We start from the raw sequence: 71,883 nt of genomic DNA, 5'->3' as shown, positions 1-71,883 counted from the left end.
AGGCTTGTCCATTAGCAGAAGACATCTCCACCTAGATGTTCTTGCTACCTTTTCACATTTTGTTATGTTTTTTATTTTTTATTTATTGTAGTAGCAAACTTTTCCCCCGTATATCATGTACAGTATGATATCTGAGTACAATGTGATGTCTGTAGTCCTTTCAAACCTCAACACAATGACTCACATTTCCGACATTTTAAGTTGTATATTTTATTGGTAGATTTTGTTGATCGTGATATGTTTTTTTCGTGCCCTTTTTCATCTGAAAAAAAATATCTATTCCACTTGAGGACCTGCATTTATTTCCATAGAAAGTATTTTGCAATATCGGAAATCCTTGGGGATTTAGCCCAGACCGGATGTTCTGATATTTTAATCTTGGGCAATTTTTTATTATTATTTTTTCTTGTTTTTCTTGATTTCGATTTTTTTTTTGTTTCTTTTTTTTTGTTAGCAATATAAGTTCCGTTTATCCATTTACTTCAGGGAAGGAATTAAGATCCGACAGAATAAAATTTCCACAGTGTATAGAAGAAATACCGAAATTGTTAAATATGTGTGTTTTGTTACCCTCTGTTTTCTAGTAATATGTTTGAATTTACTTTTTGATGTACCTTAAAAGCCAGTGATCCTTTCCAGCCCAACCTCTAGATTTAAGGAGAGGGCACATCATACCCCAGTCGACAAAAACAAGTATTTTGTATATTCCTATGTTGTTATGTTCTCCTTGATTTCAAATTGTAAAATTAAAAAAAAAAAAAATACTTTGTACAGCTAAAATAACACAGAGGTTTTACCAGTACTTGAGAAATCTACAACCTAACTGTGATGGAGTTTATAAAAAAAAAAGACTTATTATTTTATTATTAAACATTTTAATAAACATTTCTGCGTTGGAAATAGGATGTTCCTCCCATTGGGTATGGAGTTTCAAAATATCCAAAAATTGGGTACAGTGACGGTCTCTATGATAGAAAAAAAATCCAAAATGGCGCATAGATGAAGCCTCTCCGATTTTTTAACCCTTGCTGTTAAGGGTTCCTAGTGGGACGCTTCGGTGGAAAGAGTCAACTATACGTGATGAGAGGAAACGTATCAATACATCCAAGTTGTTTTAGGTGATTCTTTGGGATTTAACCCATTCAAAGCGGAAAAAAAAACCCAAGGTGCGCAGAATTCCAATGTTTTTTATTTTGTTGGGGGGGTACCAACAGGCACCATCATGTAATGCTTCAGAGCTTTGGTACATAGATTGGAAAATGGGATGGCACTAGTTTATATTTTTCTAGCTGAGACTTTATGCTAAGGACTGCCAATAGTTAAAAAATATATATTTTTGGTTGCCTAAATATTCCATTATATTGGTAAAAAATGATGGTGTGTTTGAGATGATAAATCGCCCCAGAGAATACATTCATATTAATACTCACTCAATAAGAAGGCGAGATTAGTTAACAAAGCCCATTCTATAGTGAGCTGTGACCAGTAGCCATGTCAACTGTCTTGGGTAACCGAACTGGAAACAGATTAATAATTATCCTATCTTTATTGCAATGGCAATAATCTCTAATGTTGATTGACATACAAATGTCTTTAATAAAGATGACTTGCCAGAACGCTGTGATTGAGTTCCTGATGGAGTCAATATTACAATTTTTAAAATTATTTTTAACGTGAGAAACTCCCTTTGTTCACCGAAACACTGTCTGTGGTAAGTATGGCTCAGTCTTAATCTCCCAGTCGCCTCACTCTGACTAATAAAAGTCCATGGAGGAATGGCCTTTATTAGCATTGCCATAAAGCATCAGCTCAGTGTGGTGTTTCAGCAGGGAAAGTCACCCACCAAGAGATCCCCAAAGGGTGAAATGCCAAACAAAAACGAGTATGAGATGCTCCCGCAATGTGGGTGTTCCACTCCCGGCCGCTCCCGCCACATTTGTGGACAATCAAGCCCACCTCCTTACCTGAACTGCAGATTTCCGGCGCAGCCCCGCAAGGCTGCCCTCGAGTTGCTCCCTCACAGCGTCTCTTCTCTTGCTCTGCCCAGGAACAAGGCGGAGTCACGGGAAGTGACATCGTATCACGTGACTCCGTTTTGTTCCTGGGCCGAGCAAGAGAGGAGACACTGCAAGGCAGCCTTGCGGGACTGCGCGGTATTACCGGGACCCGCAGGTACAGTGCCTGACCGATTAATGAAAATTATTGTTGAATGCTGTATGAATATGAATGGGGGGTGTTAATGGAAGGGTATTAAGATGCTGCGAAAATAAAGGGTGGGTTATACAGTTGATGACAAGTTATGTTAGGGAGCATGAAGATGGCAATAATGGTAGAGGATTATGGTGGGGAGGAATATGATGATGGGGGTATGACTATAGTGGTTGGGGGATAATTATTTTCGTTGGGTGTTGCAATGAACTAGGATCTTGGGGGTATGATGATGGTCAGGGGCAGCTCTACACTAACACATACATACAGCCATTCTAACACCATAAACATACACAGTGTACATGTACACATACTCACTAACACTTTACACATACATCCATATACACACCCTTACAACATACACAAACACACTAACAGCCACACTAGCACCATACACTTTCATATACACACACACACCGCTTTAACATAAAACACGTAGGCATACATATACACACAGCCCCTCCAACATCATACACTTACACATATAAACATACATGCACGCACACACTTTTAACATCATACACTTAAACATACATGCACGCACAAACTAAAACTTACATATACACAGAGCTTTTCTAACAATATACACTTACACAAATATACATACACACATTCACTCTCTGATAATCCATGCAGCTCACACACGTCCCCCTCCCTCAGCCTCCCTCTTACATTTTTAGCTCTAATTTTTTTAGGAAAGCTACACAATTATTTGCAATGTTTATTAATTACTGTAAAAGTCATTTATTTAAATAAATTTTAAAACGGTTAATTTCACACTTTCGCATTATACATAGTAGCACCACCACCGGGAGAGATTTTGCCTCTCGCAAGATGGTGGCATCCTTTAAAAAAATAAAGAGACTCTGGTACTGCATTCAACCATACAAGTCAACGGAGCCCAGCTTTCTAATCACAATATAATTAGAAAAATTAAAAGTGGAAAAAATAAAAATAGTTAAAAAAATTATAAAAATGAGGAAACATTTCAAAATAATTATGCAGTGATGTCACCAAAAGGGGGCCATCCAGTTCTAACAAAATGTTAAAAAAAGTCCAAAAATAAAAAAAAATAAAAATAAAAAAGTTTATTTTTATGACCATTACCTCCCTTACAACCCGACAAACCCATGCATGGTTGGTATCACTGTACTTGGGAGGTGTTGCTGAACACATATTGGGGTGTTGTTTGAAAGTGACGTATATCAGGAGCTGTAAATTTACACCTGAAGTACAATTTGTGTGATAAAAAACACAAAATAACTACCACAAAGTTTGACAAAGGGTGGTAGTAGAATTAGTGCATAAAATAGGTTAAAATAGCAGAATTTGAAATACCTTGGGGTATCTAGTTTTCAAAAATATATGGTTTGATGGGGTAAATTGAATTGGCCGGCTTCAAAGATGTCCTAAATAGCACATGGGGGCAGAATGACCAGATTTGGAACAAAATGGTTTTGAAATAGCAAAACGCTCCATAATATGCAGGAAAAAAAACATAAAGACATTGGGTATCTCTAGGAAAAATAGTAGAATCTATTTAGAATGTTTTTTCATTAGCTTTTGAAGATGAGTAAAAGATTTTTCAAATAAAAGTGAGAAAAAGTGTTTTTTTCAATTGTTCATCATATTTTATTATGTTTTTTTATAGAGCTTTAAATAATATGATCAAAATGGTAGCTGAAGAAAGCCCTTCTTGTCCTGAAAAAAAACGATATATAAGTTGTGTAGGTACACTAAATTGGAGAGGAGAAAATTACAACTAAACACGGGCACCTCAAAAGTGTTAAAACAGCCATGGTCACGAAGGGTACAAAAAATCAAAAACAGTCTTTTTCCTTAAGGGGTTAAAATACAGGGTTTGTCCCTATTCTAAACAAAAAAAAATTGTGGCCAAAAACTGACGTGCAGTGTGCCCAAAAATGTCACCATGAAATATGGGCTAGTATTTTATCATTTCCAGGGCTGGTTTTAATTCCCAGTCCATCCCCAAGATGTGATCCCCTTCATGTCACAAATTTGTTCTTACACAGAAATGTCATTAGCAAGCTTTGTCTCAAAAAACAATAAAGGGTCCTAAATAGGGCGACCACATTGCCCAGGACAGTCCCACAATGGGATTTTATGTCCCGGGCAGCCTTTTTTTTTGCGCAATAACATGAAAAAATGTTTATACTTAATACAAGCAAATTTCTGCATTTTCATTATATCTGTTACAAACAAGACAAATATTGCTATTTTATAAATTGTTGGGATGTCGGATTAAAAGCCTGGTTGGATACTTTTGCAACCCCTTTATACATAACCCGCATAATAATATTCTAGTTTGTAAGCTTGCGCGCAGGAGCCTCTCTACCTAATGTATCGGTATACATGTACCCTGAATATATGTTGTTTAAGAAGCACCACGTAAATTGTTGACACTCTATACATAAAATATAATTAATTATGATAACTGAAAACTGACGACTGACTATTTAAAGTGCAGTTATGTATTTTGGCCACAAGGGGCGCCTGGAACAATGATTTCTCTCCAGTCCTGCAAAAACACACCTTGGTTTATTCAGTAGGTAGGTAATGTCTGTCCTAACACAGAAGTGACTGTCCTGTTGTGCATTTTGAGAGGATGCAGTCTGGGCCTCACCATTAACTGTTTTTGCGTTATGATTTTTTTTTTTTAAATTACATTTCCAACATCTTTCCTTCCTACCTACTTATGACTAATGGGGCTGTCTCCCCCTACATCTACAGTGGTAGAGTCCAGTTTGGTCACTCATTCTCACCATTGTGCAAATATAAAAATATTTTTAGTTGTGAAATTCATTCACATGCTGAATATATATTTTTGCCCAATCTATATTGTTATTTCACTCTATAGGGCAAGTAAGGCTGTGTGCAGTCTGATTGGATAAGTGGGAGGTCAGTATAGGGGTGTGTCAGTCACCCACCCCCCATAGTGATTTACCCCACTATAGGTAACACCAGCATTGCAGGTAATTAGTGTTTGCTGTTAGAAATATATGTGCACTGTTTAACGTCACTTAAATTAGGTAAATTATTTGACTGTGGAATAAAAATGTTATGTTTGCTTATAAATATTTTTTTGTGTGTCCATATGGAGAGGGGGGCAGTTATTTATGTCTGTAACATATAGCAGGAGTGGGGATGCATTTAATAGGGAGACCCAGAAAGCACATTATGTGTTATATAGGTTATTTATTACCTGTGTTATTTATACAGGGACCGCTAGATTTAATTTGTGGTTTTCTCCCTGCTATATCAGGGTGACATTCAATAAAAGAAATACTCTAAAATCCGTATGAGCCTATCTCATACCTTCCAAGTGTCCCAGTTTTTGTGGCACGTTCAGGCACTGTCCTGCTTAGCTGCTTCATTGTCTGAATTGTGTAGGCAGTGAAGATCACAGGCTGGTTAAAGGGATCTTCTGACGAGGACTGTGTTTGATGTGTCCATGTTCCTCCTTTCCAGGGATGCCGGAAGGCCCGACGGTTCGTAAATTCAGTTCCTTGGTCTGTGCGTTTGTCGGCCGGTCCGTGCTGAAGGTTGGAGGAAGCACAAAGCAGATAAACCCTAAAGATTTGATGGGACAGCATTTCATAACATGCCAGGTAACCTCGCAAGCCATGGCTTTCATAGGGACCATTTGGTTGCCACCGTTAATGTATCCTCACCATTAAATCCATGTGATGGAATATTAAAGGGTTAATATTTTTTTTTACATATCTTGCTTTTATTTCTGTTTCCTCCATCTTTTTCTTCTGCGGTTATGGAAGAGACGTGGCTTCAACTATAATGTGCGTGAATTATTGTCTCCAGGTTCACGGGAAGAATTTATACCTGTTATTTGGATTTGAAAAGCCAAAGGCAGAAAATAAACTCTTAGAAGAGGAGGGTGGGACACAAAGTTATCCTTCAGGAAACCATGAGGAAACCCAAGAGGAAACCCAAGAGACCTCATCAGCACCGTCGAAGTCTCCACGGGATCCAGAAGTCGCAGAAGACGATCGCGTATCCAGATGGCTTCGCTTTCACTTTGGGTTGTATGGAAGTGTCCGAGCCAATGAGTTCTCCAGAGCGAAGCAAGGGAATAAGAGGGGAGACTGGAGAGACCCAACGCCAAGGTTAGAGGACTATGAAAGCTCATTTGTATTCGGCCACATTTAGTTATTTGGGCAGGGAATCAGATTTATTTCGTAGGTCCTATAATCAAGCTCTGAGAGACATGGGGGTCTGGGGGGTACAAGAAATTCGCCGTATCACAAGGAAGCCAGAATAACTAACTGAGGGTCGCATACTGTTGTTTTATAGCATGGGATATACAGTATATTCTATGTTTCAAATGTCATTAGGACTTCTACAAACCATTATCTTCTTTCTCTTAATCATCTGAAAAAGTAATATAGCGTCTTTTTTTGGTATCGGGATTAGAATGAATTGATGGCAGATACATTAAAATTCTGTAAACGTCGTAATCCCTACATATATAAATATATATTTACACGGGGTAACAGAATGGTGGTAGGCGGCAGAATTTCCTCTTTCTACGGCACCTTAGACTGTCCACTCAAAAGGCCTGAGTGCTAGCGCTGGATTATCGAGTGGACACAATATGGAAAAGCACAGAGCGTTCCCTCTCGAAAGGCCCACGTTGGCCCTGCGTAATGCATGGTTATAGTGGATTTTCTTATCTACAATGGATTACGTTATGGAGAAAGCCCAGAGCGGGATTTTTTTTTTTACGAGGTCATGCAATAAATTATCCATACCTGGTATGGACTGTAGGGCAAAGTTTGCGTCCAAAGGGAAAAAATTCCAGCAAAATAAATTAAGGACAAACCGGGTGTTTCTCTGGCTATGTGTCTTAATGACTTGTACTTGGACATTTATTTGGTGCACACATTGGTTTTTGTTTTATCTGCTTTTTTAGAAAAATTAAAAAATAAATAAAACATAATTAAAATTAATTTACTTCAGATTAATTCTCCACTTTGACTCTGGCGGATTTTTGGTGTTTTACAATTGCCGAATGGCTTGGTGTTCATCCCCGTTCTCGGAGCCCTCCTGCGACATCCTGAACCCGGACTTCGACTGCGAGAAAGCTCTGCGGGCTCTGTCAATGCCGAGGCCGGTCTGCGTTACCCTGATGGATCAGAGGCATTTCTCTGGAGTGGGTCTGTATGAAATATGTTTTAAATAGATAAAGGTTGTGTGTTAGTTCCTTTATATCTTTTATTGGTGTAAATATCTTTTTTTTATGTTGCCTCTAAGCCGGGAGTGGGGAGGAAAAATACATTTTGTCTTTTGCCTAATGTTTATATTATTAAGGCTTTTAGGTCACAGAGGGACCCGATGTATTATGTAAATACACTTTTCATACCTCTTGCATCTTTCTTTACAGGGAACATAATTAAGAATGAAATCCTTTTTTTGGCTCAAATCCACCCCCTTTCATTTGGGTCACTCCTGCCACTAGAGAGGCTCCGATCTCTTTTGGATCATGCCATCAACTTCACCTCTGATTGGCTGAGAAGCAAGATGCAGGGAAAGGGACTCCACTACCATGTCTACCAGAAGGAGCATTGTGCTAAGGGCCACAATTTGCTCAAAGAGGCCATTGGGCCACCATGTGGGCTGAAACGTCTCACCTGGTACTGTCCAGAATGCCAGCCACCTCTGAAAAGTGAAGATGCTGTGTAAACGGTGAACTTGCATCTGATGTCTTCTGTTAATCCAAGATGTCACGTGGAACTGGAGCCTATAACCTTTAAAGAGAAGCCATAGATGTGAATCTCCTTATGTGTTACAGCACTACATATTTACTCTGCTAGAGATTGAAATGGTATTCCTGTAACGTTTAAACAATTTAAAATGGGCTTTATTTAAATGATTTAAGAACTGCCCCCAAAAAGAAGTACCCCCCCCCCACATACACACACACAGATTGACTATCAATGATGGTCTTCTTACCATAGAAATATCCACCACTACTAATGGTCCTTCTGCCATAGGAAAATCCTTTAATGATGTTCCTCACACCCTGTGAAGATCCACAGGAATATCTACCACTAATAAAGGCTCAGTCTCTGCCCTGTGTGAGTGAGCCAAGCATAAGAAATTTCTGCCACCTGTTTTGTCCCCTTTTGGTTGTTTCAGAAGGTTTCATAGGGTTGGGTCTACCGGCTGTAGCTGAGACCTACTATAACCCACACGATACATGACACCACTAATGAACTACTCTTACTACATGAAAACTCACCAGCAATGGTGGTCCTCCCCCTATGTAAATATTTACCACTAGGCATGGTTCTTTTCCATAGGACGATGACCGCCAACCCTCCACAGAAGGATCAACCGGTAATGATAGTCCACCTGATCCAGTAAGACCCACCAATTAATGACGGCCCCCCCGCCACAAAAAGAGCCACCACTAATAATGGTAATTCCGCCATTATTGATGGACCCAAGCACATCAGTAATGGCTGAATTACCATTAAAAAAAAAAAATGCATAAACGTTGCGAAAACTGCCTTGACCGATACTTGTTACCTAAACAGATAAATCCGGTATATGACTGGAAAATATATTTTTATTTAAAAAAAATTCCAAGAGAATGTTAATATTTATTTACTTTAGTTATTGTTTTTGAACTGAATCTGTTCTTAATATTCTTGGTTTCTTTTTTTCTGATGTCTTGTAAGACTGTAATGATTGTGTTCCGCTTTTTTTCTTCTTTCTATGATGTCTTGGCAAACTGTACAAAAGTCAGTTAACACGCAGTTCATTATATGCTGTGAATTATGACATCATCTACCGTTATTTTGTAGAGAAATACTATGCTGAATATTTTCTTGCCTTAACATAATTTATGACTTGTGTATCCTGGAGCGATACTCGTTCCTTCATTAAAACACCGGTAAATAAGTCATTGTTAATGTTTTTTTGAGTAATAATTGCTATGCAGTGTGTAAGTGTCTGCTTTCTGAAACGGTGTACATGCACGTTTTTATGTATAGCTTCCCACTGTCTTGAATTATCAGCACAGTCCTGACAAACTGATTTTAGTTTCTGAACCAAACGTCCCAGCGGGTACGCCAAGACCAATGGACTGCCATACCCAAGCACTTTTGACCGCAGCCTTCATTATATAATGAAAAATATGTGACTAAGGAGTTCACTGCCCGTGGGCAAGGCCGGTGGGGTGATCTGCCGTCTAGAATGTAGGAATTTTTTTTTGCAGAGGTGTTAGTCTTTGCTACCCTCGCCAGGCACTTTATTACCCAGTCGGTTCCCATCGGGGCTTTGGAGTGGATATAGTATGGGTCAGGAGCCGGTTCCCCCCCATGTTCAGAAAGGCGAGTGTTGTGTTGGAAGATCCAATCCCATGGTAGATCTAATTCCTGGGAAGGGTAAGTAATTACCTACAAAACTGAGCAACTAATCAACTGATCAATTCCAAAACTGATCTGATCTACCGAACTGATCAAATCCAAACAATATATGCACCCTGGAATGAGACGAGCATCATGTTATAATATATGTTGTTCTAGAGGGAGCATTCTATTTTCGCTGAATTCATGTTGAATAGTTAAATACAAAGAAAACATATTCGATAAACTCTTTCTATGCACATCCAATCTGCCCTTCCTATTATTCCTTCTTTACATACATCGCCCCCTACATAAATTCATGTACCAGCACTTGAACACAGCGGGGTGCATCCTATTCTTAGGTTTCCTGGTTTCCAAATGGAAAATCCTCTCTTCTTACACAACGAATTATATCTGTCGCCTCCTCGCTGTGGCTTTTTAATTTTCTTTTCTTTTGTATCCTTTTGATAAGAAAAATATCGCTTTTCCTCCGATAGGCGCATGCCTAGTTAAAGGGGAAGTCTCCTTATTAATTCTTACATCGGATAAGTCTTATCTGACGCTCCTTGATGTACAAAGTACATACTGTGCTTGGCATTTGAAACTTAATTACATTTTAGAATTGTAGGATTGTGTAGGAAACTCCTTGGCGTTATGGGATTATTTGAAATTATTATTCTGACAATTAATTTGCAAGTGTCACATGTTGGCGCGCCTCAGATATACACTCACTGGCCACTTTATTAGGTACACCTTGCTAGTACCAGGCATGCCTGGGAACATCTGGGCTCCGGCTAGCAGGAGAGCCTTCCCTTGCGGGACGCGGCCAGGAAAATGACCTCGCTCCCACCACCCGGAGGATTCGGGTCTTGAACCGGAGAAGCTGTGCTTCACCCAGCAATCTCCGGGGTCAAAACCGGAGCGTTCCCAGGTATGGCACCGGGTTGGACCCCCTTTTGCCTTCAGAACTGCCTTTATTCGTGTGACAGGGCCTGTCCTGGTGTGTGTGTGTCAGGGTGTCAGTGTGTCAGAGCCTGTCCTGGTGTGTGTGTGTCAGGGTGTCAGTGTGTCAGAGCCTGTCCTGGTGTGTGTTTAAGTTGAACTATAGTCACTTTAAATGACAAAACTTTCTACGCCCAGAAATCAGTGAGCAGAAAAGTAAAGGTTTTGTGTTATTTAATCTATTTCAATCTGCATATTTTATTAAAAAGGATTAGTCGTGTTAAATTGTGGCTTCAGGCGTCCCGTGTATGATGGCTTTTTTTTAGTGTACTGACGTACTCCCAATCCCATCACATTACATCAAAATGTGTTAGAAAATCAGGAAAAGATGTGTATGGATGGTGGGCTGATTCGGTGGCACAATGGGTCACTTGACTAGACTTGCCCCCCAGGCCGTAGGCTGCCAGCCCTCCCCTGCTTGCAAAGTTAGAGCTCATTTTGTAAGAGAGTGAAAAACTTCCTATCACTCTGAAATATCTCCTACTTGAGGACCTGCACGAGGTCCAAAATCATTTCAGATTTTTAGTTTTTTTTTTTTTTCTACTAATTCATCTTCAGCCAATGAATTTTGCTTTCTGCCCTTTCGGGGGCTTTTTTTTAAATTTGCAAACAAAATTTGGGGCCAGATTTCCAAATTGCCTTGTATCTGCCCCCCACCTGCTCGTTTACCTTCTCCAGCCATTTTTTTTATCTCCACTGATTTCTTGGCAGATGCAGAGACTATGCTGGCAGGGAGCGGGGAGGAGGGGGGGAGGACGTCTGGTCAAATTACCAAAAAAGGGTAATAAAACTTGATTTATATAGTTATATAAATGAGGATAAACATCTATCTAACTAACGAAATATATTTTTCTGTTTTGTTTTGTCAGAGGAAGGTGAAGGTTAGAAAAGAGAAATAGGAAGACATGTCAAAGATGTATTTATAGAGAAAAAGGTTCTTGAAAAGAAAAAAAAAAAGGGAAATCCATGGGGCTCTGTGATTGGAGACGTGGGCAGTACTGTGGAGTAGTGGGCAGTGCTATGGGGGAGTGGGCAGTGCTGGTGGGGATGCTATAGCAAGTAAAAATGCTGGGACTACGGGGAGTACCAGCTGCATCTCAGAGGAGCACATCTTGAGCTCATATGGACTTCTTCAGGTCTCTCGGGCACCCTGATGAGATTTACAGCCTTCTCCGGTTCAAGCTGGGCGGCTGCCGGGCGGTGATGTCCAAGCTGGACCAGGTGAGTCTGCCAGGCGGGGGTGCCAGCTTCCTAGAGCTGCCTAGAGCTGCCTAGAGGTTGGCAGGTGGTTATAGGTATTCAGCGTCCTGCATCGTTTTCTGGATGGTCGTGCAGAGGGGGATCTCTAATGTATCTAAGCTGTAGCGTAAGATAGGATGTTAAAGCCCTTTACTGGATGTCTGAGACCCTGGGATAGTTGCCCTAGAGGTGCCGCAGTGAGTTGACATTACTGGCTCATATAAGTGTCCTAGAGGTTCCACAGCTAGGTTCCTGTACTGGCTAATACAACTACCCTAGAGGCAAGTACCGGGCAATACATAGAAACATAGAAAGTGATGGCAGATAAGAACCATTCAGTCTATCTAGTCTGCCCAACCTCTGAATACTTTCCCTGGCCTTATCTTATATCAAGCTTAGCCTTATGCCTATCCCATGCTTGATTAAACTCTTTCACTGTATTAATCCACTACTCTTCAGTAAAGTGATAATACCGTATTTGCTCGATAATAAGACAAAGTTTGTTTCAGAGCAAATGCTCTCGTATTATATCCTTCGTATTATATTCGAGGTTGTTTTCTAATCAGACTTCAAATAGAGGTCTGACTACAAGACTAAGATCCAGATCCCCCGCAGCGCTGCAGGGGACCCGGATCCTACTCTCTGGCAGCCTCTGCTGCTGCCGGCACTTCCTTTGGGGCTTCTATGGTGGAGCACCGGAAGGTCATGTGATGCCGGCGCGCCGTCATAGAAGCACAGACAGAAGTACTGGCCAGCAGCAGCAGAGGTCTGCATCGCACAGACCTCCACCGGCTGCCCCACTAGACACAGGGAGTCTGAACCACGGGTCGCAAGTAAAGGGATGCACTGGTAAGTCGGGGGGGGGGGGTTAAGAAGTGGCATGGAGGGGGTTCAATGGTTTTCTGGAGGCAGAGTGGCATATAGGGGGTTAAAAGGCATATCGGGGAGGCAGAGTGGCATGTAGGGGGTATAAGGCATATCGGGGGGTGGCAAAAAGAGGGTTAAAATGCATGTCAGGGAGGCAGAGTGGCATATATGGGTGTATAAGGCGTATCTGGCAGGCAGAGTGGCAAATAGGGGGTTTAACCCCTTGATGACAATTGCCGGTCCGGGCACGTCTTTAAACGGGTGCAGAAAGCGATCTATTTTCGCTTTCTGCACCTAAATGGCGTTGCTGTAATGCCTCGACCTCGAGGCATTCAGCAACGCCATGATCGGCACAAAGGGGCCATCTCTGGCCCCTCGCCGGGGCGTCAACATCCGCCATACTTTGTATGGCGGCGGACGCCCGTTTTAAAAGCGTTTAAAAACTTAAATGGTGTCGCTGGAATGCCTCGATCAGGAGGCATCCAGCGACACCAAACACTTACCTTGGGATGGACTGTGACCGCTCCGGAGAGTGGTCACAGCCGCAGCTGCCGGTGATCTTCGCCATCAGCAAGATGGCGGCGGCCCGGGAAAAAAAACAATAAAGACGAAAAAGTTCGCTAGATGGTCTCCAGACCCTCTAGAGAACTCTGGCTCCACTTGCAGGTTGAATACAGGTACTGCATTCAACCATGCAAGTCAATGGAGCCCAGCTTTCTAATCACACTGTGATTAGAAAAAAATAGTAAAAAAACAGTCAAATGTAAAAATAATTTCCCACTGATGTCACTATCAGGGGAACCTTCAAGTTGAAAAAAAATGTTACATTTTTTTTAAAAAAAAAAAGGCAAAAAAAAAATACAATATATATAGAAAAAATATATTTTTGTGAGCAAGTCCTAAAATTAGCATATTAGCTTAAAACAATTCTCGCATGAAAAGAGTTAAAATACTGGCATATGGGGTGTCTACTTTTAAAAAATGTATGATTTGATGGGGTAAATTGAATTGGCCGGGTTCAACAATGTCCCAAATAACACGGGGGGAAGGATGGCCACACATCTAATTTCCAATTAGAAAAATGCACACGTACCAAATGTGGCCTTTTAGTTAGCCCAAAAAATGACAAACCCATGCATGCTCAGGAGATGTTGCTGAACACATATTGGGGTGTCATGTGACTGCGGCATAAACCAGGAGCTGTAAATTCATACATAAAGTAGGTGTGTGGGGGAAAAATACACACAAAAAAATACTACTGCAAACTTTGAAAAAATTCTGGTGGTAAAATGTGTGCATGCAAAGAATTAAAATACCAGCATTTAAAATACCCTGGGGTGTCTAGTTTTCAAAAATATATGGTTTTGTTGGGCACACTGAAATGGCCCGGCTCAAAGATGTACCAAATAGGACATGGGCAGTGGATCCCCAAATGCCAAAGTTCAACATTGAAAAATGCGCATGCCCCAAATGTGGCCCTTTTGCACCCAAACAGCCAGGCAAAATCATTCATGTGAGGTATCGCTGTACTCAGGAGATGTTGCTGAACACATATTGGGGTGTTTTGTGATAGTGACATATACGAGAACCTTTTAATTCATACCTGAAGTAAAATGTGTGTGAAAAAACAAATGCAAAAAAATTACTACCGTAAAGTTTGACAAAGGCTGATGGTAGAATTAGTGCTTGGAAAGGGTTAAAATACCAGCATTTGAAATACCTTGGGCTGTCTAGTTTTCAAAAATATATGACTTGATGGGGTAAATTGCATTGGATGGCTTCAAAGATACCCGAAAACAGCACATGGGGGGAAGAATTACCAGATTTGGAAAAAATGGCTTTGAAATAGCAAAACGCTACTTGTACTTATTGCCCCATAATGTGTAGAAAAAAGCAAAAAAACATAAAAACATTGGGTATTTCTAAACTCAGGACAAATAGTAGAATCTATTTAGCAGGTTTTTTCATTACCTTTTATAGATGAGTAAAAGATTTTTCAACTAAAAGTTAGAAACAGTCATTTTTTTCTAAATTTTTCACCATATTTTATACTTTTTTAATAGTAAATAATATGATAAAATCAAAACGATGTCATCTAAAGAAAGCCCTTCTTGTCCTGAAAAAAAACAATATCTAATGTGTGTGGGTTCAGTAAACGGGACAGAAGAAAATTACAGCTAAACACGAGCAGCGCAGAAATGTTAAAACGGCCATTGTCACGAAGGGTACAAAAAGTAAAATCAGCCTTTGTCACGAAGGGGTTAAAGGCATATCTGGGGGCTGAGTTGCTTATTAGGGAGACTGAGTGGCATTTAGGGGTTATAAGGCATTTCTGGGGGGCAGAGTGGCATATAAGACATATTGGGGGGGCAGATGTGCATAACTGGGGCAAATAAAAGGAAATAAAAACAAAAAATCATTTTTTCAATCATAGTTTTTATTAAATATGAAAAAATAGTGAGTTAATATTTACTTTTTTCCTATGGGGTCTTATCATCAGAGTCGTCTTATATTGATAGGGACCTCCTCTGGCATCAATCAATGAAGGGCAGCTGCTCTTCATTGGTTGATGCAGAGGAGCCCAGTGCCGGCGACCAATAGAGTCGCTCATACAAACCTTTAACTCCTGATGCTGGGACTTGGCCTGGGAAGGCTCCAGGAGTTAAAGGTCCGTAAGAGCGACTCTATTGGTCGCCGGCAGGGGCCTCCTCTGGCATCAATCAAGGGCAGCTGCGTCAGGAGTTAAAGGTCTGTATTTTATTCAAACCATAAGTATTTAAATGTTGTTCTCCCTCCCCCTATTTTTGCATTTTCTCCACCTGCAAACACATGTCATAGAGGTGCACACAGTGAGGCAGCATTACTGGTTAATAGCCCAGTACAAGGGCTAACACATTGAGCTATCGGTGCTGTCTACTATATCTGTAGTAGCATTGCACACACTAAGGTGGCAGTCCTGGCTAATACACCAGCCCTAGCAGCGTCAGTACCAGTCTATACACTTGTCAATCAGATGTTGCACTGAGGAAACAGCAATGGCCAGCACACCTGTCCTAGAGGCATCTATCTGAAGTTATTGCATTGACCAATACACCTGTCCTAGAAGTGTCCCCTTGGTTAAATGTCTCAGTGAGGTTATAGCACCAGCCATCACACACACTAAGCTAACCAGGTGAAGCACACACTACACCTGTCCTAGAGTCATCATATAGCTCTGTCTGGTATACCTCTATTAGGGGAGCTACACTGAGCGGCCAGCACTGACCAATGCGCCCGAATGTTCCCCAAATATACCCATAATATAGATGATGTATTCTTAACACATATAAAGAAGCTGTTCCCTGTTAGAAGTCACTGCTTGCATGTATGGCAATTTAAAGAGACAAAATTGCTTAGACGGAGATTCTATGACCCTTCACCAGAAGAATGGGTCAGTGGCCCAGGTTCATAGCTACCAGAAGCCAATGTTATCCATTACTTGGGAGGAATGGAGTGGGTGTGCTGCCTATATGTTTTGAGGACCCCGTTCCCCTGTTATGATTTCTTCTGCCACTGCAGTGCCTATGGTCGCTCGCTGTGTGGAAAGTTTGTTCCTCTTTGTGATCGCTGGAGCCCCCCAGCCGTGGGGAAAGTTCACTCCACGTTTGGCTGATGGCCAGCATGAACTGTAAGACTGCGGTCTCTCTGTTCTGAGGACTCTGTCACTGGGCCCAGCTCAGAAGCCCAGCGGCCAGCGGTCACTGCTCACCGTTAGGCTCCAAGAACGGGGGCTGAAGGAAGGCCACACCGTGCACTTGGCAGCATGTAGATCTTATCCTGTCTCTCTCCCCCGACAGGACTCCATGAGCGACAGCCTGCAGACCTGCTACAGATACCTGAAGGAAACCAGTCGCAGCTTCGCGGCCGTCATCCAGGCTTTGGATGGGGAATTAAGGTGAGGAAAGTCGGTTAACGCCTGCAAGCAAAATACTGACAGATCACGAGTTACCACGGAAAATTATTTTTGTGTTTGCGTTCTATCAGCTGTCGTTAATATATATTATAATTACTTGTAATATTTACCAAATCATTAGCATCTCAATGTCACAAGGAAATCACATCATAGACCTTTTGTACCGGCTTCTCCGTTACCTGTGTACACAGCCACTTTTAATAACTAAATCAAAAATGTGTTTTCCTTGAACGTGGATGGATGGAAGTTGTCGTATTTTTATCTTTTTATCTTGAGCCAAAGCAAAGTGTTTATGTTCTAATTATGAGATTAGGCAGCCTCGTCTTATTATTAGTAAATCACAGGTTTAGTGTTTACGCCATGAATATGATCATTAACACTTGTATGCTCTTTTTGTTATTTAATTAGTCAGACTGGGTAATTAAGACCGAGCTATTCTCTTGTTTACCATTGGCAGTATGATAAGTAGTCAGGGTGTTTATTTAGTAGATTAGGCTAAGATAAGAAGGCAAGGGCACATATAAATACCCAACAATATGGCTGTTAAAAACATATTTTGTTAATGCTTGTTGTCGAATCAGCAATGGCCACCATTTTTAAGCGATATCTGTGTTTGCATGGCAGATATGATTAATGTACATTATGTTGATGTAGAAACATTGGCAAATACCCCAAAACACTAGTCAACCCCATGACCTACATCTACGTATGTTGGATGAATTGTTAAAAGGGGGTAGGGCTTTTAACAATGGGGCCGACACTTTTTTGAGGGGGTATTTGTCTAGCCTCCTATGGGGAAAAAAGTGTCCTGACCTCTGGCAATCAGAGGTTTATTCTTCCTATGTATCGGGTTCTTAGTCAGATGCCTAGTTCTGACCAGACCTGGTTCAGTGGTGGCCAGAACCAGCTTCCTCCAGTGGGTCACCATGTTGTTCTTTCAGACTTCGGTTGGCAGAATGGAAGCCATGACAGCACTTGATGTGTTTTAACCAGAATGTTTACTTTTTGTTGTCATTCAACAATTTGGATCAGTACCTCGTGCTTGGGACTGCATAGATAAACCTCCTGTTTTGGTAAAAAAAAGTAGATTGTTTTACAGTATCAGGCTTTCTGTAATCTTGTCTTATTGATGAGATGTTAGCTTTTTTATTGGAGTCTTATAATTAACTCTACTGCCTGATACGATCTTTCATCATGCTTTAAGGTCCAGCTGCTGACTCATTTATCTTCCTGTTGGCAGGGATGCAGTTTGTATATTTTACCTGGTCCTGCGTGCTCTGGACACCGTGGAAGATGATATGACCCTTCATCGTGAGAGAAAGATCCCAATGCTACGTAACTTCCACACCTACCTGTACGACCCACGGTGGAAATTTACTGAGAGCAAAGAGAAGTACCGACAGGTTCTCGAAGACTTCCCAACGGTACTTATAACTTTTTCTTTTGCAAGAGACTTGAATGAAGTAGCGTCCAGTTTCGGTACCTCTTTCACAAATAAAACAAGAGACACTTCTTTATTTCAAAATTTTATTAACGTCAGAATGGAATTATTTGTCCGCGGTGCGGACTTAAACACTTCAGCACCGCGACACTCAACCTTTATTAATATGTCACAAAGTGTCAAATATTATAAACACAACAAATTTGACACAACATATATCAATAATTATTGTCAAAACGAAAGACAACATAACCAATTGTAACCATTAATAACCAAATTAATAACCTGCTGGTATGGGCGTGCCCACCTGTATCTCTGCTGGAACTGCCGGCGTCCCCTAGCGCGGCAGTCACATGACCTTACGATTCACAGAGGCGCATGCCTCTGGAGTGTCCTGCACTTACACCTCTGTGCACCACAAGTAACCATACCTAGATGGTTAACTCCTGCACCGTACCAGCTTAACAAAACCAGAGTACCCGGCAGAGCCAAAAAATAGGGGAGGGATGGGCGGGAAAAATCTCTTTGAAAATAATTGCCCCTATAGGCCACGACCCTTCCTTATATATCCCCCAGGGAGGGTAATTACCCCCTCCCCTCTGGCCCTGCACGTGCCTCCAAACTTAACTCCTTCCGTGCTAAAATTTCTGCTTAGTCATGCCTTAACCCCTTAAACCGGCTTGACCATGGGTACCTCGTCCACACTACATTCATGGGGCCCCTCTGTCCAATTCTTTCCCTCCGGGGCTGTTCTGGATGTCTTCATGGTCCAGTCCAGGATTCTAATGAAGCCTGCATCAGGTAGAGGTGATGGACATTTAAACTCAAGATTTAGGGAGCGTGCTGAGGAAGAAGAAGTTCCCATGTCCTCCAAGGTCAAGTTGAGGCCATAAAAGTTGATACCTGAGCCAAGTGTGGCTTTACTTGCTTGGAACGGTGTGTGTTGTCTGTGCGAGGTTTTCAAGAGCCTGGTTTAGCTGGGTCCGGTAGGGAAGTATAAATTAGTGAATAGTTGGGCTCATTTCAATTCTCCTTTTGCTTTTCTCATCAGATCTCTCTGGAGTTCAGAAATCTAGCTGTTGTCTACCAAGATGTTATTGCAGACATAGGCATCAAGATAGGAGAGGGGATGGCAGAGTTCCTGGACAAGAAAGTAGATTCTTTGTTGGAGTGGGACAGAGTAAGAGCTACACACAGTACATTTCAGATGATCTTCCAAGATGTTTTAATTATTATTTGTTTTGAGGAAGCATCCGTTATTTGGGTACACCTAGCGACTACGTTTTTGTAACTCTGTTGTGTTTTATTTTCAGTACTGCTATTACGCTTTTGGTCTGTTTGCAACTGGCTTGTCCCGTCTGTTTTCGGCATCAGAGTTGGAAGATGCAGAAATTGGCCTAGACACACAGCTTTCGAAATCCGTGGGTCAGTTTCTGGAAAAAACCAACATCATCCGTGATTACCTGGAAGATCAGTTGGAAGGTCGGGAGTTCTGGCCAAGAGAGGTCAGCACAGACCCCATGTTTTGGGTTCATATTTTTCTCTGTGTATGATTTTTCTTACAAACTGTAAAACTGTAAGCCACAATCTAACCTCCCCTTTGTTTGTGCACCAGGTGTGGAGTAAGTATGCAAAGAAGCTCTCAGATTTTGCAAAGCCAGAGAACATCGTCCCGGCTGTGCAGTGTTTGAACGAGTTGATTACCAACGCCTTGAACCATGTGCCGGATGTCCTCAGATACCTGTCACGGCTTAAAAACAAACGCATCTTCAACTTCTGTGCCATCATCCATGTGGGTACCTAGCTGTATGTCTAATAGTTATAATATTACGCATGAACACCAATAAGAAATTAGAAAAAACATCAAATATATGCATTTTTACTGTGTATAACACACAAGCCAAGTACAAAATGTACATTATACATACCAAACTGGAAATGCAGACCACCTGACCACCCATGTGCGATTCCCCCAATGTTATACAAAGTATAAAAATGTATGTAAGTGTATACTTTGTGTTTTTTCTAATTTCCTTATAGGTGTGCATGCTTCATATTACTTATTTAGCATAGTACCCCATTTCATGATTTTTGCCATTTCGGTTATTTATGGAGTGCAGTTCTACTATTTATATCGCTGTTTGGCTAATATTTAACCATTGAAAGGCAAATGTCAATGTTATACCTTGTGACATAAATTAATGAAAAAAATACACAATAACTTTTGTAAACACCACAAAATGAATACGTTTATTTATTGTTCAGAACGTTACGCTTCTTCTTTAATGAGCCTCTTATGATTTTTTTTTCTATTATTGCTATTTTTAAGGTAATGGCTATAGCCACTTTGGCTGCGTGTTACAACAACCAGCAAGTGTTTAAAGGCGTTGTGAAAATCCGCAAGGGACAGACCGTCACTGTAATGATGGATGCCACCAACATGGACGCCGTGAGGGCCATCATGCTCCAGTATATTGAAGAGGTACAGCTATAGCTATTGTTGTTCTCAGCCTACATACTCCTTTCTTCCCAGATATAAGGAGCAGGTCCAGCAAATACCCAGTGGACCACTGGCCAACAGGGCCAGCTGCGAAGTGCAGCCAGCAGCTATGTACACTATGCGAGCATATTACACTATGGGGACATAAAAGCGTAGCTTGGGGCAACGTATATCCAACTATCATCCTTAAAGTGCCAGGGCCACCTCATCATCACCCTTCCATAAAAGCGAGAAGGATTGTAGAAAATCACATATATATACAGGAACAGAAAACCCGAATTCAATTCTGCAATGAAAACCCCCTGCGAATTCAATTTTTTTTGGTCATTTCCCATGATCCTTCAGTGCGAGTCGCACTGGAATTCTACCATTCGCCCCAAACAGGAAGTTGTAACCCACTTCCTAGAATCTCCCTGTGTTGTTTCGACAGACTGCGCATGAGCCTTTATCCCTGGATATTACTTACAACTTTACAAGATCCTTTGCAAAGCTATTATTGCAAATATGTTAGGGCAAGTGAGCAACTTAACATGTGACGTGTATGTAGGTATCTTCACTAAGCCTAAACCTAAAAGAAATGTTTTTAACTTGCTTAACATTATATATATATATTTATATACACACATTTATATATATTTATTTTGTTTACAGATCTACCAGAAAATCCCTCCGACAGACCCCACATCAGACAAGACACAGCGCGTCATTTCCTCCATACGCAGCCTGTGCTTACCCAACGGTTCGGTGGTGTCACGTAATCATTTGTCCCCCATTTACCTGTCCTGTGCCGTACTTCTGGCTGCCTTCGGTTATCAGTACCTGGGCACGGTGTCCCAGGTGTCTGAAGAACTGCACGCAAGCCAATGAACTAGGGAAACGCAGGTCTGGTGGAGGTAAACTGATGTATTTAGAGGCCGTCTGCGCTTCTCACCCTAATAAAGTTGGCAACAAATATATAAACATAATATAAATGCTCACACTGTTTGGTAGGCCTCATATTATACATTTGTATTATTTGAGCCTGAGACTAGCTTAGCGCACCGACATTTTTTCTTTTCCGTATTTAGAGGCCCGTCAGAGAACGTTCTAGAATATGTGTTACGCAGGTTGAACTCCTTCTAATTTGGATACAAAAGCTCAAAATAAAGGTTGTTTCCTCAGCACTCACTGGCGACGGGACTTCACCACAAGTGACAGCATTTCGGCCATCAAAAGAACTTTTATCAAGCCACCAAACAAAACATTACACATATGATAATAGAGTGGCAACAAATTACAAAAAAAACACATTTATAAAAACAAATCTAGACATGCCAAAAGCAAAAAATTGTTTAATGATTTTGGTCTTTATTTTACTAAAGAACTTTTCTTATTATTCTGATAAAAATCCAGCGGCACATTTCTATATTTACTTTTTATAATCAGTTATATGACATGTGTCTTAACTATTAATTATTATCCTTAATCTTATCTTTATATCAGTTATCTCCTTGATGCTGAGGAAGACAGGAATCCCATGATTTTAGGGACCTTCCCAGTTTAGGAATATAAAGGCAATACACATGGAACAGCATTTTAGATTTATAAGATATACTTACATTTTGGTTTTTAACAATAGCATTAGGAAACGACATAGAGACAGGCTAATTTTAGAGAAATCATCAGACTCCAACATTGCGTGTTAAAGAAGTGGGTAACTATGAAACCCAGGCATCTGGCGTTGTGTAAAGGGGATCTAAGAGCAATAGTTTAAAAGTTTATGATTTTTGTGAACTAACTGAAATAAAGCAGAACTCCTATAAGCTATATATTCTATATGTACACAAGCATTCAGAGGGGCACGTATGTGTGTGTGTTATGTTACAGAAGATTGGAATAAAAGGTATTTGAATTTTGTGTTCATTCCGGAGACAACTTGTCTGCTTGCAGTTGTGGTTGTGAATGGCCCATGACAACAAACCTTGTTCAAGATGTTATCCAATAAATTATATTGCTTTGAACAGTACTTGCGACTAGTGAATGGTTTTCATTGATCTCTACCAAAGTTGCCATACAGTCTCAGGTACAGTACGGGCCTATGAATAATATACGTGTGGCTGATGATCGGTGAGAAATAATAATAATTTATTGTTCTATATCGTGCAGCACTGTCTAATGGGTAAACATGGCATAACAAGTAGTATATAATAGACTTGTTTTTGGCTCATTTGTCTCGGACAATTTTCTGAAACCTTTCCTTATTGCTGCTCGCGGAGTGTGGGATATTATCAAGGGGGCCTGTGAAAGGCTTGCCCAACATGGACAGAAATTTTAAGAATTTTAGTCTGGTCTAGTCTTCACTTAGAGTTGCGGTCTAAAGTTTGTATACCCTTGGAGAATTAATAACATATGTACCATTTTTAAAGAAAACATAAGTGAGCAGGAAAAACTCATTTCTTTTATTGCTTATGGGATTCATATTCAACTGTAGGTTATAACAGAATGGCACAATCATAAAGAAAACATGACAACAAAGAAAAAAATGAAATGACCCCAAAAGTTTGCATACCATAAGTCAGTAAGGGTGGTCTGGGGGGGGCAGGGGGCAATTGCCCTCAAGGCCGTAGTAAAAGTAAACATAAAGGCCGTGCGGCAGTGCACTAAAGTGGCCGATTCAGCGGCACGTCACATAAATCAACACTAAAGGGGCAATACACAAGGGTGTGGGGGTGTTAGGGTGACCACATCAGCCATGTTTTCCAGGACACATATAGCTCAGATAAAATACTGCCCTACATTATGGGGGATGTATAGACTATGGAAAGAACCAACTAGTCAGATATACATCCCCTATACTATAGGGCAGCATTTAATCTGTGCTGATGGCATCAGTACACAAGGGGGGCAGCTGGGGCCATTATATAAATTAATACTAAAGCTAGAGGCAATATACAAGGGGGCAATATACAAGGGGGGCTTCAGGTGTCCCATGTATGATAAATTTTTTTAGTGTACTGATGTACTCCCAATCCCATCACATTACATCAATATGAGTTAGAAAATCAAGAAAAAGATGGGCAAGGATGGTTGGCTGATTCGGTGGCGCAATGGGCCACTTGACTGGACTTGCCGCCCAGGCCCTTAGCATCAATGACAGCATGTAGTTGTCTATGTTGTCTATGAGGCCCCAAATTCTTCCAGGTGGTATACAGGTGCCCATCCGTCATGGCAAAATGCCTCCAGGTCATGCAAAGAGTGGCTTGATGATATTAAGGTCAGGAGACAGTGATGGCCACTCCAGAACCTTGTTTGGGCATATTGTAAGCAGGCTGTGTTGCGGCATTGGCACAGTAAAGGCTTCTTTCTGGCAACTCAACCATGCAGCTGATTTTTGTTCAAGTATCGTCGTATTGTGCCCCTTGACACAACCACACCGACTTTTTCCAGAGCAGCCTGTATTTCTCCTGACGTTACCTATGGGTTTTTCTTTGTACCCCGAACAATTCTTCTGGTAGTAGTGGCTGAAATCTTCCTTGGTCTACCTGACCTTGGCTTGGTATCAAGAGATCCCCAAATTTTTCACTTCTTAATAAGTGACTAAACATACTACCGACTGGCAGTACCGAAAAGGCTTTGGTATCTTTTTATATCCTTTATCCATCTTTATAAAGTTCCCTTACCTTGTTCCGCAGGCCTTTGGCTTCATATGAGCACTAGCCTTCAATAAAAGTGGGTTTTTTTGCATGATCTGTCATGTTTTCAAGATCAATGCCAACATTTCACAATTTCTGCAGGGTGTGCAAACTTTTGAGCACAACTATATATATATTTTGCCAACCTGTCTACTGGGCCATCTGGCCCCTGCTGTTTATCTTGCTGGTTGCCGATGGCAACAAATAATCAGTCAGTTGGGAAGTCCTGCCGTAGCCAATTCATTGTGTATATTTTCAGGATAGGCTGTGATCAGAGTAGTTACGATCAGAAAAACATTTTCATTACATCGCATGTACTATAGGGCTTATCATTGATCGTTTATATAATTTTGTAAACTTGTATGAGATCTTTTTGTCTCTATAATTGAATGTATAGTATTTTTGTACGGTGCAGTGGCAAAATATGGCACTATATAAATCAATTTATAATAATTATTCCTTTTATCATTTAGAAAATGCCCCCCCCCCCCAAAAAATGATCGGCCTCCATTTATCATTATTTTATAGTAATGCTGCGCAGCCTCTGGTATTAACCCTCCGTATCCCATATGGGTTCATAAAAATCTTCAAGTAAGTTAGAGGTAATGTATAGAACACCTAGCCACGCCCACACCGACTTCTCCACCCATTAATGGTTGGCAATTTCTATATAACCGTCTCTGTTTCCAATTACGAGCAGGTGTAGCTGCTGGGATTCCGAGGAGTATCCGTCACACCTCAGCTGGGCAGACGGCAGGGGGACACAGGGCGGACATGGACTTCCTCAGGTTTCTTGGGCACCCGGAGGAGATTTATAACCTTCTCAGGTTTAAGATGGGCGGCTGCCGGGCGGTGATGCCCAAGCTGGACCGGGTGAGTCTGCCAGGAGGGATGCCGGCTTCCTGTCCTAGAGGTTGGCAGGTGGTTATAGGTATTCAGTGTCCTGCATCATTTTCTGAGGGGGATCTCTAATAAATCTCATCTGTAACATGAAATAGCCGCTTAAACCTTTACTGGATGACTGGGACCACTAGATACCTGTTCTAGATGTGAGGTGACAGTCCTGTCTCTCTCCCCCGACAGGACTCCATGAGCCAAAGCCTGCAGACCTGCTACAGATACCTGAACGAAACCGACCCGAGCTTTGCTGCCGTGGTACCAATTTTGGATGAAGAATTGAGGTGAGAAACTATTAAGTTGAGACTTAACTATTTACAGATAGGTGGCTGGCAAGACGTGTCTGTTAACACTTTACGCCTGCAAGCAAAATGCTATAAAATGTAGTCAAAGTGCAGATCATGTGTTACAACAAAAATGCTTTTCTGTTTGCATTCTGTCAGCTGACTGTAATATATATACTCACCGGCACTTTATTAGGTAACCTGTTCATTTGCTTGTTAACGCAGATAGCTAATCAGCCAATCACACGGCAGCAACAGTGAGTACCGGTATATATATATATATATTAGAATTACTTGAAATGCTTATTAAATCATTAGAATCTCAAGGTCACAAGGAAAGCATCGTGTAGTTTTTCATGTGCTAAGCATGAGATTAGGCAGCCTCGAGGGATTATCATTCACGGCCAGGTTTAAACCCTTTTTCCTGCTTATGAATCCTTTTATCCAAACATTCACACAAGTTTAACTTTTTGGACTTGTGTTAGTAAAGTGAAAAACAAAATGACACTTGCTATGTTTCAACCTGAATGTCCACTTGTGTTTATCATTCAGAAACAATACTCATACTTTGCATTGCACAGACCAGACTTCTTGTATTGTTTAAAATTAACTGTTAATACACTTTATTGTAATCTGTCTTGTTTAATGAGACCCTATACATTGTTTTCAGGCATGCTGTTTGTATATTTTACTTGGTCCTGCGTGCTCTGGACACCGTGGAAGACGATATGACCATTAGCCTTGAGAGAAAGATCCCAACGCTACGTAACTTCCATACCTACCTGTATGACCCGGAGTGGAAATTCACTGAGAGCAAAGAGAAGCACCGACAGGTTCTCAAGGACTTCCCAACGGTACTTATAACTTTATATATATTTATATATATTTATCCAGTTGTCTTCTGTTTTTGTCTCTTTGTCACAATTAAATATTTCAGATCGTTATACTAATTATAATATAAGACGAAGATGGTGTGAGTAAACAAATACATTTAATTATCATGTCATTTATTGAAAAGTGGTTAAATCTGGTTATTTGGTTGATTTGGTAACTAAGGGGGCAATTACTTTTTCACAAATGGCCAGATAGCGTTGGATAGCTTTTTCCTTCTTTGCACGAAATCATAATTTAAAAACTCGATCTTATGTCAAATATTAAATTCAGCTTCATAATCTGAAACATTAAAGTGTGACAAATATGTAAGACATTGAAGAAACTGGAAAGTATATGTATCATCAACACATAATAATAGATTTCAATTCTTCTTATTTTTTTATCAGATCTCTCTGGAGTTCAGAAATCTACCTGTTGTTTACCAAGAGATTATTGTAGACATATGCGCCAAGATGGGAGAGGGGATGGCGGACTTCCAGGAGAACAAGGGGGACTCATTGAAGGAGTGGGACAGAGTAAGAGACATACATTTCAGATTCTCTTCCAAGATGTTTCATTATCCTCATCTGTTCAGCCACCCATTTCTACCTGTGGTGTACGCATAAGTGTTATTTTTCCTAACCTTTTTCTTGTTATATTTTCAGTATTGCCATTATACTTCAGGCCTGTTTACAATTGGTTTGTCCCGTCTGTTTTCTGCATCGGAGTTGGAAGATGGATATATTGGCCAGGACACAGACTTCTCAAACACCACGGGTCTATTATTGCAAAAAGTTGACATCATTGTTGACTACTTGGAAGATCAATTGGAAGGTCGAGAGTTCTGGCCAAAAGAGGTCAGCACCTTCATTTCACTGTTCAGTTCTAGCGTTGATGATGTACATGACATTCTAGCTTTTCTAGTTATAATTATCTTATGGTGGTTGTGCACAGTGAAATTGAAGTCTTAAATGAAAATGCTTAGCCATTAATATGCCCACTTCCAGGGCCACACCAGTGAGCGGAGAAGAGAGATGGACGCTGAGAAGGCCACTGAAAACTTCCTCACAAATAAGGGACTTGTTCGTGAAAAAGTTCTCAGATACTGCTCGGCGTCCCTCTCTCTCCACCGTCCCCTGCTGCCACCCTGTCTCCCTGCTCTGTTGCAGTGCTGCACTTGGTGCTGAGCTCCGGAATATGATGCTATATCCTGGTGCTCAGCAGTGAATTCACCCGCATCACGATGGAGCAGTGAGACAGAGGGCTCGCTCTCCTACCACAGGACTTCAGCAAGGTAAGTGATTAAGAAAAGGGGGGTAGGCACAGCAGATGTGAACTGTTCGGCCCAACCTCTAAATACTTTCCCAGGCCCTATCTTAAATCTAGCATAGCCTTTTGCCTATGCCATGCTTGCTTAAACTCTTTCACTGTATTAATCTCCACCATATATCTCCACCATATATTATGTTAATTCAGTTTAAGTAATTAAAGGTTTCCATCATATCCACCGTCTGTCACGTCTTTCTTGCCTTTCCTTTCCTGGCAAGTTTTATCCTGCAATCCATGAACCATTTTAGTAGCCCCTCTCTGAACTATCTATATCCTTCTGGAGATACGGTCTCCAGTACTGTACACAATACTCCAATTGAGGTCTCACCGATGCTCTGTACAACAGCATGAGCGCTTCCATATATCTACTGCTAATACCTCTTGCTATACAACCAATATTACATAGTGTGCCTACCTTTAAATCCTCTGAAATAATTACCCCTAAATTCCTTTCCTCACACGTTGAGGTTAGGACAGTATCAAATATTCTATACTCTGCCCTTGGGTTTTTATGCCCCAAGTGCATTATCTTGCACTTATCCACATTAAACTTTAGTTGCAGCAGCACTGACCATTTTTACACTTAACCTAAATTTGCCATTTGGCTTATCCCTCCATGAACATCAACCCTGTTGCAAATCTTTGTGTCATCAGCAAAAAGACATCCCTTACCATCTGCAATAAAGACAATAGACCGTTGAGGTAGTCCACTGTTAACAAAACCTTGTTCCAAATATACTCCTTTGACAACAACCCACTGTTGTCTGTCACTTCCGCTTCCATTCAACAGTATTGGGATCTAAACTCTGAGATTGCAGTTTATTTATAAGTCTTCTATGTGGGACAGAGTCGAAGGCTTTACTGAAATCCAGATACACAATGTCTACTGCACCACCATGACCAAATATTTTCGTCACCCAATCAAAAAATTCAATGAAAATCATATGATTACCCTATTCGTTAACATAGTTTGAATTAATTTCCCCACTACTCACTGGCCTGTAGTTGCCTGACTCTTCCTTACTGCCTTTCTTGGGCACCACAGTTGCCAATTTCCAATCTTCTTTGATTACTCCCATTTACAATGATTGGTTAAATAAATCCATTATCGTTTTGCTAGTATACCACTAAGCTCTTTTTATAATTTGGTGTGTATCACATAAGGCCCCATCACCTTATTTGTCCTTACCATAAACAGCTGAAGCAGAACCTCTTCCTCAATGTATGGAATGACTTTTTAGTGAGAAAGAGGAGAGCTAGATAGTAAGAAAATTGAGAGATAAAAAGAAAAAATAGGATAGAGATAATGAGTAGGAGAAAGAAAGGGGAGATATGCTGGGCGTCATGTGGATGCAATATGGGTGCTGGGCAATTCTTTTGGATGAAACTTGGGTGCTGAGCAAGTCCCATGTGTTCAAACTGAGTTTTGTGGCAAGGCCTATGTATGAAATCTGGGTGCCAGTCAAGTCCTGTGGATGCAATCTGAGTCTGTGCAAGTCCTGGGTTCTGGAGCAGGTCCTATGAGTTAAATCTGGGATCTGGGCAAAGATGGTACTAACAAGCTGTTTGGGGACAGAATAGCACTGACGAACTGTTTGGGCACAAAGATGGCACTGACAAGCTGGGGACAAAGATGGCACTGATACGTTTGGAGGACAACAAAGATGGCACTGGTAAGCTTTTTGGTTGCAAAAGTTTGGGGACAAAGATAACACTAAGCTGTTTGAGGGCAAAGCTAGCACTATAGAAAGTGAGTAACATGTTACATGGTGCGGTTGGGGAGGCAAAAACATGGAGTGTCACTATAGAACATGGGTGTGATTAGAGGGGTTATATTATCAAGGGGAGGAGTTGGCAATATAGCCACACCCACTTGGGGGCACCAAAAATGTTTGCACCGAGGTATCAGCAGGACCTCAGTAGACTTACCTACCTAGCTAGAGCTAGAAGACATCGTATGGTTAGGAGACCATGAAGATTCTGTAAGATAGTGGGGCACAACTCCATACCTGCACTGCAAACGTCTGTTGAATTTCGAATGTGTCATCCCTAGATTGAGAGACATCAATCGTATAGTTGGGCAATCTGGCATTGGCTCCTGCTGAAGCCCAGCCCCTGGGCCCCAAACAACTACTTTCGTTCTCTTTTTTGGTCCTTTCATGTGAATACTCATATCTACCTCCTTTCAGTTATGAGTAAGCTCGGCATAAAGAGCCAAGTCTATGGTTGAGTTTGGCTGGAGCTGTACATAGGTCAGATAACCTGTCTCTAATTGGTGGTACCATCTTTGCCCAGAACTGTCTAGTGCCATATGTTTGGTAAAAGTGGTTTTTAATTTGATTCATCTTTTGTTAATGTCTGCCTCTGTGTATGATTTTTTATCTGAACTACAAGCAACATTCTAACCCTCCCTTTGTTTGTGCACCAGGTGTGGAGTAAGTACGGAAAGAAGCTCTCAGATTTGGCAAAGCCAGAGAACATCGTCCCGGCTGTGCAGTGTTTGAACGAGTTGATTACCAACGCCTTGAACCATGTGCCGGATGTCCTCACATACCTGTCACGGCTTAAAAACCAAAGCATCTTCAACGTCTGTGCCATCATCTATGTGGGTACCTAGCTGTATGTCTGATATTTAACCTTTAAAGGCTATAATTTATTTTGTATTTCTATTATATTTAAGGTAACGTCTATTGCCACTCTGGCTGCGTGTTACAACAACCAGCAAGTGTTCAAAGGTGTTGTGAAAATACACAAAGAACAGGCTGTCAATCTACTGATGGATGCCACAAATGTGGAAGCTGTGAGGGCCATCACGCTCCAGTGTATTGAACAGGTAAGACAGATTTCTCCGTTATCAGCCAACATCTCATAGAAACATATACTCCTTTTCTTTCTTGATATAAACTTGTATTTGTATTAATACAGAGCATATTAGGAGGAAGATAAAAATTTCACTACATATATTAAAATCATTGATGAAAGGACTACCTGGCTGACCATGGGAAAGGTGTTAATCTACAGGTGTATCACTGTACTCAGGAGATGTTGCTGAACACATTATTTGACAATTAAAATGTGTGTGGGGGAAAAGTTACCACAAAGTTAGCCAAAGACTGGTGGTAGAATGTAGTTCATGGAAAGAGTTGAAATACTAGCATTTGAAATACCCTGGGGTTTATAGTTTTCAAAAATATATGGTTTTATGGGGTAAATTGCATTGGCCGGCCTCGAAGATGGCTGAAATAGAACATGGGGGCAGAATTAACAGATTTGGAAAATATAGTTTTAAAATAGCAAAACGCTAATTGTAATTATTGTCCTATGATGTGCAGAAAAAAAGCAAAAAAAACCCCAAAACATTAAAACATTGGGTATTTCTACACTCAAGACAAATAGTAGAATCTTTCTAGCAGGTTTCTTTATTAGATTTTATAGATGAGTAAAAGATATTTTAAATAAAAGTCTAAAAAAGTCATTTTTTCTCAATTCATCATCATATTTCATATTTTTTTTATAGTAAATTATATGATACAATTAAAATAATGACCTCTAAAATGTCATTAAAAGCCCTTCTTGTCCTGAAAAAACCAATATATAACTTGTGTGGGTTCAGTAAATGGGAAAGAAGAAAATTACAGCTAAACACGAGCACCGCAGAAATGTTAAAACAGCCATTGTCACAAAGGGTACAAAAAATAAAATCAGCCATTGTCACGAAGTTCCTTTGTAAATGATTTTATATAGCGTCATCATATTCAGCAGCGCTGTACAATGGGTAAACGAGACACAACAAGTAGCATATAACATAACAATTCAAACTTACAGAAGCAAGGGGTTAGGAGGGCGCTGTTCAAAGGAGTTTACAATCTAGAGGGAATTAGGCTGTATTACGCAAGAAGTAAAAGTGCCACAGTTAGGGATAGAACAGCCCTATTAGCACTGTATAATGGCAGGAGAGGGACTAGGAAAAGTGGGCTTAGGAAGGATGGGCGTAAACGTAAATCACTTATTGCAAATATAAGGGAACAGTTTAGAATGTGATGTGTATGTAGGTATAAGTGACCCTTCACTAAGCTGAAATTGCTAAATGTAAAAAAAAATTTATTTACAGATCAATCAGAAAATTCCTCCGTCAGACCCCTCATCAAACAAGACAAAGCGCATCCTTTCCTTTATACGCAATCTGTGCTTGCCAAACAGCTCACTTCTATCGTAATCATTTATCCCCCATTTACCTGTCCTGTGCTATGCTTCTGGCTGCCCTCTGTTATCAGTACCTGAGCACGGTGTCCCAGGCATCTGAAGAAGAGCACGGAAGACAATCATCTCAGCACATGCAGGGTCGGTGGAGGAAACCTGATGTTTTTAGTGGCATCTCAGATGCTGCTCGCTCCTTCCTGCTTCGCTGAGAGGTTCTGTACGGACCTTTCAGGTGCCATTCGCATGATCTCTCCAGCGCCATATAACCATAGAGATTCCATCCCGGAGAAAAGTTTTAAAACAAGAACGTACATCCAAACCTAGTTCTGCTTCTCTGCAAGATTCAAGCATAAGATGTTACATATAAGGATCGTTTTTAGGATTTTCAGTTTTTTTTAGTTTTTACAATAATTTGAGCTTCTGTCCCCCTGATGCATCGATTAGGTTAGTTAGCGACAAGTTTACAAGGTGATTTTAATTTTATTTTTGGCAAAATGTCAACATGAGAATCCTCTACAGAGCTTGGGGAAATTCAAACAAAGGTTATTAGATTATTAGCCAAAAACAACTGCAGTAAACGGATATATATAACAACCTTGGAGCACTCGGTTGTCGGAAGGGCCGGCCCAAGACAAAATGCCGCCTGGGGCGAAGTTTAAAATGCCGCCCCCCCATTACATTATCTACCCTTCCTCTCTCTGCCGCCCCCCCCATTATCTACCCTTCCTCTCCCTGCCGCCCCCCCATTATCTACCCTTCCTCTCCCTGCCGCCCCCTCCATTATCTACCCTTCCTCTCTCCCCCCCTTGTACTTACCTTTCAGCAGTCCTGCGGTGAGTGTCCCTGCTCGGTCTCCGTGCCGGCTTGTAATGCTGAGCGCCGGAAATGACGTCATTTTCCAGCGCTCAACATTACAAGCAGGCACTGAGACAGAGCAGGGAGACTCACCGCTCGCAGAGGAGAGAGAGAGGGGCGCCGAGCGGGCACTGATAAATCCACTCGCCGCCCTCTCTCTCTTCTTGGCTTTAAAAAAAAAAGGGCTTGGGGCGGCAAAGTGCCGCCCCTTCAAAAGTGCCGCCTGGAGCGGTTGCCCCACTCGGCTCCATTGTCGGGCCGGCCCTGGTTGTCGGTGCATGAATATTAGGATATACCTGCATTGTCTCTCTCGGTAATTTTGTTTAAAATCTCTCCTGATCCCCTTTGGGCCCCTACAGCCATAACTCATTTTTACATAAAAAATCATCTTTCTCTCCTTCATTTCCCCGCTTGTAGCCTTAATGAAACCCCACAAACCATCTAAAAGCCACCATCTTGAGCCAAGCACCAACCCCTCGTTTTAGTCATTTAGTCACTTTAGATTGTAATCTCAAAAACCCACCATTCTTGCCAGGAACTGTCAGGCAGGGTTCTTAACTCCTGTCGTGTCTGTATGTGTTAATGTATATCTATGCATGTATTAACCACTCCATTTAAATTGAAGTGCGCTGCATAATTTGCTGGTGCTTAATAAATAAAAGGTAATAATAATCAAGCCTAATGACGTCTTATTGCAGTGTTCTGTTTTATAAGTCTCTTATAAAACGGATATAGAGATATTCTTATAAAAGCTTTGAGATGCAGGACCACGTGGCAGTGGTTTCTTCAAGATAGGGGAAGTTATTTTGTGCTGCACACATCATTTCCTGATGTACCGCCCAGCACCTTCATGCTCCAAAGAGAAAAGTGAAGAAAATAGTTAATTATTATTAGAAATAGAAATTAGAAATTATTATTAGAAATATTCAAATATCTTGTCTGGTTCACAAGCCATGCTGAAAGGTCAAAACGGGATTATAATTTGCATTTCTTTTAATTTAAAAAAATCGTATGTAGTAACATCTAAAAAGTTAGAGCTTTCATACCAGCAACCGTATGTAAAAACCCACTGGACGGTCTTGCCCGTTTTCATGCTTATGGCGGGCTCACGTGTCCGTTTTTGAAGCCAGCTGCTTGATGGATAAATCTGTATGGCGTGTGTCGGATACACATGCGCAGAATTCACCAGGATAGTGAACAAAAGTGAACCGGTGCTCAATTTAAGTTAACCCCTTCGTCACAGAACTCCCTCATAACCCCCATATTTATGTTTAAAACTCCCGCCAATAGCGCAGCGTGAGCCACCCGCATGGCAAGTGTACGTGTGAGCACAACCAAAACTTTCTTAAGTTACATAACCTCTTACTTTTATATATATATCTATATATAAATGTGTGTATATATATATATAGATATATATATATATATATATAACTCTACTTGCCCCACAACCCCAAGTCACCCTGCCCTAATAACGTTTAGTGCCCCCACACAAATTATTTACATAAATTGACATATATTGACATATATTTTAAAATTATATTTAAAAAAATAGTTTCACCGTAGTTCATGTTGACAAAAACACCCCAAAATGTAATGCCTCAATTTTCAAAAGATCTCCTTTACTTCAGACAAATAAAGGCCAGAGTTATGATTTTTCACCCTCAGTATGCTGGATTTGTAACATTAAATGTGAGCGACGTATCCAGGGAATATCCACAAAAATGTATAATTTTGATTACCAGACAATCCTGGGTGTTTCCCTTTATAGGAAATGCTTACCATGCAACCACTTGCCACAAATGTCTGCCAAAATCTGGCGTAATAACTTTCTGCACTTTTTTTTTTTTTACAAACGTTTGTTGCAGGATACAGGCCACAAATCATAACATATTTTTAAATGATATTTGGAAGTTACAGGGCACAAACCTCTTTCCCATTCATTCTTTAGTGTGAATGGGAAAGGGCAGCTGCTCTTTATTGGTTGATGCCAGATGAGCCCCTTGCCGGCGACCAATAGAGTCGTTCTTACAGACCTTTAAATCCTGGTGCCAAAGCTGTATCGGAGGGCTGTATATTTTTAGCTTATCCAAAGAAGCCGTACAGTGTACGATTTTACTCCTTGCACGTGTTGCAATTTAAAGAGATGAAAGTACTTAGATTGTGACTTTATGCCCCTTCTCCAGAAGTCGTCTGCTACCAAATGTCAATGTTTTCCAGTACTTGGGATGAGTGGAGCGGGAGTGCTGCCTATTTGTTTCGAGGACCCTCCCGTGATGTTTTCTTCCACCACTCCAGTTTCTCTGTTTGCATTCTATCAGCTGTATATCATATTTATTATAATTAATCACAATGTTTTCTAAATCGGTAGCATCTCAAGGTCACGAGGAAAGCACATCTTAGATCTGTTTACTGGCCCTTTCTGTTTCCCGGATACACATTCACTTTCAGCAGGATGCCGATTCCCTTGACTGTTGATGGACTGAAGTTGTTGGATTGTTTAACTTTTATACGTAGCCAAAACAAAATGTTTATTATGTGCTTAGTATGAGATCAGGCAGCCTGGTGGAAATATGCTAAACGGACCAATTTGTTTTCTTTTTTACACGAGCAATATAAAATATATAAAAAAAAAAAACATTTATTGTTTTTTTAATAATAAGGTTTTTTTTTGTACGAAACCTGCCACTGATGGGAGGGATCATCCAGTAGCCATCATAATGATCAGATAACTCATAAAGGTCAGGAGTGATCTGATCATCGTCACCCCACTCCTGATTGACTCTGTAGGTGGATTTTGTGAGCCAGATCCACCTATACCAGTGCAGATACACATACACCCTCGCACTAGTGAGCACTCACTAAAATATCCCCACTCTATCATCGCATCTCCACAGCCTTACTTTTTCAGAAAACCTTTCTTTATTGCTGCTCGCAGAGTGTGGGATATTATCGAGGGGTTCTGTAACATCACATTATGTGACCCCACTGCCATCTCGCCTCCTGAAGTGGGCCAATAATAATGTGTTAATAGGATGCGGGTGTCTTTGTGATTGGATGCTGAGGGGGCAGAGGCGGTGCCAGTGGGGATATTATAGCAGGTGTAGCCGCCGTGATTACAGGTAGTAGTAGGTTTATCTCAGCTGGGCAGACGACGGGCAGATATGGACTTCCTCAGGTCTCTCGGGCACCCAGAGGAGATTTATAACCTTCTCAGGTTCAAACTTGGTGGGTGCCGGGTGGTGATGCTCAAGGACCGGGTGAGTCTGCCAGGAGGGATGCCAGCTTCCTGTCCTAGAGGTTGGCAGGTGGTTATAGGTACCTCCTGTCTGCTGGGACTCCGGTGCGTATCATTGCTCGCTTTCTCCCCTGTCACAGCTCCTGTTCATGATCACTGGAGTCTACCCCCCCCCCAGCCCTGGAGAAAGTTTACTCCACGTTTGGCTGATGGCCCTTTGCTTAAACCTAGTTTAAACCCACTCACCGTTAGGCTCCAAGAAAGAGGGCTAAAGGAAGGCTACACCACACAAAAATGCTTCACCCCCCCCCCCCAGCTTTTGGCAGCATGTAGATCTTATCCTGTCTCTCTCCCCCGACAGGACTCCATGAGCGACAGCCTGCAGACCTGCTACAGATACCTGAACGAAACCGACCCGAGCTTTGGCCCCGTGATACAGATTTTGGAAGGGGAATTAGGGTGAGAAAAGAACTTAAGTCTTTACGGATCGGCGGCTCCAGCGCAACTTTTCAGTTAGCGCTTTACGCCTGCAAGCAAAATCCTATAAAATGTAGTCAAAGTGCAGATCATGAGTTACAACAAAAAATGCTTTTCTGTTTGCATTCTGTGAGCTGACTGTAATATATATATGATAATTATTTGCAATGCTTATTACATTGCATTTCAAGGTCACAAGGAAAGCATCGTGTGTTTTTTTAGGCAGCGTGGAGGAATTATCAGTAACGGCCAGGTTTAGTGTTTACTCCGTGAATCTGATTATTAGCACTTAAAGGCGCCGATTGCACAGATGGGTCGTTGCTGAATCCAGGGAACGCACGCCGAACCGCGCTGTCTTCCTGACATCAGGTAGGACCTGCTGAGGAGAGTAACGACAGGGACAGCAAGAAGTTTTGCGTGACTGCCCCTTTAAGTGCCCAGATGATGATTTCTCACTTAAAATCAATACACATTTTTTTGAGTTTTAAATCTGTGTTGTGTAATGGAGCGCATTGTAACACTGAAGAGAAGTTTTGCCTAATATTCTTTCCTATTAACTTTTAACCGTTATCTGCAGACCCGGAGGCATCTTCCACCCATTCTTTAACCTCTGTGAACAAACAAAGATCCTATTTTAAGGCAGCTGAGTGAGGCAACATTAGTTTTCTATTCAATGTTTCGTAGTTTTGGGGAACCTTGTGCTGCTGCCACAGCAGTAGTGCAAACTAAAATTTCAAAACTAGTAGCTTCATGCCTCTCCCCCTCCCACCTCCCCTATCAGTTTCTTCTCTGCCACTGCACACTCTCTCACACACTAACTCTCTCCCCTGTATCCCCCCTCCCATCTCTCATGTTAGTTTCATCTCTGCCACTGCACACTCTCTCACACACTAACTCTCTTCCCTGCATTCCCCCTCCCATCTCTCATGTTAGTTTCATCTCTGCCACTGCACACTCTCTCACACACTAACTCTCTCCCCTGTATCCCCCCTCCCATCTCTCATGTTAGTTTCATCTCTGCCACTGCACACCCTCTCACACACTAACTCTCTCCCCTGTATCCCCCCTCCCATCTCTCCTGTTAGTTTCATCTCTGCCACTGCACACTCCCTCATACACTCACTACCCATTTATCCTGCCAGTATTTTCTCTGCAGTTGCACAGAGGGAGAGAGGTCAAACAAGACCAGACACTAGCTGGAGAAGGTGAGTGAGCAGGTTGTGGGAGGGAGATACAAAGCAGAAGGAGAGGGCAAGGGCACAGGCCCGGGTGAGAAGGCTGTGGGGAATGGGTGGAGAGAGAACAAGGGAGAGAAAGGAAGCATATACAGGACTGGTGCTGAGGAGAGGGGGCACTAAGGGAGATACGGTAATTTTAATCCAAATTGAAAAAGGACCTGACATGTTTGACAAGCTTCAGGCACAAAGTATTACATTTCAATACTTTGTCTCCTCCATAGTGGCAGTGCCCCAGATGTGGGAGAAGTTCCCGGCAGAAAGCTTGTTGCAGGACCCCTTCTTCTGCTAAGCTAAGTTACAGTACCCACATATTCATAACTGCCCAAGGGGCAGAAAAGTCAGGTCAGGGCCAATGCGGTCTTGAATCAGATGCCTAGCTCTGCAATGATGGAGGCAGAATGCAAGCCAAACCATCCTCCTCTAGTGGGTCACCACGTAATCCTTTTGGATTTGGGTTAGTAGAGTGGAAACCAAAATGACACTTGAGATGTTTCAACCAGAATGTCCACTTTTGCTTATCATTCAGAAACAATTTGGATGAGTTCCTCATACTTTGCATGCTGTTTGAATGCTGTTAATACACTTATACAGTATATTGTGTTCTGTAATCTTGTCTTGTTGATGAGATCCTATACTTAACATTGTTTCTCTGTTTTCAGGCATGCCGTTTGCATACATTACTTGGTCCTGCGTGCTCTGGACACCGTGGAAGATGATTATACCATTAGCCTTGAAAGAAAGATCCCAATGCTACGTAACTTCCACACCTACCTGTATGACCCGGAGTGGAAATTCACCGAGAGCAAAGAGAAGCACCGACAGGTTGTCATAGACTTCCCAACGGTACTTACCACTTTATATATATATATATGTATCCCAGTTTCTTCTATTTTGTTTATTTGTCACAATTAAATGTTTAAGATCATTATACTAATTTTCATATAAGACAAAGATAATGTGAGTAAACAAATAAATTAAGTCATCATGTCCTTTATTCATGCCACAGCATCTCAATCAGAATCAAGTTAGAGTAAGCCACTCCAAAACCTTCCATTGTCCTACTGTATAACTTAACTACAGTGTCACAAACTGTGACAAACTGATGGCTGGAGATTCTCCTTCAGGGTTTTCTGGTAGAGAGCAGAATTAATGGTTCCATCAATTATGGCAAGTCACCCAGGTCCTGACCAGCTTCAGACCATCACACTACCGCCGCCGTGTGTGACTGTTAGTAAATCTGGTTAGTTGGTTGATTTAGTAACTAAGAGGGCAATTACTTTTTCAGTTCCTTTCTCCAATATTAAAATCAGTCTGATGATCTGGAACATTTAATTAAATATAAAATATGCAAAAAACAGAAGAAATTGAGAAGTATGTGTATTATCAACACATAATTATAAATTGAAATTCTTCTTTTTTTCTTAACAGATCTCTCTGGAGTTCAGAAATCTAGCTGTTGTTTACCAAGAGATTATTGTAGACATATGCGCCAAGATGGGAGAGGGGATGGCAGAGTTCCAGGAGAAAAAGGTGGACTCTTTGATACAGCTGGACAAGGTTAGAGATATACATTTCAGATTCTCTTCCAAGATGTTTCATTATGCTTATCTGTTCAGCCAACCATTTCTACCTATGGTATATGCATAAGTATTACCGGTATTTTTTGTAACTTTTTTCTTGTTATATTTTTAGTATTGCCATTATACTTCCGGTCTGTTTGGAATTGGCTTGTCCCGTCTGTTTTCTGCATCGGAGTTGGAAGATGCAAACGTTGGCCAGGACACATACTTTTCAAACTCCACAGGTGTATTATTGCAAAAAGTCGACATCATTGTTGATTACCTGGAAGATCAATTGGAAGGTCGAGAGTTCTGGCCAAGAGAGGTCAGCCCCTTCATTTCACTGTTCAGTTCTAGTTCTTTAAAGTTAGGGCGCCGGAAGTCACTGACACATACAGTGTAATGCGGTTTGGGGGGCAAAGATGTCAGTGGTGACCTGTTTAGGCCCAAAAATGGCACTGACAAGATGTTTGGGAGCGAGGATGGCACTGATAAGCTGTTTGGGGAAAAGGATGGCCCTGACAAGCTGGGGACAGAGATGGCACTGGTAAGTTTGGAGGACAAAGATGGCATTGGTATGTTTGGTTACAAAGATGACACTGACAAGCTGTTCAAGGGCAAAGCTGGCACTGTGGGAAGTGAGTTACGTGTTACATGGTATCAAAATAGTCACACCAACCCTGTGAGGGCACCAAAAAATGACTGCACCAAGTGACCCTATGCTCGGCCCTGCCCACTGACCTCAGTAGACTTACCTACCTAGCTAGAGCTACAAGACATGGTATTGTTAGAAGACACTACACCAAGAATATTCTGTAAGATAGTGGGGCACAACTCTGTGCCCCAAGCACTACAAACATCTGTTAAATTTAGAATGGGTCATCCTTAGATTGAGAGCCATTAATCGTATAGTTGGGCAATCTGCTGAAGCCCAGCCCCTGGGCCCCAAAATACTACTTTCATTCACTTTTTTGGTATTTCCATGTGAATACTTTTATGGACCTTCTTTCAGTTTTTGGTGAGCTTGGCATAAACAGCCAAGTCTATGGTTGAGTTTGGCTGGAACTGGTCGGATTACCTGTTTCTAATCGGTGATGCAACTGAGAACTGTCTAGTGCCATATGTTTGGTAACAGCCTTCTTTAAATTGTTTTCTTCTGAACCCTTTGATTCATGTTTTGGGTTAATATTTGTTTGTGCACCAGGTGTGGAGTAAGTATGCAAAGAAGCTCTCAGATTTGGCAAAGCCAGAGAACATCGTCCCGGCTGTGCAGTGTTTGAACGAGTTGATTACCAACGCCTTGAACCATGTGCCGGATGTCCTCACCTACCTGTCATGGCTTAAAAACCAAAGCATCTTCAACGTCTGTGCCATCATCCATGTGAGTACCTAGCTGTATGTCTGATATTTAACCATTAAGGGCTATAATTTATTTTGTATTACTACTATATTTAAGGTAAGGTCTATAGCCACTTTGGCTGCGTGTTACAACAACCAGCAAGTGTTCAAAGATTTTGTGAAAATCCGCAAGGGACAGACTGTCACTCTAATGATGGATGCCACCAACATGGACGCCGTGAAGGCCATCACGCTCCAGTATATTGAAGAGGTAAGACAGATTTCTTTGTTATTATCAACCAACATTGCTCATTTTAGAAAATCCCTGGTAGTAAACAGTCATAACACGGCTGCTTTATGGAGTATTAAACACACAGAGCACAGGGTTTAGGTTATTTAAGACTAGCTAAGAATCCTCATTATCACAGAGGTTAGTTGCATATTTATTATTTACTGACCGCCCTGGCAGTAAGTATTGATTAAAACAATTGTGTTACTGAGTATAGAATAGGCATTAACAAACAGAATACAGGTTTTGGTTGCTTTAAATGTGGGCTTGAGTGGCACATGAGAGGGAGGGGCTTGTGAGCGAGGTCATGCTAGGTTATAAAAGGAAAGACTAGCGAGGGGCCAGCCCTTTTTGGATCATTTGCCGCAAAAAGGTATTGTTTGCGAGTTCTGACAAGAGCAATGTCGTATCGGCCATACTGCACTTTATCATGTCCCCAGCCGTTTAATGGCAGTAAATACCTCAGTGTCCAGGTATACGGTTTCTGAGGAGATTGGTCAGCAAAGAATTGAATTTGTCTATGTGCAGCATGAATAAAATACTCCTGTATACTGCCGGCCCTATACAAATGCTGGTTTTAGGTCTGGGGATAAACCAACTTAATGTTATGTGTACTATATAGATAGATATGGGTATATGGGTAGCTACCTTGTGGTAAGTATCCAGGAGTACATTGCTGTTTGCTCATTGGCGCGAACTCTTCCAAAAACCAATGCACGGTACCTCCATGTGCGCTTTGCGAAGCATTGCTAGGCCTAACATGTGCCACGGCAAGGAGGGATTAGTCCGCTCGCTCCTATATTGTGGGGAATGGGTTAATTTGTTAACGATACTAATGCAATGGAGTCATATAATGGCTGGTTATTTAGGTACTCCCGGTTCCCCAGTAAAGCAGCAAGTGCTGCTAAAATGGCAGATGGTCTGCGCTTTGTATTGGCCAACAGACCTTTAAGAATAGAAACAAACCTGTCTGAAGTAAAGCGTCTTAAGCTGTGGTAGGAAGCTTAGTTTCCTTGCCGTTTATGTGAAATAAAAAATAACCGTCCTGTTGATTTAAGTTGCAGATTCTGGTATTCTATTAAAAATGAGAATGTTTAGATCGGTCAGTCTTTTAAGGTCAGCTGCTGGTTATGTTTATGTACCTTTTAACTGCTTAGTTATTACTTGTTCTCTCACAATCCAATTAACAGATGATCCACTGACCTGTAACAGGGCTGTTTATGGGGTATTGCGTTACAACTTGATGCACCATTAATGAACTTATTTATCTTTAAGCTGGTTTTTAGCAGATTTATCTACCCGATTATCTGGTATTCAGAGCCACTGATATCAAACTTTCTAATTATATGGGACATAAGTCCCTGCTGGGCAAATTAAAAGGTAATTGTAGATTGAGGTCCCTCAGGAATGGAAGCTGTGCAGGAATTTTCACAATTCTCCTCTCGAATATGGCGATAAGGAGATCTGACATCAGTGCGGGAGTTGGCCATCTGAGGTATAACCAACTAGGGTGGGCAGCCCAATGGCTACATGCAGGACTCCCCATGATCTGGCCCTGAGGAGTATGTATTGGTTTGCTTCTGACCAGAACTGTCTTATTTAGGTTATATAAAACCTTCCTTTGGCCTTCACCTAGGCTGTTGCCATGACTATAATATTTATTCGATTACCATGTTGATTATGTTTGTTTCTGTTTAATAATTTTGAGCTGGGCATGGTGTGAACTATTGCTAGGGCACTCAAAAGTTTAATTGGACTTGGTCATAGTCACTTCATATAGGGCCAATGGATGTCCCACGCTTTCACTTGTAAAATCTTGTAATAACTTGTCCTTTCATTAATACTTTTGTCTATACATGGTTAGATTAAACGTTTTACTGGTGTCTTGTGTTTTACGCAAAAAAAAAAAAACAATCTCAAGCTAGCAGTTCACACTAGGGACTTATTAATAATTAATAATTTAGTAATTTTGGGTGTCAGTAGATGTAGTCATTTTAATCCCTATTACATGGAAATGCTTGGTGCGCGCAGTGATTTCACAACATTACTAAAATAAGCGCAGGGCATGCCCACAAAGATTAGAGAAGTGTGGTAAGCTAAAATTACTTAAACAGAGGCACTGCTGTTTAATGCTTATGATATTGACTGGCAATATCAGTGCAATATAACCACTTTGGCAGGCTAAGGATAGGGTGGGCTGCCAATTATAAGCAAGGTGGCACGGTGGTGCGGGTCCTGTGAGGTCTGACATCCGTGCAGGTGTTTACTGTCCGAGGTCCAGCTAAGTGCAGGCCCCTCCATGGATCACGCAGGCCCCTCCATGGATCACGCAGGCCCCTCCATGGATCACGCAGGCCCCTCCATGGATCACGCAGGCCCCTCCATGGATCACGCAGGCCCCTCCATGGATCACGCAGGCCCCTCCATGGATCACGCAGTCTTTACTTAAACACTGTAGCCATTATAATCCACCCCGCCTCTGTGTCTTTATTAAAGATAGAGTAATGGCGTTTTGACATTGCGCATGTAGCTTCATGCATTTCATGCAATTTTCATCAGTGCAGATTGTATTTGAATCGTACCGCCAGCCCAATCGTAATCCACTTCCCGTCCTCATTCCGTTATTTTGGCATACTGGGAATGTGCCTTTATCCCTGTATAATATTTACAATATAGTGTCATCATATTCCGTAGCGCTGTACAATGGGGAAAAGCCACATTAGTATAAGTATTGTCCAAAGACAGGAGAGGGACTAGGAAAAGTGAGCTACGGAAGATGGGCATCAGTGTAAATCACTTATTGCAAATATCTAGGGCTAAGGGAACTGCTTAGAATGTGATGTGTATTAAGGGACCCTTCACGAAGCTAAAATCTAAAACTTTTTAATTTCCTGAGTTGCTAAAATATTTTTTTCTTTACAGATCTATCAGAAAATTCCTCTGACAGACCCCTCATCAGACAAGACAAAGCGCATCCTTTCCTCCATACGAAACCTGTGTTTTCCAAACAGCTCACTTCTATCGTAATAATTTATCCCTCATTTACCTGTCCTGCGCTATGCTTCTGGCTGCCCTCGGTTATCAGTACCTGAGCACGGTGTCCCCGGTGTTTGAAGAAGAGCGCGCAAGCCAATGATCTCAGCAAATGGCATCTCAGATGCTGCTCGCTCCCTGCTGCTTTGCTGAGAGGTTCTGTACGGACCTTTCAGGTGTCATTTGCTTGCATGATTTCTCCAGCGCCATGAAAACCTAGATAAATCAAGAACATAGATCCAAATAGTTCTGCTTTTATGCAAAATGTAATCAGGTTAGGATCGGTTTTAGGATTTTCAGTTAATTTAGTTTACTATAAATTGAGCTTCCATCTCCCTGATTCTGATCCATTGATTAGGTTGGTTATCGGCAAGTTTGCAAGGTAACTAAGCGTATTTTTGGCAAAATGTCAAACTGTGATTTTTTTATTAAAAGAAAATACAAACAAATTACCTAATGAAAATCCCCTATTGAGCTTGGAGAAATTCTAACAAGGGTTACTAGATTCATAGCCAAAATTGACTGGGATACCCGTGTATATATTACAACCTTGGAGCACTCGGTTGTCGGTGCGCAAATATTAGGATACACCTGCATTTTCTCTCTAATTTTGTTAAATATCTCCTGGTCCCCTTTGGCCCCTACGGCCATAACTCATTTTTACATTAAAAATCCTCGTATTCGTTTCCCCGCTTACAGCTTTAATGAATCCCTCTGAAAGCCATCTTGAGCCGCATACCAACCCCTATGTTAATGTTAGTTATATGTCATCTTTTGCATCCTTAAAACATTTACTCCTAATTACTGCTACAAGAGCTACTACTCCCTCTTCTCACGCCTCCTTTTCTTTTAATCACCCATACTATTACTTTAGATTGTAAGCTTGTGGGCCGCATAAGCCCACCATTCTTGCCAGGAACTTTGTTTAAAAGTAGCATAAGTCTAGATGGCAGCTCACAGGAAGGCTTCTCCGCTCCTGTCGTGTCTGCGTGTGTTTTTTATGTGTGTTAACTACTCCATTTAAAGTGTGTGGTGAATAATTTATTGGTGTTTAATAAATGGTAATAAAAATTGAGCCTAATGAAGTCACTTATTGCTGTGTGCTGCGATAGAACAGTAGCCTGTTCAAGTTCCTTATAAGATTTGATGTAGAGATATTCCTATAAAAGTTTTTATATGCTGAAGTCAAGTGAAATAAAGTGATTTCTGCAAGATAGGGGGTGTTATTTTGTGCTGCACACATCACTTCCAGAGGGGTTTTGGTAAAAAGAGCCTTTTTGCCACTATTACCATATCTTTTGTTCAATCATGATTCTTGTGTACTTACGTTATTTACTGTATATATGGGAGACAGGGCTTTCTTTTGATACCGTGGCATACTATAATGCAACATATATTGTAAAATTCTAAAAAAAAATGTATAGTTTCATCGTAGTTTGTTCAACACCCCCAAAATGTAATGCCTCAATTATCAATTATCAAGATACCTACATATAGCTTTGATATACCGTATTGGCTCGAATATAGGCCGCACTTTTTTCCCCCACTTTAAGTTTTTAAAGTGGGGGTGCGGCCTATATTCGGGGTCTAGCGCCCGACTAAGTTTACTAACTTTAGCTTTGACACATGGAAGCATGTGATCACTGTGTCTGCGACCACATAATTCGGGGAGGTCGGGACTGCGTCATTGTACTGCCTCAGTTACGAGGCAGTTTCCTTCATTGTGAACCAACGGGTAGCGTGAGAGGGCGTAAAGAGTGAGAATGTGTGAGAGTAAAAAAATGAAAAACTGTCAGTTAATCGACGTGATCTACAATCGCTTCCTTCACCCAACCTGTGTTGTTGTAATGCTTTAATATCGACACATTCAGCAACGAGATCGGCAGCAGGAGCCTCGCCATACTACAACGACCATTCTTACTAATGAGCACCTGGATATTATATACGGCGCCTTCTAATGCATCCCATGAAGGGCTATGCCAGCTCAGCACAGCCTCTATAGTGTTAAAGGGGCTAGTTACGGAGATCTACTTTGTAACTGGGACGTTAAATAGCAGCACAGCAAAGGGGCACGCAGCTCAATGCTGGGACCATGTATACATAAACTTTATAAAGGTTCTCTTTTTATCCATATTCATATCTATACTTAATAAAATAAATAGGCTCTTGTGGATTTTTTTTATAGTATCTCATATCTTCAAAGTGTCCTAGTTTTGAGGTGGAGCAGGAGGAGAGAAGGGTCGTAGAAATATCAAATATCAAATTCAGGATTGTTACCCGCCACTAGAATAACTTGCCTGCTCTACTAATTGTTGTATCGTTACCATTCTGTTTATTATCGTCAACAAGGAAGCTGCACAGTTTGGAGGTCACATCTCCAGACGAGGAAGATCCACACACGCATTTGAAGTGAGTTACGGCAGCGAGCGCATTGGTGCTGTGTGATCTAAAGAAGCAACGATTTACATATTAAGCCTGTCAGCTTGATTACGGTGCTAAATCAAGCGAAATGAAATTAGCACCTACAACCCAACGGCTGCCAAATGACTGCGGGCTTAGTGTGTATTTAGCTTAGCTGATGAAACCTCTGGGACTCTTAAGGACAGAACATACACACAAGCTGGAGCTTGAAATTGTGGAAGCCAGCCAGAAGCCATCTTGGGCTACTATCATTTTCCACCCCTGCCACGCTCCACAAGACGGGCAATAAATTGAATGGACAAAACAGAGCAAGAATTCAGCGCATACCCAGAGAATACCATTCAAAAAACACTAAAGGCATACATTTTAGGAATTCCATCACGCTATATTACCATGTATTGCTTAGGCCGTATTAATATAAAAAATGGAGATGATGTATAGTTATTCAAAGTACTGAAAGTATTGAGAAAGATTATTCAAAAGTGGAACACAAAAAACAGTTGCCAATCTCCCCAGGAGCGGACGTCGCAGCAAATTCACCCAAGGTCAGATCTTGCAAAAAAGCAAGAGTTAAATCCCAGACTCTACAGACCTCTGTTAGTATGTTAAATGTTAGTTACATTTTCATCTTGTACAGCGCAGCGGAATCTGTTGGCGCTTTATTAGTATAATAATTTACCCATACACATCCATGCTCACCCACACATACACATACAGATCCAGACTGACATATTTACCCATAACAAAAAAATAAAAAAATGGGGAAGAAAGAGGATTTAAGTGAGCATGGTGGTTGTTGGTGCCAGTCGGGCTGGTCTGAGTATTTCAGAAACTGCTGATCTGCTGGGATTTTCACCCAAACCATCTCTAGGGTTTACAGAGAACGGTCTGAAAAAGAGAAAATATCCAGGGGGCGGCAGTTGTGGGGATGAAAATGCCTTGTTGATGTCAGAGGAGAATGGCAGACTGGTTTGAGATGACAGAAAGGCAACAGTAACTCAAATAACCCCTCGTTGCACCCAAGGTCTGCAGAATACCAACTCTGTCAGCTAAGATCAGGAAACTGAGGCTACAATTCGCACAGAATCACCAAAATTGGACAATGGAAGACTGGAAGATCGTTGCCTGGTCTGATGATTCTTGATTTCAGCTGCGACATTCAGCTAGCAGGGTCAGACTTTGGCATAAACAATATGAAAGCATGGATCCAACCTGCCTTGTATCAACGGTTCAGGCTGGTGGTAGTGTAATGGCATGGGGGACATTTTCTTGGCACACTTTGGGCCCCTTAGTACCAATTGAGCATCGTATAAACACGACAGCCTAGCTGAGTATTGTTGCTGACCGTGTCCATCCCTTTATGACCACAGTGTACCCATCATCTCATGTTTCTTGAACGTGACAATGAGGTCACTGAACTCCAACGGCCTCCACAGTCACCAGATCTCAATCCAATAGAGCACCTTTGGGATGGGGTGGAACGGGAGATTCGCATCATGGATGTGCAGCCAACAAATCTGCAGTAACTGCGTGATGTCATCATATCCATATGGACCAAAATCTCTGATGTTTCCAGCACCTTGTAGAAAGTCTGCCATGAAGAATGAAGGCAGTTCTGAAGGCAAAAGGGGATTCCACTTTAAATGTTACTAAAAACATTCCAAATACCAAGATTCTACTGGTAATCTCCAAAAGGCACTGTGTCAATATGATCAGCTTTCCACACACAAAAAAAATCACCAAGATACAGAAACAGACATTCAAAAAGTCCCTGCATTGGACTGGTAAACTTTAAAATGTTTTTTTTTTCATTTTTTTATGGAGAATTCCAAGAGAATATTGATATTTAGTGGTACAGAAATGTCAGTTAATGCACAGCTCATTCTGTTCTAGGAATTTTGACAGCGTCTGACGTTGTAACGTTTACTACGCCGGAGTATAATTTATGCAAACATTTTCTCACATCAATATAAAAGCATTAATGTAAACGTGTGATGCAATCCTACGAGTAGCTTAAAGGATTTTTAGGTTGGTGTATAATTGTGTGATGTTGTTAATTTATGACTTATATATCCTGGAGGCGTAGCTTCCCGATGTCCCGAATTATCAGCAAAGTCCTGACAACTGAATTTGGTTTCTGACTGTATGCTCTTTCCAAATGTGTCTCAGTTACCAGGATTCCATGAACGATTTGGAAAGCCTCGTGATATCATACCTCCCATGCAACAGCACCCACATTTTGGGGCAGACCCACCAGTGAGGTCGCTTGTACGAAGTCTACCTTTATTTTCCCCTCACTTGTCCTTTTCATGTATTTAGTGAAAGGCCGCCCTGTGAAACGTAAATGTCCTCCCTGTTTCTTTCAAATTGTGTACCCTTCCAGACAATGGCTGTGTTAATCTGGAAGTTTCTTGTTTTTCATTTACTGTACCGACACAAATTATATTGGGGAGTTTTTTTCAGGACAAAAGGAAGATTTGTTTAGATACTAATTTTTTTGATCATATAATGTATTATGCAAAAATAATGAAATGTGAAAAATTGACCGACTTGTTTTTTTTACTCATCTAGAAAAGCTAACAAAAAAAACTAACTGCTAATTTTTTGACATTTTCTTAGAACTGGTGGCATCACTGGGGTCCTTATTATTTTGTTATTAAATTTGTATTTATTCTTGAACAATTTTTACATTTTTATATTTTTTTTATATTTTATATTTACAGGGCTTCATTGCATTCCATTGTGAATGTTATTTTTGTGCAGTGCTATGGAATGTGATTGCGCTATATAGCCCAATATTTTTTTTTTAATTTGGATGTAATTTCTGTTTTTTAAAAAAAAAAAAATAATTCTGCGCAGCCTCAGCTATTAACCCTCTGTATGCCATATACCTTTAGCAGTACAACGCACGTGCTCTCTATGCAAGACAGTATAATTTATATAAGGGCAAGACAGTGCAAGTTATAGAACATGTAGCCCCGCCCATACTGACAGCTCCACCTATTCACTGGTTGGGAATATCTCTCAGTTCAATAACGCGCGTCAGAGTACCTAATATGCTGGCGGTTCTGTGATTGGATGCTGCGGGGGAGTGGGCGGTGCCGGTAAGGATGCTGTAGCGCTTGAAGATGCCGGGATTGCGAGGGGTATCCCTCACACCTCAGGTGGGCAGACGGCGGGCAAACTCCGGGCGGACGTGGACTTCCTCAGGTCTCTCGGGCACCCGGAGGAGATTTATAACCTTTTCAGGTTTAAGATGGGCGACTGCCGGGTGGTGATGCCCAAGCTGGACCGGGTGAGTCTGCCAGGAGGGATGCCGGCTTCCTGTCCTAGAGGTTGGCAGGGGGTTATAGGTATTCAGTGTCCTGCATCATTTTCCGGATGGCTGTGCTGAGGGGGATCTCTAATAAATCTCACCTGTAACAAGAAATAGCCGCTTAAACCTTTACTGGGCTGGCTAATACACCTGTCCTAAAGGTCACACAATAAAGGGACAGAAGTGACTAATGTACATGTCCTAGAGGTACTGCTTTGAGACAGCACTGAGTAAGACACCTTCACTAGAGCTTCTGCCCTAGAGGTGTCACAATAAGGTGACAGAAGTGGCTTATCTACCTGTCCTAGAGGTCTTACTTTTCTTTTCATACCATGTTTACGCGATTATCTGAAAACTTTGGTCATTCAGTAAAAACTAGAGAAAAACTAAATAAAAAATGTCATGGTTTCCACTCCGACAGAAAATGCCCCCAATATGTATCAATCCAGGTGTCCTGATTTCTGAAATACCTATACTGTTATAGAATCTCCAGACTTTCCCAGCAGTTATAGGAAACACGTCATAAGGTGTACATTATGGATTCAAAACTGTGGATTTTTTTTCATTTAGGATACTGGATTTTGTCTAATTTTAAACAAAAGAAATAAAAAAAAAAAAATACCCACAAAAATATATATTTCTGTAAAGCAGATGACCTCAGAGTCTCTCATCGGGAGCGTTTCGGAGAACTTTAATGCAGCTGTTTGGCCGCCAAACTCAGCCGCAAAAATAATTTCCAGTTTTATTTACTATATTTATATATATTTATCCCCTGTATTTATTTATTATAAAATATTTATCCATGCATTTTCATATGAAATTAATATAATTTAATAAGGTTAAATATTTATCACATATATATTCACGGCTATATTTCATTTATTCATATTTAATAAGCAATGTCACATCTGATGCCAGGAGTCACAATAAGAGGGGGCTTCTGTGTCTCACATATTTGGGGGCACCCAACATTGGTCAGGCACAGTTTCTGTACACCTCAATTTACCAGCCGGAACCTGGGCATCAACATCTAACATTTTAGATATTGGCTCCATATCTGACACTAAACACGTCAGGTAGTAGCTGTCAAGAGTGGCTTTGCCAGAATGCAGTACGCTTGTTCAGCATTGTAGACATGTTCCATTCTTATGAGAGAGAAACAAAACCTCTAAAACCTACACTGCCTAACCAATTCCCTCTGACCACCCACCAAACTTACCTAACACCATAAAATATATATATATATATATTAAATTAAGGGAGGATATGATGGTGGAACCTTAGAAGACAGAAGGGAGAGGGGAGGTTGACCTACGATTGCTCATGTTCATAGTTTGTCCCTGCTCATGATCGCTGGAGTCCTCCCTCCAGCCCTGGAGAAAGTTTACTCCACATTTAGCTAATGACCAGCATGAACTGTTAGACTGGTCTCCTTGTTCAAGCGATGGCCACATGTAGACTTCATCCTGTCTCTCCCTACCCCGACAGGACTCCATGAGTGAGAGCCTGCAGACCTGCTACAGATACCTGAACGAAACCAGTCGGAGCTTCGCGGCCGTCATCCAGGCTTTGGATGGGGAATTGAGGTGAGCAAAGAAAAAAGTGTAACTCTTTACAGATAGGTGGCTCTGTTGCAATAAGAGGTATCAGGCTTTTCGGCTGCAAGCAAAATGTAGCCAAAGTGCACATCCTTAAGTTACCGCAGTTTGCATTCTATCAGTTGTTGCCTTTTTAATATGTGTAGCAGGGACAAATGAGTGGGAAAGGAGAGAAGGAGGACAGAGATATAGGCAAATTCACTCTGAAGTGTGCCAAAACACATGGTTAGCAAAACATTAATTTATTGCCAGTACACCAAACAGTGTATTAGCCTAGCTAATAGTTCAAAGTTTAATGAACAACTAATTTGAGGGACTCAACCTCCAACGAGGAGGGGAATTTCAGGTGGGGGACATCTAGCTAGCAAAAGGGGCAAAAAAAACCTATAAGATGACTTAATGAACTTGAAACTTCTGTGAAAGTCCAAAGTCCATCAAATTCAACCCTTCTACCTAACCTGCTTTTAATCCAAAAGAAGGCAAAAACCCCAATTACGCTGTTTTCCGATTTTTGCCACTTCAGGGGAGAGAAAAAATCCTTCTTTGCTCCAAAAGGCAATTAGATTTCTCATTTGATCAAAAACCTCTAAAACAGGAATGTTTATTTTGTCATTTATAGCCATGTATGTTCTGCTTTTTACCTTATTGAAGACATAGAACTTCCTCTATATAGCTCCAATTCATTTCCATATAGATGCAACTTATTCATAATGAAAAACTTCCAATCCCCTTATTCATTTTGTAACCTTCCTTTGCACTGTTTCTAGCTGTATAATGTCTGTTTTAAGGGCCAATGCCTAGAATTGCACCGCATATTCAAGGTGAGGCCCGCCATTGACTTTTAAAGAGGCAATATGGTAACCTCCTTCCTAGAACCCCTTCCAAGGCCAGACCCCATAGTCTGTAGGAAGCAGGCTGGCCCTCAAGCCCCTCCAGGAGCCCAGGGCACAAAGGCTTCCATGCCAGATACCATTTAAAGTATATGTTGCATTGTTCTTATGCCCCCCCTATTTATATGTTGCATTGTTCTCCCCCCAATGCATAACTTTACATTTGTCTGCATTGAACTTAATTTGCCACTCCCCTGCCCAGTCCCCTCAAGGTTAAACTGTATTATCCCACTTATTTGTGTCATCAGCAAACACTGAAACATGGCTCTCAATGCAACATGAGAGATCATTAATAAACAAATTAAAAATAAGAGGGCCCAGGACAGACCACTGAGCATTCTATCTTTTAGCCAATTTTTTTTAAAAAGTTTATTTTTATGAGCAGGTGCTAAAATCTGCTCTGTATCTTCCCAAGAATCCTGACATGGGAACCGTTAAAATATTAGCACTTGAAACACCCATGGGTTTTCTAGTTTAAGAAAATGTATGATTTGATGGTGTAAATGACGGGGTCAAATATGTCCCGAATAGGACATGAGCGCAGACTGACCAGATGTTAAAATGAAAAAAACAAATGCCCACCTCCCAAATGTGGCCTTTTAGCTCTTAAATAACTCGGCAAACCTATGCATGAGTGGTATAACACCTATTGGGGTGTCAGTGACACATAGAGGAGCTGTAAATAAATATATTTCTTACTGGAGTTAGATCTTCTCACCACAGCAATATTGGGCAATCTGATTACTGAAAGAGTTTAGTTTCCTCCTTCATCAAAATCCAGGCAGATAGCAACACTCTGTCATGCTAAAGTACACAAAAAAAAGATAACCCTCCGGGTAGGCCTATACTATCTGGGGTGGGAAGTGTTAGCAGAGTGAAAACCATGCCTCCCAACTGTCCTGCTTTGCACAGGACAGTCCAAATTTTGCAAGATTATCCTGCTGTCCCGCCAAGCTCTACCTCTGTCCTGCTTATTGGGACAGAAGTAGAGTTCAGTGGGACTGGGGAGTTGGGCGACTCAAATGACACTTCATGGGCTCCAGCTAGAATGAAGTAAAAACGTAATGCACCTTCTACTTAATATTGCTTTTATCAAACCTACTGTATCTGTCAAAAAATGTACTTCGTTTACAGTGTAGTGCACTCTGCAATCTTGCTGATGACATGTTCGCTTTTTAGTGAAGTCCTAAAACTAACCAAACTCCCTCTGTACGATATGATCTTTTTTCCTGCCTTTAAACAGAGATGCAGACATTTTTTTCCCTCCTGTTTGCAGGCATGCCGTGTGCATACTTTACTTGGTCCTGCGTGCTCTGGACACCGTGGAAGACGATATGACCATTAGCCTTCAGAGAAAGATCCCAATGCTACGTAACTTCCAGACCTACCTGTACGACCCGGAGTGGAAATTCACCGAGAGCAAAGATAAGCACCGACAGGTTCTCGAACACTTCCCAACGGTACTTATAACTTATCTATTACATATATTTATATACTTATAATATATACACACTGTGTGTATGTGTGTGTATATATATACACAATTTAATCTAGCATAAATGGATCAGTTTCCACTAAAGTCTGTGTATCATCAAGACCTAGTTATAGACGTCAATATTTTTTTCCCCTATCAGATCTCTCTGGAGTTCAGAAATCTAGCTGTTGTTTACCAAGAGGTTATTGCAGACATATGCGCCAAGATGGGAGAGGGGATGGTCGAGTTTCTGGAGAAGAAGATGGACTCTTTGAAGGAGTGGGATAGAGTGAGAGAAACATAAAATAAATTGCAGATGCTCTTCCAATACATTTTAATGTAATATTTACTTGAAGCATTGTTATCATTTCTACCTTTTGTGTCGCTATTGCGTTTTTAAAACTTGTTTTTGATATTTTCAGTATTGCCATTCTGTTAACGGTCTGGTGGCGATTGGCTTGTCTTGGCTGTTTTCGGCATCAGAGTTGGAAGATGCCATTGTTGGCCTGGATAAAAAACTTGCAAACAGCTTGGGCCTATTTCTGCAGAAAACCAACATCATCCGTGACTACCTGGAAGATCAATTGGAAGGTCGGGAGTTCTGGCCAAGAGAGGTCAGCACAGACCCCAAGTTCACTTTTCAGTTCTACTGTTGGTGCGGTGGAGGGAATACCGGCATTTCTAGTTTTGTGTGGTGGTTTTCTTGTAAAATGTGAGAGCAGACATTTTGGACTTTAGTGACCATAAACTTGTGCTTTTTATTGGTGCGCCTTATAAATGCATAACCTGTTTGCGCCCCTGTCATAGTTGGTTAAAAGGCATATCACGGGGCAGAGTGGCATATAGGGGGTATAAGGCATTTCTGGGGCAGATGTGCATAACTGGGGGGCAGGTTGTCAAATAAGAGGAAATAAAAACAAAAAAAATATTTTTCTTAATCATAGTTTTTATTAAATATGAAAAAATAGTTTACATGAATTCATATTTACTGGTAAAACTTTTTTCCTATAGGGTCGTCTTATATTCAGGCTTTTTCTTTTTCCTAAATTAATATTCAGATTTTGGGGGTCGTCTTATAATCGAGCAGATACGGTACTTTTTATTACGTAATGATTTTAGTTAGAAGTTTTCTCCCCAGAAAGACCTGTAATGGTTTTAGCTTAGAAGGTGTTACACCATGAAGAGTTTTGTGCACAATTCCATGCCTCAAGCACTGCAAACAGGCCACTTTTTTGGCTTTCCCACCTTGAGCTCAGGTGTCTCAATTTATTTTTCCAAGTCATTAAAGTAGTTGTTTCCAGGCGAGAATACACATCATTCCTGTCCAATTTATGAACCTCACGGACTGGAGCTGTAAACTCATGCCTCCTAACTTCTATCATTCACTAATCAGGGCGCTGGGGTGGGGGGAGTGGAACTTGGGAGATAGAGTGTCAGCACACGCGGCCCATATCCCGCTGAGCTCTACCTCTCTCCTGAAATATGGGACAGAGGTAGTGCTGAGCAGGATAGGATAGCAAAAGCGGGAATGTTCCGCACGAAGCCAGACAGTTTGGAGCACATGCATACTGTAAGCCAGCTCAAACTACTCATTTCACTCTATTTTTGGCCCTTGCAAGCACCCATATGAACACTTTCAGCTTTGTGTGATCACGCCATGACGAGCTGATTCTGGGGTCGTGTGCTGTACGTAGGTCAGTTCCTGCCTCTAATCGGTGGTGCAACTGGGAGCCCACTGTCTAGTGACATGTTTAGTAACTGCGTTCTCTGCATGTATGTACTTTAGTGCATGATTTTCCCTGCATATTATAACCAGCATTCTAACCTCCCCTTTGTTTGTGCACCAGGTGTGGAGTAAGTATGCAAAGAAGCTCTCAGATTTGGCAAAGCCAGAGAACATCGTCCCGGCTGTGCAGTGTTTGAACGAGTTGATTACCAACGCCTTGAATCATGTGCCTGATGTCCTCCTTTACCTGTCGCGGCTTAAAAACCAAAGCGTCTTCAACTTCTGTGCCATCCCCCTGGGGGGTATCTAGATTTCTGTGTAATATTTAACCATCGAAGAGCAACTTTTGATGTTTTACCTTTTTGCATATCTAAATTTATTAAACTATCTTTCCCTTGTGCTTAAATAAAATGCATGGTCGCTGCTGTAAACACAATTGCATACTTATCCTTCTTCATTTTTTCTTATTTATTTATTATTGATATATTTAAGGTATTGGCTGTAGCCTCTTTGGCTGCGTGTTACAACAACCAGCAAGTGTTCAAAGGTGTTGTGTAAATCCGCAAGGGACAGACTGTCACTGTAATGATGGATGCCACCAACATGGAAGCCGTGAGGGCCATCATGCTCCAGTATATTGAAGAGGTAAGACCGTTTTCGCGTTGTTAATCAACCCACATCTGTTAGAAATGCATTGTTTCTTTCCTTGATATAAAGGTGTATTTGTATTATTACAGAGCATATGAGAAAGGGCCCATTCAGGTTACTGCAAGGGAAATGGACTTATTGGCCTTCCATAAAAGTGAGATGGAATGCAGGAAATCACATACATGAACATGACTGGTGCAATGTAAATATGACTATTAAATATATAACCCAAACTACTAGCCTGAAAAAGACTATTAGACACAAATGTCGATCGCCCCAAACATCAGTACACCACACCATGCCCAAACAGATGAACATGACATACACTGAGGCAGTAAACCAATGTACAAAGAGCGGTGCAGGGACTAGACTAAAGGCAGACTTAACATGGGTATTGGGCTTGAAAGATGGGTATATGTAAAGTCTTGACATGTTATCAAGTGCACCTTTTTGCCGTAACGACCGTTTTTATTACTTTAAAGTTCCTTTCTAAGGCATTCATAAGGTTAAATATCTTAGGGCAAGGTGTCAGTTGTTCACATGATGTGTATGAAGGTACAAGTAATCTTCACTAAGCTAAACTAAATTTCCTAAATATATATAATTGTATTTCGTTTACAGATCTATCAGAAAATCCCCCTGACAGACCCCACGTCAAGCAAGACGCAGCACCTGATTTCTTCCATACGCAACCTGTGCTCGCCCAGTGGTTCGGTGGTGTTGCGTAATCATTTGTCCCCCATTTACCTGTCCTGTGCTATGGTTCTGGCCGCCCTCAGTTATCAGTACCTGAGCACGGTGTCCCAGGTGTCCCAAGAAGTGCACACTAGCCAGTGATCTAAGCATGCGCAGGGCTCATGGAGGTAAAGTGGTGTTTTTAGTGACTCATCAGACGACATGGCAGCTCAGATACTTCTTGTTCTATGCAAGCCTAAAAACATGCTGCTTCCCTGAGAGCTTTTGTATGGACCTTCTGGATGCTAGACCTAGAAATTCCTTCCTGGGGAAAAGTATTCAAACAAGAACAAAGCACGTACATCCTCATCTAGTTCTGTGTCTCTGTGAGATTCAAGCAGCCTTTATCAAATGTGAGATTGTTTTTAGGACTGTCTGATGCATTTATCAGGTTAGTTATCAGCAAGTTTGCAAGGTTTATAGCACTAGCTGATTTTAAGCTTATTTTTGGCAAAATACTTGTTTCTTTAAGCATGCCTCCCAAATGTCCCGCTTTGCATTTGACAGTCCTGATTTTGCCACTCTATCCTGCCGTTCAGGGGTAGAGCTTGGTGGGATTCAGGATCGTGGAATTTCATTATCCAGTGTCTGGGACCCTGAATAATGTATACTGTGAATTTTGTGCTAGCGCTGACATTCTAAACTCCGCTGGGGGTAGAAGTTGGGAGGTATACTTTAACCCCTTAACGACCAATGACATACACATCACGGAAAGACGGTCAGTTAACGACCGATAATGTGCCTGGCATGTCATGGCATTAAAAAAATCTTAAAAAGCGATGAAAGATCGCTTTCTCTGCTTAAACGGTGTTTGTGTAACACCCCCACGTTGAAATATGGTGGTGGACACCTAATTACAAAGAGCTTAAGAGGCGATCAACTATCGATAGCGAGGCATTCAGGGACACCGAAGACACCTCCACCACCAAGGACACACTGTCTACAAAGATGTCCCAAATAGCACATTAGGGCAGAATGACCAAATTCGGAAAAAATGGTTTTGAAATAGCAAAACGTGACTTAAGAGCAGAAAAAAGAACATAAAACCATTAGGTATTTCTAAACTCAGGACAAATAGTAGAATTTATTTAGCAGTTTATTTCATTGTCTTTTATAGATGAGTAAAAGATTTTTCAAATAAAATTCAGAATAGTTTTTCTCAATTTTTCACTATATTTTATACTTTTTTAATAGTAAATTATGTGATACAATCAAAATAATCACATCTAAAGAAAGCCCTTCTTGTCCTGATCAGCCTGGCGCTTAGGGTGTTAAGATGTAGAAAGATATTTAAGTAATGAGAATTCTCTACAGAACTTGGGAAAGGTTACCAAATTCTTACGCAAAATAAAACTGCATGTGTACATGAAACGCTACTCATTTTTACATAAGACAAGGATCAGGCAAGCAAGCTGTTTGACCTTCCTTTTTAAAACGATACTGTTTTTATATTAATAGTAATAGTATAGTAATAATTCCTTATTTCTCTATGTCATACTATTTGTATGAGATGTGAATCATTTGAATCAAAATGTAAACATAATGTGGGATATTTTGTAAATGTTTTTTAACCTGGATCTCTCCCTGGGTGAGCTAGATGTAGATTTATATTTGTCACGGAGGCTTCGGTGACTTGCGAGGCGCCTGGAGGCTGTATTTCCCACTATAGACAGTGGACCCCTGGGTGGCATTACATACTTCCAGCAGGCGACAGTGGACACTAATTCCAGTGCTATATCTGGTTCCCTTGCTTGGATTTATGATCAGAGGTACAGGGTGGCAACAGTGAGCGAGCCAGAGCTAGAACTAGATCCCAGGTTCCCCCTTCCTGCTGCCTGTCTGACCAATATCATTGGTTCTGATGGCAGGATTGTGTACATTGGTGGGGTTTTCTGTTATAACTAATTTGCATGTGATCTGCATATTGTGTTTTACATATGGTGTGATGCTGGTCGTAACTTTGAGTGCTGGAGGTCTGAACAAATATTTGTGTGTCTTTGGGTTTTTTTGTATTTTTATCTATTGCAGGGAAGTGTTTGCAAGAGGGAATTACAATTTTAATAATATTAATAAAACTTACGCTTTAGTCATTTTAGCTTGCTATTTTCTTTATTTGTTATTCTATGAGGGTTTTTTCCCTCCAACTTTATAGCTTACTGACATATCTGGACTGACTTTGGAGGCGCAGCTCACTTTCCATCATTTAAGATGGTACGGTATGATTTTGTTTTGTGCACTAAAAGCTTTGGGTGTGATTTTGTTTTATATATATATATATATATATATATATATACCGTATTTTTCGCTCCATAAGACGCAGTTTTTTTCCTCCCAAAGTAGGATGAAAAATCAGCCGCGTCTTATGGAGCGAAGATGCAGGCAGGGAGGGGGGGGGCAACGATATACCGTATTTATCGGCGTATAACACGCACTTTTTTAACTAAAATCCGGAGCTTAAACCCTACCTGCGTGTTATACGCCGATAAATCCGGGGTCGCAACTGAGGCAGGCGGCGGCGGCCGCCAGCAGAGGAGTCCTGGATTTCTGCCAGTCAGGGGGGCCCAAGGGGTGCCGAGCGGTTGCTGAAGACAACCGCTCGGCAACTCTCGGGCCCCCCTGCCTGACAGATATACAGGAATCCTTTGCTGGCGGCCGCCACCGCCGCCTGCCTCAGCGCTTCAACTCCTGTGTTGGAAGCGTTTGTCTCGGGTGCCGGCGCTTTACGCTGGGCGCCGGCATATGACGTCAGACGCCGGCGCTCAGCAGTGAAGCGCCGGCACCCGAGACAAACGCCTCACGCTTCCAACACAGGAGTTTAAGGTAAGTGACCGGGGCGGGGGGGGAGATCCTGAGAAGGGGGGGTTAGGGAGTTAGAGGGGAGATCCTGAGAAGGGGGGGTTAGGGAGTTAGAGGGGAGATCCTGAGAAGGGGGGGTTAGGGAGTTAGAGGGGAGATACTGAGAAGGGGGGTTAGGGAGGGAGGTCTTACTGTGTGTGTGTCTTACTGTGTTTGTGTGTGTGTCTTACTGTGTGTGTGTCTTACTGTGTGTGTGCGTGTCTTACTGTGTGTGTGTGTATCTTACTGTGTCTGTGTGTGTCTCACTGTGTCTGTGTGTGTCTTACTGTGTTCATAGCTTATTCAGTTATTGTAATAAATATTTTAGCCCATTTTTTAGCTCAAAATATTTTTTCCTTTTTTTTCTCCTCTAAAATCTAGGTGCGTCTTATCAGCAGGTGCGTCTTATAGAGCGAAAAATACGGTATATATATATATATATGATGTCTTGGCAACTGTACAAAAATGTTAGTTAACGCACAGAACATTCTGTTCTGGGTATTTTTTAAGCATCATACATTCAAACATTATTTTGTACAGAAATAATATGTCACAATATGAATACTATTTCCTAAATTTGTGCACCAAAGTTGCATTTTACTGTCCTGTGAGTAGCCGGAAGCTATTTTGGGTTGGCCTATTGCGTCATTGCTAATTTATGACATATATCTTGGATTGATACTTGCTCCTTCATTAAAACGCCAGTAAATCAGCACAGTCCTGACAACTGAGTTTAGCTTCTGAACCAAACAACCCAGTCCAGCGGGTGCCAAGAGTCTGATAGACTCCCTAAGCCCTTTTGGCTACAGCCTCCAATATATAATCCAGTACATGCTGGCAGCTTCACGATCTGGACGTCTGATGGACAAATCTGGGTTAGGTGGATGCCAGGAGGACGCAACCTCATGTAAAAACAGAGAAATCAGTGGACTGTGATTGGATGCCTTGGGGAGTGGGTGTGTCACAGCTCTAGCAAATGAAGCTGCCAGGAGTATAGGGAGAACCAGTTCCATACAAGACGGACACAGAGTCGGCAAACACCGGGCAGACATGGACTTCCTCAGGTCTCTCGGGCACCCGGAGGAGATTTATAACCTTCTCAGGTACAAGCTGGGAGGCTACAGGGCGGTGATGCCCAAAATGGACCGGGTGAGTCTGCCAGGAGGGATGCCAGCTTCCTGTCCTAGAGGTTGGCAGGTGATTTATGGGTATTTAGCCTGCATCATTTTTTTTTGGATGACTGTGAAGATCAGTAATGCATTTCATCGGTAGTGTAAGATACAACGTTAAAGCCCTTTACTGGAAGAATGGGCCAAGAGATAGTTGTCCTAGAGGTGCAATAGATTACATACCTGTCCTAAATGTACTACATTGAGGTCACAATCGGGCTATTATACCTGCCCTAGGGTTTCCACATTGATTTGGCATTACAATGGAAGATCGGCCCCATCTAGTCTGCCCCTTTTTCCTGCTGTAAGGATTTAAAACAGTCCTTGACCTTGTTTTAGATTCATGAACCATATGCTTACCCCATACTTAAATTCCCTGACTTTTTGAACCGCTACCACCTGAGAGGCTGTTCCATTTATTTGCCGTCCTCTCGGTAAAGTAAAACATCCTTACATTACATGTAAGCCTCTGATCACCTAGTTTGAAATTATAATCTCTTGCTCAGACATTTCTCCACCTTCCTTCCTGTATTTAGTTAAATCCCTTTATGTACTTAATTGTTTGTATCCCTTCTCCTCTCTCTCTTTTTGGTTTGCCCTGATATTTTTTTATCCTGCAAACCAGTACTGCTTAATACACATATCCTGGAGGTGCGACTTCATTGGCCAGACATAAAAAATAAACTAATACATATCAACAAAGTGGGTTTGACTTAGCAGACATGGCGCCTACCCTACATGCTTTTACAGAGGTGCTTAATCTTAGGTTATCATATGCTCATGTAACATATGCTAGAGACAGAAAGATTACTCCATGTTTGGCTGATGGTCTTCATGGGCTGGAGATTGTGGACTCTGGGGCCAACTCAGTAACCCAGAGATCAGCGGTTAGAAAAGGGGCTAAAGGAAGGCTGGACCGTACACAAGTTATTTTCTTCCCTGTACTTGACAGCATGCAGATTCCATCCTGTCTTTCTAACCCCAAGGACTCCATGAGTAAGACCCTGCAGACCTGCTACAGGTACCTGGATGAAACCGGCAGGAGCTTCTCGATCGTGGTCCAGACTTTGGATGGGGAATTAAGGTGAGCAAAGAAGACGTAACTCTTCACGTTACATGTATTACATTACATTTTTATAGCGCAAGCAGATTCCATAAGGCCGTTGAGTCAGTAAAATAAATTAAAATCACGAACAATAACAGATTGGTACAAAATGAGAAGAGGGCCCTGCTCTTGCGAGCTGACACAGGCACAACAAGACGTGTCGGTTAACGCCCTAGGCCTGCAGATCATGAGACCATGGAAAATACTTTTTTATTTGCGTTCTCTTAGCTGTCTTTAGTATGTATTATAACTAAATCCAAAAAGTGTGATAAAGTGCGCTCAGTGATATATCTAATAAGATAAAACAGAACCTGGAATATCTGGAAATTCCTGGTTCAAACGATCTTGCAAACAGATATCTTAAAGGGGGCCCTCCTCACCTGTTGTCTCTGTAAGTCAATTTGTTATGTTACATGCTGCTTGTTATGTCCTGTCTACCCATTGTACAGCGCCACGGAATTTGATGGCGCTATATAAAACAATAAATAATAATAATAAAAAAACCACAGCCAATAGTGTAATACAGTACAGATAACCCCCGAAGTTGGATTCACTCACAAACGGAGGAAATATAGGCTCATCAAAAGTTCTGTCTCGGATCTCCAAATATCTACAGGCATGCAAGTACCAAAGATTTGCTGAACAAGAAGAGAACGGTATCCTCGATGACAAAGTAAAACTGTTACAATGAAGTAAAAACCAGTTAAACGTTGCTGTCGTTCTCGTCCTTCTTCCGTGTACGTCACAGTCTGGCATATCAAGTCCATATCCCTGTATTACTCTCTACTCCTTGGAAGATATTAACCCCTTCTTAACCTTTTCTCACGACGTAGAAGTATTCTCAGAAAGATGGGAGATGTATTATATATAGATATCAACCCAAAAAGGAATTCATATATATTACAAACGAGGTACATAAAGCAAGGGATATAAACAGTTGTGGTTCGATGTAACATAGTAAGTGTAACATTCTTCCATACAAATTATATACGCAAAAGACCCACATAACGGGGAGGATAAATGTAAATGAAAAAGCTACAAAAGATGTATAGAAATATATAAAAATATATATATATATATACCGTATTGGCTCGGATATAGGCCGCCCCCGTATATAGGCCGCACCCTAAAAGTTTGGTGCTTTTTTAAAGAAAAAGTTTTTTTCTTTAAAAAGCACCAAAAAAAAAAAAACATTCTGCCACTCTGTCTCCCCCCCCCTGAGATATGCTACCACTGTCCTCCCCCCGAGATATGCTGCCACTGTCCTCCCTCCCCGAGATATACTGCCACTGTCCTCCCTCCCCCCGAGATATGCTGCCACTGTCCTCCCTCCCCCCGAGATATGCTGCCACTGTCGCCCCCCCGAGATATGCTGCCACTGTCCTCCCTCCCCCCGAGATATGCTGCCACTGTCGCCCCCCGAGATATGCTGCCACTGTCCTCCTCCCCCCCCCGACTTACCGGAGCAGACTCCCGGGTGCCTTGCGGGGCCGGCGGGGGGCATCTACACAATACGCGTATACAACCGGAAGTTGTATACGCGTATTGCGTAGATGTCCCCCGCCGGCGCCCCGCAAGACACCCGGGAGTCTGCTCCGGTAAGTCTTGGGGGCAGAGGTAAAACGCATCGCCCGGACGGTCACCGGCTGCGGCGATGTGGGTAAACAACCCGGAGGCTGTTTACCCGCATCGCTGCAGCCGGTGACCGTCCAGACGATGCGCTTAGACAACCTCCCGTGCCGGCACCCCCCCCGTGGAAAGTGCTGGCAGGGGAGGCTGTCTGAGGACATCCGAGAGTAGGATGCAGGTCCCCTGCACCGTTGCGGGGGATCTGTATCCTAACCCCGCTGCCTGCCCGGCGCCCGGGACTGCATGTCCCGGGCGTCGGGCACTAGACCCCGAATATAGGCCGCACCCCCACTTTAAAGTCTTAAAGTGGGGGAAAAAAGTGCGGCCTATATTCGAGCCAATACGGTATATATATATATAAAGATATTAGAATACACTCTACCACATCAAACGAGAAGATTATAAAAAGTTGTAAAGATCAAACTCCGTATTTCACCCTTCTGGTTTTAATGTCCCCAATTCACCCGTTTCATTTCTCATTGTCCCATATTTTTTATGCAGTTATCACCTCGCCAATATCTCTGTACTTCCTCTATAGCATAAAAAATTAAGCCTTCTGGATTTTTATTATGATGTTCTAAAAAATGTTTCGATACTGAATGTTTTTTTATATTGCGAAGGTGTTCATTTACTCTACGTGATGTACGGCCCACATGGACAAGCTAATAAATATATCACATTAGTAGAAAGACATGTTCGTAATATTTTTAGATCATATTTATTTCCATTACTGTGTGATATAAAATTCTCCACAGGAAATTTTCGTTGTTTCGTTACTTTACATGCATTGTAGCATTTACAGCCGTAGAAACCCACTTTTTTTACTATTGTAGAATGGGTTTAATTGCTTTTATTATGTCTCTTATGTAACTTTTAGATATTTTTTGTTTTAAATTTGGAGTACACCTAAAAATAATTTTTGGGATAGCAGGGGACATATCTTTCAAAACATCATCCATTAATAGAATGTGCCAATGTTTTTTTTTTTTTTTGTTTTTTTTTTTTAATTTCCAGAACTTCTTTTGACTTGTTATTGAAATTTAAAATAATTGGGGGGCATTCAAAATTCATTTCTATTCCAATAAATCTAACCTGTTCACATTTTCTATTTGGAGTCTAGTTCTATCAATATAAATCTTCTTTATAACCTTTTTCTAGAAACCTTTGTTTGAAAATAATAGTTTGTTCCTTGTACGCATCTACATCAGTACAGTTATGTCTTATACGTAGCAAGTGACTTTTTGGTGCCCCTTTCAACCACGGACTGTAGTGGCGACTCTTTTGATCTATAAAATTATTTGCATCAACTTCCTTGAAGTACGTTTTTGTTTTAATATTCTAGGTCCAAAAATTGTATATATTGTGTACTATATACGGAATTTAAAATTATGTTCATTCCATTGTTATTTATATTATTAAAAAAAAAGATCCTCCTCTTTTCCTTTCCAAATGAAAAATAGATCATCAATATATCTGTAAAAATAAATTATGTTTGCCCTCCACTTGTGTTTGCTCCAAATAAATTGATCTTCCCATTTCGACATGAAAAGATTGGCATAACTAGGGGCAAACTTGGCGCCCATAGCTGTGCCTTTTTTCTGCAAGAAGTATTTGTTGTCAAACCAAAAAAAAAAAAATTCGAATTTTTTGTGTAACATCGTGTATTACATGTATAATAACCATATATGGTCCCTTGCGGGACGCGGCCAGGACTGCCCACTGACGTCAGCAGAAATGCCTTAATATATTAATCATTGTTTTTCTATCATTCAAAATAAAATAATTAACCAATGAAACCGGAGCTTTATTTGACTTAATTTAACCACTAGAGGTTGGCCAGGATGCTTCCATATGAAGTACCAGCTAAATTAATGCCCAGGGCAACCGAATGAAAAGAGATGGATCAAATAGCTGCCAATAAACAGTTTTGCTAACAAGACCAAATTACAGAGAGATAATTTTCCTGCAGTTTAGGTCCCTCACTTGATTACTGATGTCCCACAGAGTCTTTGGTTTAAGATGATAACGATCTACTGGGCCAACATCCAACAAAGTCTAACACTCACTAAATCTCCATACACCGTTAAAAACAAAGCTGTACACTAACACCCACTAACTGTAACAACGTGCACAAAAACACCCACTAACTGTAACACATCCCAAAAACACACACAGCCTAACACTATACATTGACACCCCACACACATGCACATCCCTACACCCCACACAGTCTAGCATTGTATAGTAACACACATACATACACATGCACACTCATGGTTGCCCTTACTTTATCTCTCATAGCTCTTCATAGTCAACCCCATGATTTACATTCAAATACATTGGATTAATGTTTGTGAAGGTATGCAGGGCTTTTAAGACATATTTATTTATTTTAACAGGGATGCAGTTTGCATATTTTACTTGGTCCTGCGTCCATACTCCAATGTATTGCATAGATCAAAACTGCTCGATCAGTTAAAAGTTATTATGCTCTGCAGTCTTGTCATGTTGGTGAAGTGTTTGTGGGGTTTTTTCTCCTGTTGGCAGGGATGCAGCTTGCATACATTACTTGGTCCTGCGTGCTCTGGACACCGTGGAAGACGATATGACCATTAACCTTGAGACAAAGATCCCAATTCTACGTAACTTCCATACCTACCTGTATGACCCGGAGTGGAAATTTACTGACAGCAAAGATAAGGACAGACAGGTCCTCGAAGACTTCCCAACGGTACTTATTAATCTACTATAGATGGATTAGTTATGTAAATCTAAAGTCTCTATTGGTATGGTAGGTAACATTAAAATAATTGGGATTTTCCTCAAGTATGTGTTTCATCAATACATACACAATATGACCAAAACTGAGAGGACAACCCTCCTAATTATTGAGTTTAGGTGTTTCATCCACACTGCATTGGCACAAATTCCAAAACGCCAAAATCTTGTGGAAGACGGAAGAGCGGAAGAAGTTATATCCGCAAAGCGGGGGCCAACTCAATATACCTTCCCATGGTTTTGGAATGGGATGCTTAATAAACTCATATATGTGTGATGGTCAGGTGTCCACATTCTTTTGGTCATTCAGTGTAAAAATACATTTCAATTCTTATTGTTTGTTTTTTCCTCATCAGATTTCGCTGGAGTTCAGAAATCTAGCTGTTGTTTACCAAGATGTTATTGCAGACATATGCGCAAAGGGGGGAGATGGGTTGGCGAGTTTCCAGGAGAAGAAGATGGACTCTTTAATGGAGTGGGACGAAGTAGATACACACAATACATTTCAGAAGCTCTTCCAAGATGCTTCAATTAATTGTTTGCTCATAGGTATTACATTTTGTAACGTTTGTGTGGTTCTTTTTTAGTACTGCCATTATGCTATCGGTGGAAATGGCTTTTCCCGTCTGTTTTCGGCATCACAGTTGGAAGATGCAGAGATTGGTCTGGACACACACTTTTCCAACTCCATGGGTCTATCTCTACAAAAAGCCAACATCATCCGTGACTACCTGAAAGATCAATTGGAAGGTCGGGAGTTCTGGCCAAGAGAGGTCAGCACAGACATTGCGTTCTGTTCAGTTCTAGTGTTGGTGATATAGGGGAATTCCACCATTTCTAGTTATGTTTTGTATGGTGGTTGTGCACAGTGAGATTGAAGTGTTAAATGAAAGGTATGGTTTTTTTTATAAAATGTGAGAGCTTAACATTGACTGTAGCTTAAACATGAGCTCAGTTGAGAAGGAACACAGGTGATAATTCCAGCTTGAAAAAAGTTACCCTACGTAAGAGTGGGATAGATTTCTCTCACTAGACATGCGTCCTTTCTGTAAAATAATGTCATAGTGTCAAATGAGCTTCCAGAGCATCTCTCGATGCTGTCATACGCCTTCTTATAGTTGAAAAAGTTGATGTACAAAGAGGCGTTCCACTCCAAGGACTGCTTGACTATGATGCGTCGTGATGATATCTGGTCTGTGCATGATATGTTCTGCCTGGAAGCCTGTCTGTATATCTGGAAACTGTGGATCGACGGTTGCTGAGGTCCCCTTTCTTGGGGATCCTGATAAGGTATCCTTTAATCCAGTTTGCCGGAATATCTGCTTTGCATATCTTCTTAAAGAGGGGGTACAGCATCTCCACTGAAGCATCTAGGTCTGCTTTTAGGGCCTCTGCTGGAATGTCTTCAGGTCCAGTCGCCTTCTTCATCGGCGTGATGGTTGTCTAGATTTCATCTCTGATTGGCTTGTCTCAGTTGATCTGGAGGTCCTCTTGGCTGTTGCCGTTGAATGATGCCAGTCCATCCACATAGTCTCTCTTGTCCTTCCTGATGTTTCTCTTCACCACTCTGTGGTCTTCTTTGGCCTTTACTGCTCTAGTCCTGCTGTTGTTGACTGCTACCTTCTTCTTTCTGCCTTCTATCTTGGAAAGAGTCTCTGCTGTGATCTGCTTTTTCTACTGGTGTTTTTTTGGACTCCGAGCACTCCCTGGCATGATGTTCTAAGTGTCTCTTTTACTTTCTGCCAGCTGTTAAGAGCACTGTCTTCCTCGTGTATAGCCATTTCTTCTTCAGCTTCAGTCTGGCCAATAACGTCCTGCAGGCATCTTCTTAATTTCTTGCTAATGCAGACATTGTCGACCTAGATCTCTGTTGCTTTGTCTGGCAATACCCAGGTACTCTTGTGGATCCACTTGTGAGGAAACATGCTCCTGATGATCAGGTTGTTGAGTACACACACATCTGCAGACATCTTTCCTTTCTCACTAATTTCTCCCAGTGCATGGGTGCCTGTAACGTGTTTGGATCCTATTTTGTCATGCCCAATCTTGGTGTTGAAGTCTTCCATAAGAATGGTTATACATTTTTCTGGAAAAGTGGTCTTTGAATGAAGCATGTCGTAAAAGTGGTCTTTATTCTCTTCCTCATTGCTATTGGTTAGGGGGTATCACTGGACAAGGTTCATCTTGATCTACTTCTTGGTTCTAAAGGATGCTGTGATAATCCTTGGGCCATGCACCTCCCATCCTATCAGTGCTCTCTCTGCCTGTTTGAACAACATTAAGCCTACTCCCTGCGTGTGTGTGGTGCAATACGCTCTTCATGTCCAGAGTACACCAACAGTTCTCCTGTCATCAGTTGTCTCTGTATAATTTGTGTCCATCTTATCTGGGTAATGCCTAGCAGGGTTAGGTTTTTGCTTATCATCTCTGCTGCAACTTGTACCAACTTTCCTGACTCATACATGGTCCTCATGTTCTATGTGCTGATGTCGATCCTCCTGGTTGAATGAAGGATAGTCAACTTAGTGACTGCCTTTTACCACCCAGCTTCATGCATTTCCTTCTTTTTTCAGGCTAAAAGTCCCTGTTATCCCTGATGTAAGCGCTTGTTGATGTTAGCAAGCTGATTTTTTAGAGAATGGGGTTGCTAGCCACCACACCCAACCTTCATCCTTTACCCTGAATTAAAAAATTAAATAAAAAAAAAAATTGGTAACATGTCAAAATAATAAACTCAGGACAAACAGTAGAATCTATTTAGCAGGTTTTTTCCATTAGTTTTTGCAGATGAGTAAAAGATTTTTTCAAATAAAAATGACAAAAAGTCCTTCTTTTAACAAAAAATCACCGTATTTTATCATTTTTTTCATAGTAAATTAGATATGATAAAAATAATGGCATCTAAAGAAAGCCCTGTTTGTCCTGAAAAAAAACCCAATATATAATGTTTGTGGGAGCTCGAAATGAGAAAGAAGAAAAATACAGCTAAACAGCAACACTGAAAAATGTTAAGAGCCTTTGTCCCAAAATGTACTATGAGTAAGAAACAGTCTTGTCATTAAGGGGTTAATTGTGTTCTCTTCTCAACCCTTTAATTCCTCTTTTGGGTTAGTATTTGCGTCTGTATATGATTTTCTCAGCAAACTACATACTATAACCAGCAATCTAACCTCCCCTTTGTTTGTGCACCAGGTGTGGAGTAAGTACGGAAATAACCTCTCAGATTTTGCAAAGCCAGAGAACATCGTCCCGGCTGTGCAGTGTTTGAACGAGTTGATTACCAACGCCTTGAACCACGTGCCGGATGTCCTCACCTACCTGTCACGGCTTAAAAATCAAAGCGTCTTCAACTTCTGCGCCATCCCCCAGGTGGGTACCTAGCTGTTTGTCTGATGCTTAACCATTGAAGGGAAAAATAAACTAATTAAAATGCCTGATCGCTTCTGTAAACATAACTATTTATTGTACAGAACTTTGCTGTTCCTCTTCAATGTGCCACATGTTTTCAATTATTTTCTATAATTTATTAATAAATTTAAGGTAATGGCTATAGCCACTTTGGCTGCGTGTTACAACAACCAGCAAGTATTTAAAGGCGTTGTGAAAATCCGCAAGGGACAGACTGTCACTCTAATGATGGAGGCCACCAACATGGAAGCTGTGAGAGCCATCACGCTCCAGTATATTGAAGAGGTAAGACAGATTTCTCTTTGTTATTATCAACTCACGTCTGCTAGACATTCAATGTTTTCTTCTCCTTTCTTTCTCTCATATAACCTTGTATGTGTATTAATGCAGAGCATTTTAAAAAGCATGCACAGACTTCACTATACATTACTAAGGACCAGTTTCAGGTTGTTGGGCCAAGGAAATTCACTAATTAGCCTTACATAAAAGTGAGAAGAATTGTAGGAAATTAAAAAAAATGGAACTGAAACCCCCTAATTGAATAAAAATTCATCTGAGTGGGCTTTTCGTCCAATGTTGTCGTCCTTCCCCGTCATCATACCTGAAAACTCTCCTGGTTTCGCCCGGAGAACTCCGGGAGAAGCGCTGCTTCTCCAGCCCTGACATGACCCACTCCCCTTCCATTTCCCCTTTAAATGGGGGTGTTTCACGCCATCTCAGTGGGAACACCCCACTGATGTTAGCGGGAACGCCCACTGATGGCGGCAGTACTGCCCACCGACATCAGCGGGCACGCCCGCGGCATCAGTGGGCAGTCCTGGCCGTGTCCCTCGGTGCAGATCGCATTGGAATCTTACCATTAGCCCAAATGGATATTATTTACAATTTTAAGTTGTTAAGCTTGGCCATGTTTATGTCTTTTATGCTATTTGGGCAGACCTTAGGGTTTGACACCCCACCTGCCACACAGGTTCCTTATTAATGGTGTCCAGAGAGGGCTTTAAATTAGTTGAGAGTCTCTTTGGGTTAAAATGCAAAGCATTCACACTGATTCGGTTCATTTGTAAGCAAGATAGCCATGAAAAATTAGATAGGGCTCCCAAAATTTTGACGTAGTGGCAGGCTAAGCAATATATGGCCATATAGTGTGAAGGAATTCAATATTTATGCCGCAGATAAGAGGGTTTTTTAATAATATTCACTGCTCTGTTTTGTGTCCTTTGTAAAGATATCATTGCAAATATCTTAGGCCAAGGGAGCAGTTTAAAATGTGATTTTCACTACTGTTTTTCATTTCCTGAGTTGCTGAAAATCTATATATTTTCTTTCATTTACAGATTTATCAAAAAATCCCTCTGACAGACCCCACGTCGGGCAAGACGCAGCACATCATTTCCTCCATACGCAACCTGTGTTTGCCAAAAAGTTCAACGGTATCACACAATAATTTATCCCCCATTTACCGGCCCTGTTCTATATTTCTGGCTGAATCTGTTCTAGGTACCTGTTCTAGGTGTCTCAAGTGCACACTAGGCAGTGATTTAAGGACATGCAGGTCTGATCGAGGTAGTGACCCATCAGCATTCCTGGGAACTTCCAGGCTCTGGCTACCCAGAACCCTTTGTTCTCAGGAAGTAGGTAGGCTGTCCCGCTGACACCAATGAACGGTCCCGCTGACGTTGGTGGTTCCACTGAAACCTGATCCTTTTTAACCCCTTGACAACAAAGCCCATACATGTACGGTCTCTCGATGTAATGCATTCGTGGCAAAGCCCGGACATGTACCTGCTGCTGTGAAATACCTGCATCACCAAGAGATTTATAAAAAAAAGTGTGTATAGAAAGGCAAACCACACAGTAGAAGGATAGTAACTAATAATTTGCGGTTATGGTGAGTACACTGTGATATTTAAAGCAGAGTTAACTTTAAAATTTTCCATTTTTTGTAGAGTAACAGGACATAGACATGAGGACCGAAAGAAATCGTCAAATAAGATCAATGTCAAACTTCACATTTAGCCCTCTAGCAGACACGAAATATGAAAATTAAAACAAAAAAAATAAAGAAACTGAACTGAAAGGAAAGAGTTGCCTCCATCTCCTTGTCTGGGGGCAAATGGGAGAATATGATGATATAAATTTACCATTAAGCTCCAATTTTATAAAAATATCTTAGAGTAGGGTAGAGTCATGTCTCAAAAAGCTTAGCTGGATAAGGGGTGGCAGACAGATAGCTTTGAAATAGCTAAGGTGTCTAAAACGATTGGTGGTCT

The 71,883-nt window shown here is 41.3% G+C and overlaps 4 protein-coding genes and 2 pseudogenes across 4 annotated transcripts; all 6 read left to right on the top strand.

Moving 5' to 3' along the window:
- The first annotated feature begins 5,699 nt into the window (after positions 1–5,699).
- Positions 5,700–7,926, top strand: NEIL2 (nei like DNA glycosylase 2). Its single transcript, XM_053460494.1, has 4 exons — positions 5,700–5,837; positions 6,046–6,350; positions 7,204–7,400; positions 7,628–7,926. Exons 1-4 carry the CDS (start codon positions 5,700–5,702, stop codon positions 7,924–7,926), a joined length of 939 nt encoding a protein of 312 aa, XP_053316469.1.
- An 8,429-nt stretch (positions 7,927–16,355) lies between these two features.
- On the top strand, positions 16,356–21,557 carry LOC128482750 (squalene synthase-like; annotated as a pseudogene).
- A 3,428-nt stretch (positions 21,558–24,985) lies between these two features.
- LOC128482759 (squalene synthase-like) lies at positions 24,986–31,867 on the top strand. The gene is made up of 8 exons (XM_053458651.1): positions 24,986–25,141; positions 25,352–25,449; positions 26,120–26,303; positions 26,730–26,858; positions 26,988–27,179; positions 30,080–30,256; positions 30,332–30,484; positions 31,763–31,867. Exons 1-8 carry the CDS (start codon positions 25,043–25,045, stop codon positions 31,865–31,867), a joined length of 1,137 nt encoding a protein of 378 aa, XP_053314626.1. The 5' UTR covers positions 24,986–25,042.
- Positions 31,868–35,870: 4,003 nt separating this feature from the next.
- LOC128482760 (squalene synthase-like) lies at positions 35,871–43,872 on the top strand. Its single transcript, XM_053458652.1, has 8 exons — positions 35,871–35,966; positions 36,306–36,403; positions 38,319–38,502; positions 39,088–39,216; positions 39,352–39,543; positions 40,423–40,599; positions 40,675–40,827; positions 43,768–43,872. The coding sequence occupies exons 1-8, from the start codon at positions 35,871–35,873 to the stop codon at positions 43,870–43,872; spliced, it is 1,134 nt and encodes a 377-aa protein (XP_053314627.1).
- A 7,187-nt stretch (positions 43,873–51,059) lies between these two features.
- Positions 51,060–56,788, top strand: LOC128482756 (squalene synthase-like; annotated as a pseudogene).
- Positions 56,789–60,571: 3,783 nt separating this feature from the next.
- Positions 60,572–71,630, top strand: LOC128482758 (squalene synthase-like). Its single transcript, XM_053458649.1, has 9 exons — positions 60,572–60,670; positions 61,677–61,774; positions 65,972–66,155; positions 66,559–66,687; positions 66,790–66,975; positions 69,395–69,571; positions 69,743–69,895; positions 70,948–71,043; positions 71,560–71,630. The coding sequence occupies exons 1-9, from the start codon at positions 60,572–60,574 to the stop codon at positions 71,572–71,574; spliced, it is 1,137 nt and encodes a 378-aa protein (XP_053314624.1). The 3' UTR covers positions 71,575–71,630.
- The last annotated feature ends 253 nt before the right edge of the window (positions 71,631–71,883 follow it).

This window comes from Spea bombifrons, chromosome 3, assembly GCF_027358695.1.
Source record: "Spea bombifrons isolate aSpeBom1 chromosome 3, aSpeBom1.2.pri, whole genome shotgun sequence".
NCBI lineage: Eukaryota > Metazoa > Chordata > Amphibia > Anura > Pelobatidae > Spea > Spea bombifrons.
The sequence above is the reverse complement of the archived record's forward strand: the minus strand, read 5'-3'. Positions and strand labels throughout refer to the sequence as shown.

Coding starts and splice junctions, on each gene's coding strand:
- NEIL2 (XM_053460494.1), top strand. CDS start 5,700: ATGCCGGAAGGCCCGACGGTTCGTAAATTCAGTTCCTTGGTCTGTGCG. Junction 6,351..7,203: donor TGGAGAGACCCAACGCCAAG/GTTAGAGGACTA, acceptor AATTTACTTCAG/ATTAATTCTCCACTTTGACT. Junction 7,401..7,627: donor GAGGCATTTCTCTGGAGTGG/GTCTGTATGAAA, acceptor CTTTCTTTACAG/GGAACATAATTAAGAATGAA.
- LOC128482759 (XM_053458651.1), top strand. CDS start 25,043: ATGGACTTCCTCAGGTTTCTTGGGCACCCGGAGGAGATTTATAACCTT. Junction 25,142..25,351: donor TGATGCCCAAGCTGGACCGG/GTGAGTCTGCCA, acceptor CTCCCCCGACAG/GACTCCATGAGCCAAAGCCT. Junction 30,257..30,331: donor ACGTCTGTGCCATCATCTAT/GTGGGTACCTAG, acceptor ATTATATTTAAG/GTAACGTCTATTGCCACTCT.
- LOC128482760 (XM_053458652.1), top strand. CDS start 35,871: ATGGACTTCCTCAGGTCTCTCGGGCACCCAGAGGAGATTTATAACCTT. Junction 39,217..39,351: donor CTTTGATACAGCTGGACAAG/GTTAGAGATATA, acceptor TTATATTTTTAG/TATTGCCATTATACTTCCGG. Junction 39,544..40,422: donor GAGAGTTCTGGCCAAGAGAG/GTCAGCCCCTTC, acceptor TTTGTGCACCAG/GTGTGGAGTAAGTATGCAAA.
- LOC128482758 (XM_053458649.1), top strand. CDS start 60,572: ATGGACTTCCTCAGGTCTCTCGGGCACCCGGAGGAGATTTATAACCTT. Junction 66,156..66,558: donor TCCTCGAAGACTTCCCAACG/GTACTTATTAAT, acceptor TTTCCTCATCAG/ATTTCGCTGGAGTTCAGAAA. Junction 69,572..69,742: donor ACTTCTGCGCCATCCCCCAG/GTGGGTACCTAG, acceptor AATAAATTTAAG/GTAATGGCTATAGCCACTTT.